The sequence below is a fragment of the Gossypium arboreum genome, chromosome 1 (genome assembly GCF_025698485.1).
Source record: "Gossypium arboreum isolate Shixiya-1 chromosome 1, ASM2569848v2, whole genome shotgun sequence".
Classification (NCBI taxonomy): domain Eukaryota; kingdom Viridiplantae; phylum Streptophyta; class Magnoliopsida; order Malvales; family Malvaceae; genus Gossypium; species Gossypium arboreum.
In genome coordinates this window covers 11,308,036-11,380,124 of record NC_069070.1, presented here as the reverse complement: position 1 = coordinate 11,380,124, position 72,089 = coordinate 11,308,036, and the positions used below count along the sequence as shown (strand labels likewise).

Sequence of the window (72,089 nt, the reverse complement as noted above, 5' to 3'; positions counted from 1 at the left end):
ATGCTTATAAACATATGAACTTACGTCGATACCAAAACGACCATTTTACCAACTTTCTCGATTTTTAGTTTTTCTCCCGTTTTATGTCCAAATCTCACTTTTCGGGATCTAAAACATCATATTTAACTTATTTAATTAATGTACTATTCAAAACATTCCCTAACTCAAACTTTAGAAAAATTACAATTTTGCCCCTAAATCTTTGCAAAATTACGATTTTGCCCCTAGGCTCAGAAATTAAAATTTATTCCTTTCTCATATGTTTTATGACACGCTGAGCATTTTTCCCTTCTATGGCAACATCAAATTCCCACTCTATCATGTACTTATGAACATTAGGTATTTTTATAGATTATGTCGTTTTACTCGTTTTCACTTAAAATCGCTTAGCAATAGTTATTTAACATAATTTCAAACTTCATATTCTACCATAAAACATAAAATTAAACACATTTAACCTATGAGTATTTTTCTAAATATGAACCCTAGCATGAATTATTGCTAGAATAAGCTAAATCAAGTTACCGGGACTCCAAAAACGTAAACATTAAAAACGAGGCTAGAACGAACTTTCTATGGAGCTTGGAAAGCTTGGAAACCCTAACCATGGCTTCACCCATGCTATATTCGGCCTCCATGAAGAAGATGGACCAATTTTGACTTTATTTTCCCTTTTTAATTCTTTTAATTACTAAATGACCAAAATGCCCTTAAAGGCTTTTCTTTCAAATTTGTCCTATTCTTGCCCATTTTTGTCCAAACTTAAATATAATGGTATAATTATAAATAAGGACCTCCAATTTAAGAACCCATTTTAATTAAATCCCCTTTATCATCTAGAACACACATTTTGCTAATTTTACAATTTAGTCCTAATTATCAAATTAGGCATTTATACATAAAATTTCTTCATGAAATTTTCACACAATTATTAAATCAATGAATAAACCTTAAAACTTAATCGGAATAAATTTTTTTGACCTCGGATTCATGGTTTCGCAACCACTATTCCTTTTAGGCCCTATTTCGGGATGTTACATTTCTCCCCCCTTTAGGGATTTTCATCCCTGAAAATCTTACCTACAAATGGATTCGAAATTGATTTCCAGCAACACTTTCAAATTCTATGAATTTCTCTTCCTGAATTCAACTATCAGTACAAAGGTGACATGCAGTAACATTTAGCAATCTCATGGTCAAAACTTACTGTAGCTTTCTTCTGAAGTCATGGTGCAACCCTGGATTTCCAACCATAACAACTAAAATTTACTCTCTGAATGAATTGACAACCTCAAAATGAATAACTCAGATAATCCTCCAGTAGAAAAACTCATTCGTACTGAGAAGAATACACAAACTTCTTTGAGCAATCAACCATGGCTCATTTAACCTTTCGGTGATAATGCTAATTCTGTTGCACAATTCTTCGAAATACCCTCACATTTTCACACTAACATCAATACTAACTGTAATAGCTTCTGAGATACTAGAAAATCAACTTTAACTCTCTAAAAGTTCAGGTATCGGATTCAAAGTCTGGTACAAACATTTCACACTCTTACTAGTATAACTAAATCAAGTTATCATCCATCTCTGTACTTCTCAAATAATCAAATAATTATCACTGTGCTAGGCATCATAACCGTTGCAAAATCTCTTGATTTCTCATTAACACATTTCTAGAAACCATAAACTCTGTGCCATAACCTCTAGAATATGTACTATTTACTCGGGTCATTTATCTATTTATACATGAAAAATCAGCATTTACCTCTGAAGCCATGAATAATTCAAACATACATATAACTCAATCAACTGCTTAACTGAATCAGTCTTAACTAAAAGACAATAACTTTTCAAAAAATGTTCTTCTCTATGTTGTCATGATATCTCAAACATACATTCTGTCGTGATTTCTTCAAGGTGATAATCACAAATCATTATTACTGCATAACTCGAAAGAACATAGTATTTGGTTTTTAACTCACTGATATATATATCAAGATTATGCGAAAAATGAAAATCAATACACGTCTGAACTGAACTACACTGAGGCCACAATACTCATACTACTCAAAAATCATAATGCCATAATAAGACTGACTTCTCAATTACTTTAGTAAATAATGTCCTGGGTGAAAATAAAACATCCTGATCATCTGAGAGATTTAAACACAAATTTCAATAACAACCAGTGCAAAAGCAAAATCTTTATAGCTATGATAACTATACCTCTGTACTTTCATTATCAGGCCCGAACTCGTAATCATCATAAACATACTCATAATAAGAAGAAACCATTTTAATCAATAGAGCATTTTCTTCTAATGTCTCATGGCTGATACTTTGAACAGTAATTTATTAATAAAATCGAGATAATAAAATCTCAGAATATAGAGCTACACAGAATTCCTGGTAACCACATCTCATGTAGAACAATTAAGGTTTCAATAGCATCTCAGAAAATTTCCAAAAGGAAAGGATAATACTCACAGCACTGGGAACAACTATGACAGAAGCCATAAAATTTTCCTTTACTTTCTCATTAAGCAATAGTTAACGATACAGATCACTAACATCATACAGATCTTATTGTCAACCTTCCATCTACACGCTTAAGTAGAAAACTAGAATATATAGAGCAATATCAATCACAGCTCAAACAAACTATAATGCTTTCATTTGTCAGTAAATTTAACTAACATTCTCATACTGCAGGAATTGCATCTATGATCTTGCATAAATTTATATATATCTTTGAAAGTAAATGTACACATATAATAGTCGGAAAATTTTTTTCTATAATTTCTCAACTATAAACTCTACATTCAACTATTAATACAACTCAATTATTATTCCTCTGTCTAATTTTGTCATTACTGAATTCACATTATCCCATTCACAGTTGGAATTTATTCGGAAGAAAATCTAGCAATCATATACCTTACACATCATACTTGAATGAGTGCATTAGCTGAGCCTAACCTTTCTTTTACTGTGACATTTTAGTTATCCGGATGATTTTATTATTATCTTGACATCCTTTCTGCAACTGTGTTCATTTGCTAAATCATTCTTGACTCTAATTACATCGTCAATAAATCTGTCACTGAACTCTTTAGTTTTCCACTTTAGCCTATTCAATCTGAATTTCATGAAATCTCATTCTGAATTACCTTGCTGATAAGGGGGGTGAGGTCGTAACACCTCTGACTTACCCTTTACATACTTATGCATATAACTTAACACTCATCATATTAAAATATTATCACAATTAAAAAATTTGCTTCAAGCAACTTAACATGGACGTTCATAATGCAATGACTTCATGATCATCTTATGCAAATTAGTGCACTTATACATGCATTCATAAATCTCGAGTAAAATTACTCACAGCATTCACTTAACTTCTCTAGTTATACATATAGCATCATACAAATGCCAATTGATATGTGATTTTCGCGACAGGTTTTAAAAATTTATAATTAATCATTCTTGAAACAAACTATTATCACGATGAAGGCAAGTGTACCTATCGAACAGTAGTATAGCTTTAGCAAGACCGGATTGTCGAACCCAAAGGAACCAAGAGTACTAGTAATTACTTTCTTTTTATTATCTAGCCTAAAAATGAAGGGATTTGTTTATCTAAACTAATTAACTAAACTAAGAGTGAACAGAGAGAAATTGGGAAAAAGCTTTTAGGAAAACTCGATTGATTAAGACAATACCCAAGGAAAAATTCACCTAGACTTCACTTGTCATTTGACTCTGAATCAGACGATTTATTCATTTGACTTGATCTGTAGAAATCCTTAAGTTATATTTTATCTCTCTCGAGACTAATAACATCCAAACCTTGGTTGATTAATTGAAATATCTTTCTAATTAACGCCCTAGTGTTGCATTAACTCGATCTATGGATCCCCTTATTAGGTTTCACCCTAATCCGGTAAAATCTTATCACCCTATCTCTAGGCGTGCAATCAACTCTGCTTAATTATGACAAATTTACTCTTAAACAGGGACTTTTTCTCCTCTGAATAAGTGCATTAACTTGAATCAATATCCTAGAATATTAAGACAAGAATTAAGAACACATAATTAAGAACAAGTCAAATATTTATCATACAATTTAGATAATAATAACAAGATTCGTCTTAGGTTCCATTCCCCTTAGGTATTTAGGGGGTTTAGTTCATAATTATAAAATAAAACATCTTAGAAGAATAATGAATACAAAATAGAAAGAAAACCCAAAAACCTGAATGGAAATTGAAGGGAGATCTTTAGTCTTGACGATGAATCCGGCTTCTGAGATGGATCACTCAGCTTCCCTTGAGTAATTCCTTGCCTCTTACTTCGTGTGTCTATTCTAAGTGCCTCCTCATGTGTTTAAATAGGCTTTTGAATGCCTAAGAGCCCTCAAAAGTGGCCTTTTTCAGAATAGGACTGTAACACCCTGAATTTGAGCCTAGAAGTTTTGGGCCTTGAGCATGGGAGCGGTTGAAGGCAGCTTTTAATATTTTGTTGTGCATGTAAATTTTGTTAATGAAGGCTTATTTTAGTGGTTAAGTGTCTTGAGAAGTGTTGGAGAAGTCTTGGGTTCAAACACGGACTCTAGTAAAAATTTAAGGTAGATCAAACCACAGGTGTAGTAGGTAGGCCTTAAGAATATTGTTGGAGAAAATTGTGACACAAAAAAGGAGTGTGGTGTAGTGGCAAGGTGGCGCCACTTAGGGGACAAGGAAGTGCGCCATAGAGGAAGCAAGGGGTCCAAGGTTCAAGTCTTGGCTCTTGCAATATATTTTGGTTTTCTTTTCAATAAATCTAGAAGCAAGTAGGTGCGCTTTAAAGTTTAATGTGTTGGATTTATGACACAAATGAGTTGGTGGCCTAGTGGTGATGGCGTGAGTTGGCATATAGGAGGACTTTGGTTGAATCCTTGGCATGCAAAGGTTGATTATTTTGCTATGTTGGGATGGCAAGAGTTGGTGTTGAATTTAAACTCGATGATGGAGGGATCCCACATCGGTAAGCTAACATAGGAGTGGATCTGGTCGGCTTTAAATAGAGAGAACTATGAGGAGAGCAAAGGTACCTTTCTTGGTGATCCCTTTCGCGTTATGGCGAGCTCGTTTGGGTTGGGCATCGGCTAGAAGTGCTTGGGCGTGGATTAACTCCAGTCTCCTATCGGTGTGTATTTATCACTACTCTTGTTGTTGGATTGCTACTTGAGTGCGATGGGCGAAAGGGGCCATATGGGCCCAATGGGCCTCTGAGCCCAATTGGATAAGTTGTTTGATTGTGTAGTAAATATTGGATTAGGCTAGGTGAATCGCATATCTGTGGCTAGGTTTGGGCTAAAAGGGCCACTGCGTGGGCCCATTTGGTAGAGAATGGGCTTTAGAGCCATTAGTATTGTTATCCATGTTTAGAATACTTTAGTTTACTAAAATTACCGAAATACCCTTAGTTTGTAAAAATTTGAAATACCCTCGATTTGTAAAATTCTTGAAATACCTTCGACTTGTAAAATTCTTGTTTTACCCTCGATTCTGTAATTCTTGTTTTACCCTCGATTTATAAAATTACCGTTTTACCCTCGATTCTGTAATTCTTGTTTTACCTCGATTTATAAAATTACCGTTTTACCCTTGATTTACGTAATTCTTGTTTTACCCTTGATTTACAAAATTATCGTTTCTGACCGTCGATTTATAGAATTACTATTTTTCTCTTGATTCTGAATTACTATTTTACCTCGATTTACAAAATTACGTAAATACCCTCAATTTGTAAAATTACCAAAATACCCTAGTTTGTAAAATTACCAAAATACCCATGGTTTGAAAAATTACTAAAATACCCTGTAGGGTAAAATTCTTGAAATACCCTTGTGGGGTAAAATTACCATTTGCCCTTAGGGTGTTAAATGACTATTTTGCCCTTGTGGGCAAGTGTTGACTTGGACTGTGTGATATAGACAACTTTGGAGGAGCAATGAGGCTTGGAGTATCGACTTGGATAAGCTTGAATCGTATTATTGGACCTTGTGAAGGTAAGCAACTTATGGTCAATAAGGGTTCTTTGGTAGAATAAGGTAGGGTGGATTTTGAGTTTGTTAAGCATAACTTGTATGCTAAAAATGGTGATGAATAATTGTAGGACATCGTAAGGGATCTCGATGCGATCGATCGTCATGAAGCGGTGTGTGTACCGAACACCCTTCTTTAGTTCAATTAAGAAAAGCCGAAATGCCAAATTCGGCATTTCATGGTCATGTGGGTATGCGAATGCTCTCAAGTCATAGAATAATTGTTAGATCTGGCACCGCAAGGTGGTAAGCACGTTCATGTGACGTTTTAGCGTATTCGGAAAAAAGGGCTCGATGGGCCAAAAGCTGGGCCCAATGGGCTTACGGACCAACATGGGTAAGAGATGGGCAAATTAGCTTGTTAGGTAGATGGTGGAGTCAAATTGCATAAAACCAATAAAAATTACTGAATTAGCTTGTGTAGTAGCATAGATCACGTAATTACCCTAAAGAGCAAAATTACCGATATACCCTAGGGTTTTAAATTGGTGAATCGCTTGATTGATTACTACTGTATTTTGCATGATATGCATTTATTAATATCATTGCATGGGATTGGGGTATTAATGGATGAAATCTTGAAAGTGGTTCATCCACGTCTTGGAGGCTTTGCCTCAATGATTGAAATTTGAGCGGCGTTCTTTGCAAGTTGTGAGTGTGTGAAATTTGGGTGGGTTGAGATATTCCGACATGGTGTGTAGGGTTGGTGCAGGCGATGTAGCGGTTGGTGGGTTGAGTAGTCTCCCGGATGGGCTTGCATTCATTATTCTTGTTGTTACTCATGCTCTTTGGCGGGCCTATGGGTCACCTTGTTATGTAAAAAGGGCTAAGGCCTTGCTATGTGATTACGAAAAGGGCTTGACCTCACGTGTGTCTTGTTATCTGAATAGGGCTTAGGCCCAATGGGCTCGAGCTGAATTGGGCTTTGGATGGGTTTCTGTATACACTGAGTTTTCCCAAACTCACCTCCTTCCTCTTCCATCCTTGCAGGTGAGCCCTAGAATTGGTGGACTTAGAGTGGCGGGATTCAGAGTGGCCATGAAGATTGATTGACGATTTTAAATAAGTTTAGCCTTCAATTTGGATTATTTTATATTTATTATGCTTAAGGTTGTAATAAGGCCGCTCTTTTAATTACTTTTATTTTGGGGATTATTAAACTGGCTAGCACTAGGGTTCATTTTATAAAACTACTTGTTTTTAAAAGATCACGATGATGACGCAAAGTTTCATAAAGTAAATGTTTTCCCAAGAAAAATAAATATCTTTAAGCAAACGTTTTGCAACCTTAATCATTTTCTTAAGATGGTCATAATCAAACGGTTTTCTCAAAATTATACGAGATGTTAGAGTGTGGCAATGGCGGTGTGCATGTCTAGGATTGGATCCGAAGAGAGCTTGGTACTTAAGCAAATCGACGGACTCACCTCCTCTTTTCCTAGTTTCCTACGGTGCATGACTTCCATTCACTTTAACCTTCTTTTAAAAGTATCTTTACAACACTAACTCAACTTTTCCAAACTAAGTGTTTTGAACGCACCAATGTGGCGCATCAGATCCGGTCATAACATCCAGGCCAGGTTTGGGGTGTTACATTTAGTGTTATCAGAGCTTAGGTTGCAACAACTCGGCTGTGGATCGGGTCCGAAAATCTTTTCAAAAACTTGGGCCTAAGAAGGGTATTTTTGGAAATAGTAAGTTTTTCGAAGATGTTCAAGTTTTTCTATTTGTTAAACGGGGTTAAATCAATAGTTTTAAAATAAAAGTGTTTCCAAATGAAATCTTTTTATTTCCGGTAAACAAAAACATGGTTTTTAATTTTACGTGGATGATAAGGAAGTAGCACATTGAATCCCGGCACCAAGTCGTAAGTGATCTTTTTCATTTTAAGTATTTATATGGGCTATCTTGTAAATATCTGCAGATAATCTTGAGCCTTAGAGATAGAGCTATTGATGATGTAGTATTAGGACTACAAGATGAAACCGTAGCTAAATTATGATTCTGCGAAATAACTCGAAACTCTATCATTCATAAGATATTTTGTAATAAACAGTGAAACCAATAAACTAATGTCATAAAATTCGTAATCAGATAAATCGTTATGAGTACAAGGGCTACTCGAAGAAGAGGCCGTGGTCGAGGCCGAGGTAGCACTCAAGCTGGATCTGCGTCATCTGAACACATGCCAGCTGGCGGGGTACGTCCACCACCGATTAATGAAAATGGGCCGTATGATCGGGCTGCAGGGGATGACGCTTTGTCTCAGGCCATGTTGAGGGCTTTGGAAAAGGTTGCTGGAGCTAGCACAGGGATAGTGATAGTAGGATCGAGTCTTGTGATAGATAGTAGTGGGGTAGATGTTAGATGACTACTGTTAAATGGAAATTTCGAGGACGAAATTTCTTTAAGGGAGGTAGAGTTGTAACACCACGAATTTGAGCCTAGAAGTTTTGGGCCTTGAGCATGGGAGCGGTTGAAGGCGACTTTTAATATTTTGTTGTGCATGTAAATTTTGTTAATGAAGGCTTATTTTAGTGGTTAAGTGTCTTGAGAAGTGTTGGAGAAGTCTTGGGTTCAAACACGGACTCTAGTAAAAATTTAAGGTAGATCAAACCACAGGTGTAGTAGGTAGGCCTTAAGAATATTGTTGGAGAAATTGTGACACAAAAAAGGAGTGTGGTGTAGTGGCAAGGTGGCGCCACTTAGGGACAAGGAAGTGACGCCATAGAGGAAGCAAGGGTCCAAGGTTCAAGTCTTGGCTCTTACAATATATTTTGGTTTTCTTTTCAATAAATCTAGAAGCAAGTAGGTGCACTTTAAAGTTTAATGTGTTGGATTTATGACACAAATGAGTTGGTGGCCTAGTGGTGATGGCGTGAGTTGGCATATAGGAGGACTTTGGTTGAATCCTTGGCATGCAAAGGTTGATTATTTTGCTATGTTGGGATGGCAAGAGTTGGTGTTGAATTTAAACTCGATGATGGAGGGATCCCACATCGGTAAGCTAACATAGGAGTGGATGCGGTCGGCTTTAAATAGAGAGAACTATGAGGAGAGCAAAGGTACCTTTCTTGGTGATCCTTTCGCGTTATGGCGAGCTCGTTTGGGTTGGGCATCGGCTAGAAGTGCTTGGAGCGGATTAACTCCATCTCCTATCGGTGTGTATTTATCACTACTCTTGTTGTTGGATTGCTACTTTGGTGCGATGGGCGAAAGGGGCCAAGTGGGCCCAATGGGCCTCTGAGCTCAATTGGATAAGTTGTTTGATTGTGTAGTAAATATTGGATTAGGCTAGGTGAATCGCATATCGTGGCTAGGTTTGGGCTAAAAGGGCCACACGAGTGTGGGCCCATTTGGGTAGAGAATGGGCTTTAGAGCCATTAGTATTGTTATCCATGTTTAGAATACTTTAGTTTACTAAAATTACCGAAATACCCTTAGTTTGTAAAAATCCTGAAATACCCTCGATTTGTAAAATTACTGAAATACCTTTGACTTGTAAAATTACCGTTTTACCCTCGATTTACAGAATTACTGTTTTACCCTCGATTTATAAAATTACCGTTTTACCCTCGATTTACAGAATTACTGTTTTACCCTCGATTTATAAAATTACCGTTTTACCCTTGATTTATAGAATTACTGTTTTACCCTCGATTTACAAAATTATCGTTTTACCGTCGATTTATAGAATTACTATTTTCTCTTGATTTACAGAATTACTATTTTACCTCGATTTACAAAATTACGAAATACCCTCAATTTGTAAAATTACCAAAATACCCTAGTTTGTAAAATTACCAAAATACCCTTGGTTTGAAAAATTACTAAAATACCCTGTAGGGTAAAATTCTTGAAATACCCTTGTGGGGTAAAATTACTATTTTGCCCTAGGGTGTTAAATGACTATTTTGCCCTTGTGGGCAAGTGTTGACTTGGACTGTGTGATATAGACAACTTTGGAGGAGCAATGAGGCTTGGAGTATCGACTTGGATAAGCTTGAATCGTATTATTGGACCTTGTGAAGGTAAGCAACTTATGGTCAATAAGGGTTCTTTGGTAGAATAAGGTAGGGTGGATTTTGAGTTTGTTAAGCATAACTTGTATGCTAAAATGGTGATGAATAATTGTAGGACATCGTAAGGGATCTCATTAGCGATCGTCATGAAAGCAGTGTGTCTAACACCCTTCTTTAGTTCAATTCGCAAAAGCCGAAATGTCAAGTTTTGGCATTTCATGGTCATGTGGGTATCGAATGCTCTCAAGTCATAGAATAATTGTTAGATCCGCACCGCAAGGTGGTAAGTACGTTCGCATGACGTTTTAGCGTATTTCGGAAAAAGGGGCTCGATGGGCCAAAAGCTGGGCCCAATGGGCTTACGGACCAACATGGGTAAGAGATGGGCAAATTAGCTTTGTTAGGTAGATGGTGGAGTCAAATTGCATAAAACCAATAAAAATTCTGAATTAGCTTGTGTAGTAGCATAGATCACGTAATTACCCTAAAGAGCTAAATTACCGATATACCCCTAGGGTTTTAAATTGGTGAATCGCTTGATTGATTACTCTCGTATTTTGCATGATATGCATTTATTAATATCTGTTGCATGGGATTGGGGTATTAATGGAGGAAATCTTGAAAGTGGTTCATCCACGTCTTGGAGGCTTTGCCTCAATCGACTGAAATTTGAGTTCGTTCTGCAACTGTGGTGTGAAATTTGGGTAGGTTGAGATATTCCCACATGGTGTGTAGGGTTGGTGCAGGCGAGTGTAGCGGTTGGTGGGTTGAGTAGTCTCCCGGATGGGCTTGCATTCATTATTCTTGTTGTTACTCATGCTCTTGGGCGGGCCTATGGGTCACTTGTTATGTAAAAAGGGCTAAGGCCTTGCTCTTGTGATTCGAAAAGGGCTTGACCTCTCGTGTCTTGTTATCTGAATAGGGCTTAGGCCCAATGGCCTCGAGCTGAATTGGGCTTTGGATGGGTTTCTGTATACACTGAGTTTTCCCAAACTCACCTCCTTCCTCTTCCATCCTTGCAGGTGAGCCCTAGAATTGGTGGACTTGAAGCTGGGCGGGATTCAGAGTGGCCATGAAGATTGATTGACGATTTTAAATAAGTTTAGCCTTCAATTTGGATTATTTTACTTTTATTATGCTTAAGGTTGTAATAAGGCCGCTCTTTTTAATTACTTTTATTTTGGGGATTATTAAACTGGCTAGCACTAGGGTTCATTTTATAAAAACTACTTGTTTTTAAAAAGATCACGATGACGCGCAAAGTTTCCGCAAAGTAAATGTTTTCCCAAGAAAAATAAATATCTTTAAGCAAACGTTTTGCAACCTTAATCATTTTCTTAAGATGGTCATAATCAAACGGTTTTTCTCAAAATTATACGAGATGTTAGAGTGTGGCAATGGCGGTGTGCATGTCTAGGATTGGATCCAAGAGAGCTTGGTACTTAAGCGATCGACGGACTCACCTCCTCTTTTCCCGGTTTCCTACCGGTGCACTGACTTCCATTCACTTTAACCTTCTTTTAAAAGTATCTTTTACAACACCAACTCAGCTTTTCCAAACTAAGTGTTTTGAACGCACCAATGTGGCGCATCAGATCCGGTCATAACATCCAGGCTGGGTTTGGGGTGTTACAAGGACTATACTTGGGCTTCACAGGAACACGCCTATGTGACACGCCCATGTGCGATTACTCCAGACTGTGGTCAAGGCTGTTAAATAGGCACGGGCGTGTAGTCTACCCGTGTAAGTCATGCTTCAATTCTTCCAAATGGACAAGGTCGTGTGGTTTACCAGTGTGAGGAAGTCCAGGCCGTGTTGATTTCCCATGTGGGTCCATTTTCTCCATTTCCTGCTCGTTTCTCGCTCTTTTTACTCTCCTATGCTCATCTAAGTAAAAAACATGAAATTAAAGGATTAGAAGCATCAAATTCACCAAATCTAAGGAGAAATCATCCATAAATGTGCTAAGCATGGGATAAAAATATGTATAAATTGCGGTTTATCAAATACCTCCACACTTAAGCGTTTGCTTATCCTCAAGCAAAATCCTCAACTCACAATCAAAATAAATTCTTCCCAATCTATAATCTCTATCAATAATATCTCAAAATAAATAATAAGTAATCATACATTAAGAATTCAACTAGAAGAATATCAAAGTTTCAAACATTCCAAGTTGAGCATTTTATCACGAAAACATAAGTGTTTCCCCTCATCTAAGTGATTATCTTTGATTCAAAATATCACAGAGTTTAACATCCTCACTAAAGATTCTCTCAAATCACTCGAGGTGTTTAAGGACAATAAAGGAAGCACTCATTAGTCAAGCTTGCATGAAAATCAAATCTCCACCACTATATATTGAGATGATACATTAATCAAAAGGTCTTTAGAGGGTTGTAACGTGGCATTGGTTAGGGGGTGTGGTCACAAACTGAAAGAAAAAGTTAGAATCAAGATTAAATTGAAAAAAAAAATCACCTAACTAGAAAAATAACTAATTATGAGCTTCTTCTCAGAATATGGAATTAACACTCAAGCTCAAAAATTACGAATTACTACTAATATGTATGTAAGTATTGTTTTTTTTTTTAAGAACAAGTCAAATAACATATAACTTAATTATTGCAACAAAGAATAAAACATAGCTAAGCAATTAATTCAAATCAAATATCGACAAAAATAAGGATCAAATTAGGGGATTTCAACAATAATGTGTTATAGGTTAATATTGGGGTTAAATCCATGAATGGCTTGTTAGGCTCAAAGAGGTTCACTAAGGGTTAATTATGAAGGTAGGCTTTTGTGAAGTGAGTGGGTTAAACCTAAGTGCCTTTATCATCTCGACGTATCAAATCAAATGGTGTGGTCTTGACATGCATAATCAAGCAAGTTCTAGAATAACAAATCAACACTGACGCACTCATAATAAAAGTGAGCATGAAAGAAACAAAACATTCTTTAAGGGCTCAAGATCTCACAAAAATTATGGCTTTTTGATGTTTAAACTTTTGAATTTCAACTCAAGATAATATCTAAACTTAGGGAAACAATCTAAAAGTTTTTAATTCTCAACAATCAACTTATCATGCTTGATTCCCTAATGTCTTATAGTTTAAACAATCAATGCATAAATGCCTATGTTTTAATTCAAGACATATCAATAAAAATCATAAATTAATTAAAATTCATTCTAATAGTGATATGAGTGATTCACGTGAGAATAAGACACAATTCAGGGATTTCTGATAATGATATAAAAGACCCCCCGACACTTAAGATGTACATTGCCCTCAATGTATAAAGATAAATATATTGAAAAATATAGATCTATAATCATAAGATAGGGAGAGAAGTGAAATTTCCTAAATGATGAATGAACTCCTTGAATTGGAGTTATGGAGAATAATCGGCCAAGACAATGATAAGAGTGGAAGAGGATACTCCGGTGGTGGTAGAGGTTTATTAGTCCATAAGTCCTGTGCCAAAAGAATATTATATCTGGTAGTAGCTATGGTCGTGGTCGAAAAGGACATGGTAGTCATGGAGAACCTTTTCCAATGGAGTTTTTAGTTCCTAAGTGATGATGAGCTTTGGAGCTCTTTATAACTGTGATAGAATCAGGAACTTTTTAAGAAATAAAAAGAAGCATAATTACTCGTAAAGAAATAACCGAATAAAAATTATAAAATCTCAAGATAAAATAGTATTAAAAGGAAATAAAAACTAATTTCAAAATATAAAGATAAAAATAAAATAAATAATAGGTGTTTATAAAGAGATTGGGGCACACGGTCGTGCCCTCATTTTAGCCTGTGTGTTTCGTGATTTTTGAAATTGGGTGTATTGGTGTACACAGCCATGTTGCACGATCGTGTCCATCTTTGTTCGCTTCTCTCAAACTCGTGTTATTTTGACAGGCTCGACCACGGTCGGTGGGCACGGGCGTGTCGCACGCTCGTGATAAATTCTCAGTTTCAACCACAGGTTATCGACATAGGCGTGTCTCACGTCAACGTTGCACCGCCATGGCAACTTATCGTATCCGGTGTTAAGGAAAAATTTTTCCCTATTTTCACACGGCCGTATCGCACGGTCGTGTCTCCTACCATGGTGTGAGCATGACCTAAGGCACGCCCGTGTGCTGGGCCGTGTGGATTAGAAAACTTGTGTTTCAACGACTCAGTTAGTGATTAGATGTCAAAAACTAAAATTTTAAAGAAGTTAACATCGTTAGTGCTTGGGTTGCCTCCTAAGAAGCGCTTATTTATAGTCTAAGCTTGACTTACCTTTCTGTTGCATGGTCATGGTGGTACAAGGAGTTTACACTCCTCATCCCTGCTATCAATTTTATCAACATAAGGTTTAAGACGAGTACTATTTACCTTAAAAGTGCCGAATTTGGGATGAATTACCTTGACTGTACCATATGGGAAAATACTGAGTACCGTAAGAGGGATTGCTCCGTTAGGTTCAGAAGTGACAATACGAGGGTCTGCTACATTTAGTAGTACTTTGTCTCCAACCTTAAGTTGATTTGGTGAGATATTGAGCTTGTCATGGTGTGGTTTTGGATTATCGTGTGTCTTCGGTTTATGTGTTCGCCATTCATCTAGTTCCTCAATTTGTAGCCTTCGTTCTTCATAGATAGGTCCTTTGTCGTTATTCGAACATGGCTCAGGTGTGTTCTTTGAATGTGTTTCCTGCCAGGAAGGTTTCACCACATGATCAGTTTTAATAGTATGGTTTATACAACCACCTTTAATTTTTGATGTGTTGCTCGAATTATAAGCTTGAAGGGTGATTGTTTCGTCTCCCACACGAAGTGTGAGTTCACCTATGCTAACATCAATTATTGTTTTAGCAGTTGCTAAAAAGGGCCTCCCTAAAATTAAAGGAACGTTACTATCCTGCTCTATGTCTAGAACAATGAAATCAACTGGGAATATAAATTTGTCAATTTTAACAAGTACATCTTCAATGATACCCCAAGGAAATCTGATTTTTTTATCGGTTAATTAAATACTCATCCTAGTTTGTTTGGGTTTCCCAAGACCTAGTTGTTTAAACATTTTATAAGGCATGACATTGATACTTGCCCCTAAATCAGCCAAAGCATTATTAACATCTAAGCTACCAATTAAACAAGGAATCGTAAAACTCCCTGGATCTTTTAATTTGTTGGCCAGCTTATTCTGTAGTATGGCTAAGCAAACCATATTTAGTTCCACATGCGACGCCTCATCCAGCTTCCGTTTATTTGTTAAAAGCTCCTTTAAGAATTTGACTGCGTTCAACATCTGCGAAAGAGCTTCAATAAATAGTAAGTTAATATGTAATTTCTTTAAAAGTTTAAGGAATTTACCGAATTGTTCGTCTGAGTGGTCTTTCCATGTCGCATTTGGATATGGTACACGTGGTTTGTACTCTTTACTTACTTGTTTTTGGTCATTGTGGTCCACCTCACCTTGACCTTTACTTACCACAGTCTCTTGCCTCGGTTCTGGTTCAGGTGCAACTAACCCTTCCTTATCTTGAATGGTAATTGCGTTGAGTTGTTCCCTTAGGTTAGATTCAGTGTTACTCGACTGGCTACCTTGTGGTCGTTCATATATTAATTTGGCGAGCTGTCCTATCTGAGTTTCGAACCCTTGGATCGACGTTTGTTGATTCTTAAGTGTTGTCTCGGTATTCTAAAAACGAGTTTCTAACACTGAGATGAATATTGTTAGCATCTCCTCAAGGTTCGATTTTTTTTGTTGTTGGTAAGGTGGTTGTTGGAAGCCTGGAGGTGGTGGTGGTCTCTGATTTCCTTGGCCTCCTCATGAAAAATTTGAGTGGTTCCTCCAACCTGCATTGCAAGTGTTACTATAAGGATTATTTTGAGATCGAGGATTATTACCCATGTAATTTAACTGCTCGTTCTCTATGTTGTGGCCATAGGATGGGTATTCTGAATTGCTGGATCCACCCTCACTTGCTCCGCACTGCATTACTGGGTGAACCTTTGAAGAACCAAGAAAATCATCAATTTTTCTATTCAAAAGTTCTAGCTGATTAGAGACCATGGTGACCGAATCGATATTAAAAATGCCAGCTGTTTTCGTTGGTTTTGCTCTCATGACTTGTCACTGATAATTATTCAGTGACATCTCTTCTATAAATTCATAAGCATCCTCAAGTGTCTTATTATTGATAGTTCCTCCAGCAGCTACGTTAATCATCTGTCTAGTCGAAGGATTCAGGCCATTGTGAAACGTTTGAACTTATAGCCAGAGTGGTAACCCATGGCGAGGGCATCTTCTTAAAAGGTCCTTGTATCTCTCCCATGCATCATAAAGTGTTTCTAAATCCATCTGTACAAAAGAAGAGATATCATTATGTAATTTGGTTGTTTTAGCCGGCAGAAAATATTTTAATAAAAAATTTTTGGTTATTTGCTCCCAAGTAGTGATTGACCCTCGTGGTAACGAGTTCAACCACTGTTTAGCTTTGTTCCTCAATGAAAAAGGGAATAACCGAAGGCGAATAGCATCATCAGAAATGCCATTGATTTTAAAAGTGTCACAAAACTTTATTTGGGTCCTCGTCCTGCAAACCATCAAACTGAACAAACTGTTGGATCATTTGAATGGTGTTAGGTTTCATTTTAAAATTATTTGCAGCAACAGCAGGCCTAACTATGCTCGATTCAGTTCCTGTTAAAGAAGGTTTAGCATAATCATATATAGTACGCGGAGCAGGATTCTAATTAGCAGCAATCGCAGGAGGTAGCGGATTTTCCTGGTTTTCAGCCACCTCCTCAGTTGTGGTGTGAATATCGTCCTCTTGCTCTTCCTCTGTATATCTTAAGCTTTGCCTTATTTCTCTTCGATTTTTGCGAACTGTGCAATCGATCTCACTATCAAACAGTAATGGTCCCGACGAGTTTCTTCTAGTCATACACTATAAAAACCTGCCAAGAGTGAATAAAAGAAAAATTAGAAAAGAACATAAAAATTTTAATTGCAAAAAAAGTAAAATGGCTAAAGTAATAAAAATCAAGTGTTCCTAATATCTTAATTTCCCGGAACAACGCCAAAAACTTGATACGTGATTTTCAGGACAGGTTTTAAAAATTTATAATTAATCGTTCTTGAAACTAACTATTATCACGATAAAGACAAGTGTACCTATCGAACAGTAGTATAGCTTTAGCAAGACCAGATTGTCGAACCCAAAGGAACCAAGAGTACTAGTAATTACTTTCTTTTTATTATCTAGACTAAAAATTAAGGGATTTGTTTATCTAAACTAAGTAACTAAACTAAGAGTCCACAGAGAGAAATTGGGAAAAAGCTTTTGGGAAAACTCGATTGATTAAGACAATACCCAAGGAAAAATCCACTAGACTTCACTTGTCATTTGACTCTGAATCAAACGATTTATTCATTTGACTTGATCCGTAGAAATCCCTAAGTTATATTATTTTCTCTCTCGAGACTAATAACGTCTAACCATAGGTTGATTAATTGAAATCTCTTTCTAATTAACGCCCTAGTTTTGCATTAACTCTATCTATGGATCCCCTTATTAGGTTTCACCCTAATCCGACAAAACCTTGCCACCCTATCTCTAGGCGTGCAATCAACTCCGCTTAATTATGACAAATTTACTCTTAGACAGAGACTTTTTCTCCTCTGAATAAGTGCATTAACTTGAATCAATATCCTGGAATATTAAGACAAGAATTAAGAACACATAATTAAGAACAAGTCAAATATTTATCATACAATTCAGATAACAATAACAAGATCCGTCTTAGGTTTCATTCCCCTTAGGTATTTAGGGGGTTTAGTTCATAATTATAAAAGAAAACATCTCAGAAGAATAATGAATACAAAACATAAAGAAAACCCAAAACCCCTGAATGGAAATTGAAGGGAGATCTTCAGTCTTGACAATGAATCTGACTTCTGAGATCGATCAATTGACTTCCCTTGAGTAATTCCTTACCTCCTACTCCGTGTGTCTGTTCTAAGTGCCTCATCAGGTGTTTAAATAGGCTTTTGAATGCCTAAGAGCCCTCAAAAGTGGCATTTTCCGAATAAGACTATACTTGGGCTTGACAGGGACACGCCCGTGTGACACGCCTATGTGCTATTACTCCAGATTGTGGTCAAGGCTGTTAAATCGACACGGGCGTGTGGTCTACCCGTGTAAGTCTTGCTTCGATCCTGCCAAATGGACACAGCCGTGTGGCTTACCCGTGTGAGGAAGTCCAAGTCGTGTTGATTTCCCATGTGGGTCCATTTTCTCCGTTTTCGACCCGTTTCTCACTCTTTTTACTCTCCTATGCTCACTTAAGTATAAAACATGAAATTAAAGGATTAGGAGCATCAAATTCACCAAATATAAGGATAAATCATCCATAAATGTTCTAAACATGGGATAAAAACATGTATAAATTACGGTTTATCACCAATTTAACATGAACACTTATCTCAATATAAACTTTCCTTTCATCTTATCTCATCTTTCATATTTCTCGAATAATTATTATTCACAATTTATTCATTAACACATAAACATCATGAACCATTATTCCAACATTTTATGAGCCACAACTCATCATAAACATACTATCTGTACTATCAAACTTAGCTCGGTTGGAATTCGCATCTGTCTGACAAAACATTTTATATCTGGGTCGGGAATCGTCACACTATCATAGTTCAATATGGCATGTGTAGCTAGACTCTTGCTCATACTGAATATTCATAGAATCGATTAAACCTTTGCTCTGATACCAATAAATGTAACACCCCTTACCCGAGACCATCGCCGGACTCGAGCACGAGGCATTACCTAACTTAACTTACTAATTCGGGGCATAAAATTTGCTTTTAAAATTAATTTATTTACATTCATTCAATATGTCCCTGAAAAGGGCCCTCGATACCCTAAAACATGCAATTGAAACGGTTCGGGACCAAACCGGGAACATTAAAAATGTAACACCCCAAACCCGGCCTGGAAGTTTGGCTCGAATCTGACGTATCACATTAAAGTGTTTTTCGGAAACCATGTTTCCATTAAAAAACCCTTCTTAATAATTAAAAACTTGTACCCTTTTTAAACCTTGTTAGAAAATCTCAACTGAATAACATTCTTAACAACTTTGTAAAAAAATCACTCGCGCTTGGAAGCTTAATTTAAAAACAATTACGTTACGTGATGTTTTGAACAACGATGAGTTGCTTTGGAAAACCGTGTTCTAATACTAGCAATTATAAGAACAATAAATAAAATTCCAAATTTGAAATCCAGAAAATTACAATGGCTTTACTACAACCCACATAAAATCATTTAAAAGCAATAATCAAAACTATAACATAAACAGTGTGTGTGGCTTCCTCCGAGCCCTTCGTAGCCCTGATTCGTCTAAAGCTGGAAATTACCTGAAAGGTTAATAAACGGGGTGAGTTTACGAAAACTTAGTGTGAAATCCCCTACTATATAAAAGGAACAGTCAGTCATATAAAAGAATTAAAAGTTGGCCCCAGCCCTACTTACAGTTTCAGTATCAATTGGGCCTTAGCCCATTTTAACAGATAGTACCAGATGGGCTTTAACCCATTACAGAATAAGAAACATTATCAGAACTAGAATCAAAATCAGAATTAGAATCAGGTGACAGAATCAAAATCGAATCAAGATCAAATAATGTAATCAAAATCGAGAATCGATGTCGTAATGTAATCAAAATCGTAATCAAGATTAGGTAATGAATAAAAAATCGAATGTGAATGCAATCCCAACCCAATCCAACCTATAACCAACCACTACACTCCACCCGCACCAACCCTACACTCCATGTGGGAATAGCTCAACCCACCCAAACCCTACACTCCACGGTTGCAAAGATTGTCGCTCGGTTATCGACATCGTGACAAAGTCACCAGATACAGATATTGTGGCAGAGCCATCAGATATAGATATTGTGGCAGAGCCACCAGACCAATATTTGTGGCATAGCCACCAGAAACAGATAATGTGGCAAAGCCACTTAACAGAATATATGGCACAAAGCCATCGATAACTGCATTATGTTAGGCACATAGCCATCAACTAGAGTAACATAACCGGTACACAGCCCTAGGTAAATGTGATCGACACAGAGTCGTCAATAACCATATATTGGCACATAGCCTTAGGGAAATACGTTTGGCACACAACCATAATCAGGTTGGCACAGAGCCATATGTAGGTTGACACAAAGCCATAATCAGAAGGCTTTAAGCCATCGGTAGCTGTATCATGTTAGGCACATAGCCATCAGCGATGGTAATATTGTCGGCACACAGCCTCGGGTAAATATGATCGGCACTCAGCCATTGATCGGTCCACAGTCGTCTTGGGCGACCCATGCGACCTTATCAAATCAGTATAAATATACGGCTCTTAAGCCTTCGGTGGATCCACAGTCGTCAAGCAACCATGCGATCCTAACAGATCAGATCTTCCTCCGTACAAAATCCCAACCCATGCAACATGTCATGTATGCAGAATGTCATGCCCATATTTGAATCAAACAATCACAGTCAAGTCATTCATATACCAACATATATTCACAATCAAATTCGTCAACCACACAGTCCAAGTTAGTTACTTGGCCATAAGGGCAAAACAGTCATTTAACACCTTAGGGCAAAATGGTAATTTTACCCCACAAGGTATCTCGGTAATTCCACCCTACTAGGGTATTTTAGTAATTCTACCCTACAGGGGTATTTCGGTAATTCTACCCTGCAGGGGTATTGCGATAATTCTACTCTACAAGGGTATTTCGGTAATTCTACCCTACAGGGGTATTTCGGTAATTCTACCCTACAGGGGTATTTCGGTAATTCTACCCTACAGGGGTATTTCGTTAATTCTACCCTATAGGGGTACTTCGGTAATTTTACCCTACAGGGGTATTGTGATAATTCTACCCTACAGGGGTATTCTGGTAATTCTACCCTACAGGGGTAATTCTACCCTATAGGGGTATTTCAGTAATTCTACCCTATAGAGGTATTCCGGTAATTCTACCCTACAGGGGTATTTTATAAACAAAGGGTATTTTAGTAATTTTACAAACTAGGGGTATTTTGGTAATTTTGTAAACTAAGGGTATTTTGGTAATTTTACAAATCAGGGGTATTTTGGTGATTTTATATACCAAGGGTATTTTAGTGATTTTACAAACCAGGGGTATTTTGGTAATTTGGTAAACTAAAGTATTCTAAACAGGGATAACAATACGAATGGCCCTAAAGCCTATTCTCGGCCCAAATGGGCCCACACGCTCATGTGGCCCTTTTTAGCCCAAATCTAGCCACAGATATGAGATTCACCTAGCCTAGTCCAATATTTACTACACAATCAAACAACTTATCTAATTGGGCCCGTAGGCCCATTAGGCCCACATGGCCCCTTTCGGCCTATCGCGGCCCGAAGTAGCCATTCTACAGCTAGAGTAGTGAGAAATACACACCTGATTGGAGACTGGAGTTAATCCATGCTCCGAGCACTCTTAGCCGACGCCCAACCCAAACGAGCACTCCATAAAGCGAAAGAGATCAGCCAAGAAAGGTACATTTACTCTCCTCATAGTTCTCTCTATTTAAAGCCAACTTCGCATCCACTCTTATGTTAGCTTCTCGATGTGGGATCCCTCCATCATCAGAGTTTAAATTCAACACCAACTCTTGCCGCCCCCTATTAGCAAAATAAATGCTCTTTGCTTGCCATGGGATTCGAACCCATGCCTCCCCTTAAATGCTCCACACGCTACTTGCCACTAAGCCACAAGGCTTTTTGTGTCATAATTTCTCCAACAATATTCTTAAGGCCTACCTACTACACCCAGGGTTTGATTCACCTTAAACCAAAATTTTTGCTAGAGTCCAGATTTGAACCCAGGACTTCTCCAACACTTCTCAGCACACTTAACCACTAAAACAAGCCTTCAACTACGAAATTTTCACGCACAATAGAATATTATAAGCTGCCTTCAACCGCTCCCATGCTCAACGCCCAAAACTTCTAGGCCCAAATTCAGGGTGTTACAACTCTACCTCCCTTAAAGAAATTTCATCCCCGAAATTTCCATCTAACAGGTGGTGGTGTAACATCTACCCCACTACGCTATCATTGCAAGACTCGATCCTACTATCACTATTACACTTCAACTAGAACTTGAAACATCTCATACATACAACACTTATTCACGTAGCGACCACATATTTATCACACATATATACAATTTTTATATCCAAACATCACATCCACATAAAATAAATACCAAATTTAAATTCAAACCAATATCTAAAGAATCCACAGTATTTCAATTTCGAAACAAACAAAAGTATTCAGAAGACTTATGGATTCGGCGCCGGAGACTCGGTGTGCCACACTTTTTAAGAGAAATACTTCAAACAGACCACGTGGTTGAAAATAATTTTCTGAAATTCAACCTTTGAAAACCCAATCCACAGCCGAGTTGTTGCAACCCAGGCTCTGATACCACTAAATGTAACACCACAAACCCGGCCTAGAAGTATGACTCGAATCTGACGTGTCACATTGAAGTGTTTTTCGGAAACCATGTTTCCATTAAAAACCCTTCTTAATAATTAAAAACTTGTACCCTTTTTAAACCTTGTTAGAAAACCTCAACTGAATAACATTCCTAACAACTTTGTAAAAAAATCTCGCGGTTGTGGAAGCTTAATTTAAAAACAATTACGCCACGTGATGTTTTGAACAACGATGAGTTGCTTTGGAAAACGTGTTCTAATACTAGCAATTATAAGAACAATAAATAAAATTCCAAATTTGAAATCCAGAAAATTACAATGGCTTTACTACAACCCACATAAAATCATTTAAAAGAAATAATCAAAACTATAACATAAACAGTGTGTGTGGCTTCCTCTGAGCCCTTCGCAGCCCCGATTCGTCTAAGGCTGGAAATTACCTGAAAGGCTAATAAACGGGGTGAGTTTATGAAAACTTAGTGTGAAATCCTCTACTATATAAAAGGAACAGTCAGTCATATAAAAGAATTAAAAGTTGGCCCCAGCCCTACTTACAGTTTCAGTATCAATTGGGCCTTAGGCTATTTTAACAGACAGTACCAGATGGGCTTTAACCCATTACAGAATAAGTAATATTATCAGAACTAGAATCAAAATCAGAATCAAAATCGGTGATGAATCGAATCGTAATCGATTATCAAATGTAATCAAAATCGAATCGATGATCGTAATGTAATCAAAATCGTAATCGATGTCGTAATGTAATAAAAAATCAGAATGTGAATGCAATCTCAACCCAATCCAGCCTATAACCAACCGCTACACTCCACCCGTACCAGCCCTACACTCTATGTGGGGAATAGCTCAACCCACCCAGACCTACACTCCACAATTGCAGCATTGTTTGTTCGGTTATCGACATCGTGTGTGAGTCACCAGATCTGAATATTGTGGCGAGCCATCGATCTGAGATATTGTGGCGAGCCACCGTATCAGATATTTGTGGCATAGCCACCGAAGCGAATAATGTGGCAAAGCCACTTAACGTAATCGTGGCACAAAGCCATCGATAACTGCATTATGTTAGGCACATAGCCATCAACTAGAGTAACATAACCGACACACAGCCCTAGGTAAATGTGATCGACACAGAGTCGTCAATAACCATATATTGGCACATATCCTTAGGCAAATACATTTGGCACACAACCATAATCAGGTTGGCACAGAGCCATATGTAGGTTGACACAAAGCCATAATCAGAATGCTTTAAGCCATCGATAACTGTATCATGTTAAGCACATAGCCATCAGCGATGGTAATATAGTCGGCACACAGCCTCGGGTAAATATGATCGGCACTCAGCCATTGATCGGTCCACAGTAGTCTTGGGCGACCCGTGCAACCTTATCAAATCAGTACAAATATACGGCTCTTAAGCCTTCGGAGGATCCACAGTCGTCAAGCAACCATGCGATCCTAACATATCAGATCTTCCTCCGTACAAAATCCCAACCCATGCAACATGTCATGTATGCAGAATGTCATGCCCATATTTGAATCAAACAATCACAGTCAAGTCATTCATATACCAACATATATTCACAATCAAATTCGTCAACCACACAGTCCAAGTTAGTCACTTGGCCACAAGGGCAAAATAGTCATTTAACACCTTGTAGGGTATGCTTTAGCTTCAACCCACTTGGATACATAGTCCACAGCAACTAAGATGTATTTGTTCCCACACGAAGAATGAAACGGTCCTAATAAGTCAATGCCCCATGAGTCGAATAATTCAATCTCTAAAATATTTGTTAAGGGCATTTCATTCCTCTTTGATATGTTTTCGCTCCTTTGGCATCTATCACAGTTCTTCACATAAGCATAAGCATCTTTAAATAGTGTTGGCTAAAAGAAACCTATTTGCAGAACCTTAGTTGCAGTACGTGTACCACCAAAGTGTCTCCCACTTGGAGATGAATGGCAACGATATAAGATCTCAGCAATGTAATGCCCCAAAACCTAAGTATTTATTTTTGTATGTTTGTGACACAAATGCATGTCTGCTTCAGTGGTTAAGTGTCCTAAGAAGAGTTTGAGAAGTCTTGGGTTCAAGCCGTAGCTTGGGAAAAAGTTTTGTTTTTAAGGGAATAAACCTTGTCTCTAGTCAGTAGGCCTTTTAAATTAATGTGATTATAACATGACAGAATGGCCTTGCTGGTCTAAGGGATAAGTGGCTTGTTACTGTTACTGAGGGTCCTGAGTTTGAGTCCTGCTTTGTGCAAGGGAGTTTTTTTTTTTTTTGCTGCCTTTGCCGTGTGGGTAGTAGAAGTTGACTGAAACATTGCTGAGTGAGCAAAGTTTGAAATTGGTGGTTGAGGAGGATATGATGGAGGGATTTTAGGAGGAAAATGTGGGATGTTGAGGTTGGGGAAGAGTTAGTGCCGAATTGGTATGCTAGCAACTCAAGATTTCAGTTAGGGATTAGTATGTTTTTCCCTTCTCATTTTTTCAGTTTCTGACATTTGCTTTTTGATTCTTTTTTATTCTTTGTGTCGAATTGTGCTTCTAGTTTTACTCTTTTTGCATCAGTTTCTTTCATTTTTCTCTTCTTGGGGCCGACTATAGCAAAGAATCATTGGGGTTTTCTTGTTTTGACTTAGTTCGAGATTTTTCTTCCCTAGTCCTCTTATGATCGATTACCTCTTCTTTTCTCTTCTCTTCTTTCCCTGTCTCAAACTTTGGCCGAATACTCCCTATTATATTCTCTCAACTCTTTTCTTATCATCCTTTCATCTTGATACTTTGGCCGATTACTGCATCTCTTTTTCTATTTTGTTTTTGATTTTTGCAATTGTTCTTTGAACAATCGGTGGGTGCTTGGTTCTTCTCTATTCACTCTTTCTCTCTGTATAGTAATATTACTTTTAACATTTTCCTTTACTTCCATTTATGGCTAGGGACGTGTTGGTGCTAGCCTTGCCTTTGTCGTGTTGGGTACTCATTTTGGGGATAGGCCGATTGCTTCCCTTCCCTACAATCGATTTTGCGTTTTCGGTATGTGCTATATGTTGGTTCAAACTTCTTATGCGAACATTATTGATGAAGGTTAATAGAATTTGGTTGTATGTAGATTTTCGCCAAGGAGCTTGGAATCAGTCTTTGTCAATGGTTTCAGTGGGATAAGCTACATTCATTCAATCAAGACAAGTATTAGTGATTATTTTGGGATTAGTATTGAGAAGAGCTGTTAACCCTATTATCAAATGATTATGGAATGTCTTGGTTGAATGTAGGTTTTGGTGCTCGTGGCCTATTCGCACATTATCATACAAGGTGTGTACAAATACTGCCCCTAATTATAGATCAGCAAAAGTTGAAATAAATGGCTGTTGACGCTACATGGGCGTGCACTCACTCGTGTGGTAGTCCGTATGCCTAAACATGGGCGTATAATCGTTGAGGCCGGTCATGAGCGATATCCTGAGCCAAGGCTGTTTTGGGCCATTTGGGCCACACAAACGTGTGGGCCCACACTCGCAATATGGGTCGTGGGCACATTTTCACTGTATGACTATTAAGGTTGCACGGGTCGCCCGAGATGACTTTGGACCTACTGTTGGGTCGGTAAGCGTACCTAGACCCCCTTTTATGGTAAAAAGACTGTATTGCCCCTATGTGATAAAATGACTATTATGCCGTTATGAGATGTATGATTATATTTGAGCATACCACTTTACATGTATTGAATACACATATGACATTATGACACAACATCATATGTTGCATAGGGATGGGTTTTATTATGATTGGAGGAAGTGTACTATACTGGTAGCTCTGCTGAAAATACTGTTTAGTGTCGCAACTGGTACTACTTGGAGTGTAGGGATGGGTTGCTTGATTTTATCCCCACATTGAGTGTAGAGGCTGGTTGGGTAGGATCTTTTGATTTCATATCTGTACTGTACTGTCACTGAGATGGGCTCAGGCCCACACTGATACTGATACTATAATGGGCTAAGGCCATAATTGAAACTGAACTGATACTGAATTGGGCTTAGGCCTAAACTATATATGCTCACTGATTGATTATTTGATATGGGATTACACACTGAGTTTTCATAACTCACCCATCTGTTTATCTGTAAAGGTAATCCCTAAGCTTAGGCGGGTCGGTGCTGTGAGGGACTCGAAGGTGACCATACAACCGCACAGACTTTCTCATTGGGTTTTTAAATTATGAGTAGTTTATTTTGGGTATTTTTAATGTGATAAGGCCTTTTTAAAAATTTTAAGCTTTATTTGGGGTTTTATTTATTTGGATTTATAGTTATTAGTAGTAGGAAGCGGGTTTTTGAAAAGATAATTGTTTTTCAAAACACCACGTTTACGCAACATGTTTTAAAAGCTTTCGCAAGAAATAACATTTTAAAATTAATAACAATTTAATATGATTGACTTTTTCCAAACAACTTAAGTTTTGAATGGGAAGGAGACATTCTAAATTCTTCGTTAAGATCACAAAGATGTTAAATATATAGAACATGTTTTTCAACGATATTATTCTTTGCGAAAAACACTTCAATGTGACATTGCTAGATTCAGCCATAACGTCCGGGCCGGGTTTGGGTGTTACATTTAGTGGTATTAGAGCCAGGTTGCAAAACTCAACTGTGGATTTGGGTTTCTTCTAAATCTTGGAATTTCTAAAAAGAAATGTTTTAAATGATTTGGAAGTATTTTGAAAAGTTTTTACTGAATATGTGGTACACCGAGTCTCCGACGTCGATTCTAAAGTCTTCTAAAACTATTGATTGTTTAAATTGAAATACTGAGACTACTGTTGTTAGTAGACTATACTAAAATACTCTATTTAGGGTAAACTAAAATTGTTGTAAGACTATGTCCGCGAAAACGAACTCTGAATTACTGATACTATTTTTCATAAAATATCCGTTAATAAACACTGGAACTGTAAAACTGATGCATAAAATTATTAATACAGATAAAGCGTATTTCGATAATGAGTACCAAAGGTACTCTTGGAAGGGGTACAAGAGGTCGCAGCGGAGGCCGTGGAGGTGCTTGGGCTGGGTTTTCGTCATCTGGCCACATGTCTAATATTGAAGCTAGGGAGGCGCTGGCTTCACATGTGACTGAGACCGGGTCTCATGATCGTGTGGCTGGGGACGACGCATTGTCCCAAGCCATGTTAAGGATTTTGGAGAAGGTTGCTGGGTCCAATACTGGTGCTATGGGCTGTGGGTCTGTTACGGAATGACTTCGGTCTAATGGGAATGATATTTTTAGGGGAATTACTAGAGTTGCCCCTAATGTGGCTGAATATTGGATCGAGGCTACAAAAAGAATCATGGATGATCTCGATTGCACCCCCCAGCGAAAACTAAAGGGTGTAGTGTCACTATTATGAGATGACGCCTACCAGTGGTGGCTTACATTTAAAGAGGGTACTCAGCCCGACCAGCTGACTTGGGAATTTTTCAAGACTACTTTTCAAGGAAAGTATGTGGGTGCTAGTTATGTGGATGCCTGGAGGAGGGAGTTTCTAAATCTGACTCAGGGGGATAAATTAGTGGCCTAATATGAAGCTAAGTTTTTGCGATTAAATCGCTATACGCGAGGCATAGTGGCTACTGAATACGAGCGGTGTGCCCATTTCAAGGGTGGCCTCAAGGAAGCCTAAGGGTTCTGATAGCTCCACAGAGGGAGCGAGATTTTTTTACTTTAGTGGATAACGCGAAGATTGCCGAAGATGTGAAGTGCGCTGAGCGCCAAAACTAAGAGAAGGAGAGAGGTAGGAACAAGAGGGATTCAGAGCCCTCAAGTTCATTTTTGAGGCCTAAGAAAAAGGCCAGAGTTGATGGGCCAGTCAAAGTTGGGGCCCCTGTTGCCGTTACTGGACCGCAACCCTTTGCTGATTGTGGGAGACGCAATCAGGGGGAGTGCTGGAAAAGGATTGGGGCATGTTTGAGATGTGGATCATTGGAGCTTCGTATCATAGATTGTCCACAGATGCTCGATCAAATGCAAGCTACTGGTATGGGTACTGTACAGCCGCAGAGAGGTGTTCACAGCCACCGAGAAGCCGTGGTTAGGCCAGAGGTGGTAATGGTATAGGCCATGGTCAGAAGGCACTGGGCAGAGGTGCTGGTCGCGCTAAGGTGAGGTAGCCAGCTCTAATTTATGCTGCACGTTGCCGAGAGAATGGTGATGCCCAGACGTTATCACGGGTACATTCTTTATCTGTAATGTACCTTATACTGCATTGATAGATATAAGATCTACTTATTCCTATATAGCTTGTAGTGTGTCTAAGGCTTTAGGTATCTTAGTTGAGAGTACTGCAAATGAGTGATACGTGATATTCGCGACAGGTTTTAAAAATTTATAATTAATCGTTCTTGAAAATAACTATTATTACAATGAAGGTAAGTGTACCTATCGAACAGTAGTATAGCTTTAGCAAGACCGGATTGTCTAACCCAAAGGAACCAAGAGTACTAGTAATTACTTTCTTTTTATTATCTAGTCTAAAAATTAAGGGATTTGTTTATCTAAACTAATTAACTAGATTAAGTGTGCACAGAGAGAAATTGGGGAAAAGCTTTTGGAAAAATTCGATTGATTAAGACAATACCCCAGGAAATATCCACCTAGACTTCACTTATTATTTGACTCTGAATCAAAGGATTTATTCATTTGACTTGATCCGTAGAAATCCATAAGTTATATTAATATCTCTCTCGAGACTAATAACGTTTAACCCCAGGTTGATTAATTGAAATCTCTTTCTAATTAATGCCCTAGTGTTGCATTAACTCGATCTATGGATCCTCTTATTATGTTTCACCCTAATCTAGAAAAATCTTATCACCCTATCTCTAGGCTTACAATCAACTCCGCTTAATTACGACAAATTTACTCTTAGACAGGGTCTTTTCCTCCTCTGAATAAGAGCATTAACTTAAATCAATAATTTGGAATATTAAAACAAGAATTAAGAACACATAATTAAGAACACGTCAAATATTTATCATACAATTCAGATAATAATAAGAAGATCTATCTTAGGTTTCATTCCCCTCAGGTATTTAGGGGGTTTAATTCATAATTATAAAAGAAAACATCTCAGAAGAATAATTAATACAAAACATAAAGAAAACCCAAAACCCCTGAATGGAAATTGAAGGGAGATCTTCAGTCTTGATGATGAATCTAGCTTCTGAAATGGACCAATTGGCTTCCTTTGAGTAATTCCTTGCCTTCTACTCCGCGTGTCTATTATAAGTGCCTCCTATGGTGTTTAAATAGGCTTTAGAATGCCCAAGAGCCTTTAAAAGTGGCATTTTCGAATAGGGCTATACTTGGGCTCGGCAGGGACACGCCCGTGTGTGATTACTCCAGCCAGTGGTCAAGGCTGTTGAATAGGCACGAGCGTGTAGTCTACCCAAGTAAGTCGAGCTTCGATCCTGCCAAATGGACATGGCCGTGTGACACGCCAGTGTGAGGAAGTCCAGGCCTTGTTGATTTCTCACGTAGGTCCATTTTCTCCGTTTTCAGCTCGTTTCTCGCTCTTTTTACTCTCCTATGCTCACCTAAGTATAAAACATGAAATTAAAGAATTAGAGTATCGAATTCACCAAATCTAAGGAGAAATCATCCATAAATGTGTTAAGCATGAGATAAAAATATGTATAAATTACTGTTTATCAAATACCTCCACACTTAAGGGTTTGCTTGTCCTCAAGCAAAATCCTCAACTCACAATCACAATAAATTCTTCTCAATTTATAATCCCTATTAATAATATCTCAAAATAATCCATAAGTAATCATACTTTGAAAATTCAACTAAAAGTACATCAAAGTTTCAAACATTCCAAGTTGAGCATTTTATCATGAAAACATAGGTGTCCCCCCTCATCTGAGTAATCACCTTTGATCAAAATATCACAGACTTTAACATCCTCACTAAAGATTCACTCAAATCACTCGAGGTGTTTAAGGAAATCAAATAAAGCACTCATTAGTCAATATGAAAAGTTATTACCATAGGCTTGCATGAAAATCAAATCTCCATCACTATATATTGAGGTGATACATCAATCAAAAAGGTCTTTAGAGGGTTGTAACGTGGCTTTGGTTAGGGGGTCTAGTCACAAGCTGATAGAAAAGGTTAGAATCGAGATTGAATTGAAGAAATCACCAAACTAGAAAAATAACTAATTATCAGTTGAATACAAGTGAGCTTCTTCTCAGGATATGGAATTAACACTCAAGCTCAAAAACGACAAATTACTACTAATATGTATGTAAGTATTGTTTTTTTTAAGAACAAGTCAAATAACATAGAACTTAATTATTGCAACGAAGAATAAAACATAGCTAAGCAATTAGTTCAAATCAAATCTCAACAAAAATAGGGATCAAATTAGGGGATTTCAACAATAATGGGTTATGGGTTAATATTGAGGGTAAATTAATTGATGGCTTGTTAGGCTCAAAGGGGTTCACTAAGGGTTAATTATGAAGGTAGGCTTTTGTGGAGTGAGTGGATTAAACCTAAGTGCCTTTATCATCTTGACGTATCAAATCAAACGGTGTGGTCTTGACATGCATAATCAAGCAAGTTCTAGAATAACAAATCAATACTGACGCACTCATAATAAAAGTGAGCATGAAAGAAATAAAATATGCTCTAAAGGCTCAAGATCTCACAAAAATTATGGCTTTTTGATGTTTAAACTTGTGAATTTCAACTCAAGATAATACTAAACTTAGGAAAGCAACCTAAAACTTTTTAATTCTTCAAAAATCAACTTATCATGCTTGATTCCTTAATGTCTTAAAGTTTAAACAATCAATGCATAAATGCAAATGTTTTAATTCAAGCCATATCAATAAAAATCGTAAATTAATTAAAATTCATTCGAATAGTGATATGAGTGATTCACGTGAGAATAAGACAAAATTCAGGGCTTTCTAATGATGATATAAAAGAACCCCCACACTTAAGATGTACATTGCCCTCAATGTACAAAGATGGATATATTGAAAAATATAGATATATTATCATAAGATAGGGAGATAGGTGAGACTTCCTGAATGATGAATGAACTCCTTGAATTGGAGTTATGGAGAATAATTGGCTAAGGCAATGATGAGAGTGGAGGAGGATACTCCGGTGGTGGTAGAAGTTCATTAGTCCATAAGTCCTACGCCAAAAGAATATTATATCTGGTAGTAGCTATGGTCGAGGTCGAGCAGGACATGGCAGTCGTGGAGAACCTTTGCTAGTGGAGTTTTTAGTTCCTATTTGATGATGAGCTTTAGAGCTCTTTATGACTGTGATAAAATCAGGAACTCTTTAGGAAATATAAGAAAGTATAATTACTCGTAATGAAATAGCCAAAAATAAAAATTGTAAAAACTAAAATTAAACTAATAGTAAAGGAAAATGAAAAAAAAGTACTTAAAGAAGATAAATAAAGATAAAAGTGAAAATAAAAATAATAAATAAAAAGTTTTTAAACATAATCATCGCCGGATGGTTCGCGAGGTGGTGGCGGCGATAAGATGTGAAGGTGCTGGCAAATCTGATGAAGAGTAGCATCAATGTGATCAAAACGCTGAAAATACTGCTGCTCAAATCGAGTAAGGCACTCAGAGATGTCAGAGTATGAAGCTGCCGCATGAACTGGATGATAGATGGGTGGTGGTTGAGATGGTGGGTCTTCATGACGTGGAGGGACATCATCAGTAATGTCCTTTGGGTCCTCCACCTCAATGGACTGGATAAGGCAGTACTGAGGAGGGTAGGTGCCATGTCGTTTCTCAATCATCCTCATATGTAGCATGCTCGAGATTCCCTGTAGGGACATCTAGCTGATGAAAGTGAGGGAGGATGATTGTGCCACTGTGTTGAGGAGCCCAAAGTGCCGAGCCAATCGAGTCACATAGGGCCCGATAGAGATAACTTCTCTCCTATGTCGCTCGTCTGATGACGGATGGCTAGGGCAATGAAGTAGGCAAGGTTGAAGAAGTGCTTGTTCGCCATGCTCCACAAGAAATAGGCGTCGTGAGTGTTGACGACTCCGGTGCTCTCTCGTCATCCTATCAGAGTGTGGGCCAAGATGGCGTGTAGGTATCGCAGGGATAGGGCGAGGGCTGACGCCTTAGAGCGGCTAGGATCGTAGTTGACCGAAACAGTGACGAGGTCCTTCTAGTACTTTGAGAGAGAGTAGTAGATGTAGCGATGGAGGGTGTCGAGTTGTTGTCATCCATGAACTCCTCCGTGTATAGCTCTAGTGCAATTCCAAACCCTGGTACGCTGAACTGGCGCACTAGACCACCAAGGAGGAACTGGACCATTCCAGGATCGTCGAAGTTTGTCATGATGACTTGAAGATGGAAGGTCGGGCAGAGTTCCATCGTGAGCTCGAGGTATGTCGGCTCATTGATCTCAAAGAAGAGCCCCTACGATTTAGTTGTCAGGAGGGCTCGGACCGCGTCAGCCATTTGAATTTGTTCAAGTGCGGCCCAGTCAATGAAGCAGCCCACACCTAGGGGATGAGTCCGTAATATCTGAAATAGTTCCTCTTGGGGTCCCAAGGAGAATTAGAGGAAAGGGTGACGGATCTCAGTGGTAGGACCCGAGGAGGACGTTGATCCTTTCCTTTTCTTCAAAGTGGGGACGGCGATATTCTTACCACGTGAGGTTGACATAGTATACCTGCAATGACAAGTCGGAATAAAAATAAAATTACTCCCCAATAATAGCATGGAAAAATATGCATGGTAAAACTAATAGAGATATTTCCTAGAAGTCAAGTACGAAAGAACAACTATGCTAAAAGAAAAAAAAATAAACCCAATCAAATAAAGTATGTCATTACTATGAAAAGGACTATGAGAGTAATGCTAACGGAAATATCTAGTGAATGAATGCATATGGGTAAGCATGAAATCTATGGAAATAAGAAAAATGGATGAATGCAGCAAAATGTACTGACTAACATTGCAAATTTCTATCATGATAACTATGATTATTTGCTCAAAATAAAACAAAATATCATGAAATAAGTAAAAGAATAAAGAAAATAGAGGGAAAAAAAATGAACAAACGCAAGATGGAGGAGCTTTGGATCGTCAAAAGTGGTGTTGTAGTCGGCGCACGGGCATGGCAGGTAGGGCGTGTGAAGTTACAGCGGCTAGGGTTAGGGATTTTGAGGAAGGAGATGATGAATAGTGAAGGGTTTATATAGATTTTGGGGCACACGAGTGTGCTAATTTTTGCCCTTGTGTTTTGTAATTTTTTAATTTGGGCACGTTTGAGACTCACACACGTCTGTGCTCTTTGGGCATGTTGGTGCACACGGCCGTGTCGTACGATCGTGTCCTACTTCGTTCGCTTCTCCCACACTCGTGTTCCAATGCGCACGCCCGTTTTGTTTAATACACGCCCGTGCTAAATTCTCAGTTTCAACCATGGTTCCTAGACACAAGCGTGTCGTATGCCCGTGTTGGTTTGATAGACTTGCCCATGGCCACATCGCTTGGCTGTGGCCACTTATCGCATCCCGTGCTAAGGAAAAATTTTGCCCTTTTTTCACATGGCTGTATCGCACGGCCGTGTCTCCTTTCGTGTTGTAGGCACTGCCTAATGCACGCCCGTGTGCCCTGCCGTGTGGTTTAGAGAACCAGTATTTCAATGACTCAGTTAGTGATTAGATGTTAAAACTAAAATTTTTAAAGAAGTTAACATCGTTAGTGCTCAGGTTGCTTCTCGAGAAGCGCTTATTTATAGTAGAAGCTCGACTTACCTTTCTGGTGCATGGTCATGGTGGTGCGAGGAGTTTACACTCCTCATCCCTTCTATCAATTTTATCAACATATGGTTTAAGACGAGTACTATTTACCTTAAAAGTGTCGAATTTGGGATAAATTACCTCGACTGTACCATATGGGAAAATACTAAGTACCGTAAGAGGGATTGCTCCGTTAGGTTCAGAAGTGGCAATACAAGGGTTTGCTACATTTAGTAGTACTTTGTCTCCAACCTTAAGTTGATTTAGTGAGATATTGAGCTTGTCATGGTGTGGTTTTAGATTATCGTGTGTCTTCGGTTTATGTGTTCGCCATTCATCTAGTTCCTCAATTTGTAGCCTTCGTTCTTCATAGATAGGTCCTTTGTCATTATTCGAACATGGCTCAGGTGTGTTCTTTGAACGTGTTTCTTGCCAGAAGGTTTCACCACATGATCAATTTTAATAGTATGGTTTATACAACCACCTCCAATTTTCGATGTGTTACTTGAATTATGAGCTTGAAGGGTGATTGTTTCGTCTCCCACACTAAGTGTGAGTTCACCTGTGCTAACATCAATTATTGTTCTAGCAGTTGCTAAAAAGGGCCTCCCTAAAATTAAAGGAACGTTACTATCCTCCTCTAAGTCTAGAACAACGAAATCAACTGGGAATATAAATTTGTCAATTTTAACGAGTACATCTTCAATAATCCCCCTGGGAAATCTAATTGTTTTATCGGCTAATTGAATACTCATCCTAGTTTGTTTGGGTTTCCCAAGACCTAGTTGTTTAAACATTTTGTAATGCATAACATTGATACTAGCCCCTAAATCAGCCAAAGTATTATTAACATCTAGGCTACCCATTAAACAGGGAATCGTAAAACTCCCTGGATCTTTTAATTTGTTTGCCCGTTTATTCTGTAGTATGGCTGAGCAAACCACATTTAGCTCCACATGCGACGCCTCATCTAACTTCTGCTTATTTGTTAAAAGCTCCTTTAGGAATTTGACTGCTGTCTCGGTATTCTAAAAATGAGTTTCTGACACCGAGATGAATTTTGCTAGCATCTCCTCAAGGTTCGGTTTTTTCTCTTGCTGGTAAGGTTTTTGTTGGTAGCCTGAAGGTGGTGGTCATCTCTGAGTCCCTTGGCCTCCCCATAAGAAATTTGGGTGGTTCCTCCAACCTTCATTGTAAGTATTACTATAAGGATTATTTTGAGATCGAGGATTATTACCCATGTAATTTAACTGCTCGTTCTCCATGTTGTGGCCATAGATGGATATTCTGAATTACTTGATCCACCTCCACTTGCTTTGCACTGCATTGCTGGGTGAACCTGTGAAGAACTAAGAAAACTATCAATTTTTCTATTCAAAAGTTCTACCTGATTAGAGAGCATGGTGACTGAATCAACGTTAAAAACTCCGGCTATTTTTGTTGGCTTCGTCCTCATGACCTACCACTGATAATTATTCAATGACATCTCTTCTATAAATTCATAAGCATCCTCAGGTGTCTTATTATTGATAGTTCCACCTGCAGCTGCGTCAATCATCTGTCTAGTTGAAGGGTTCATGCCATTGTAAAACGTTTGAACCTGTAGCCAGAGTGGTAACCCATAGTGAGGGCATCTTCGCAACAGATCCTTGTATGTCTCCCATGCATCGTAGAGTGTTTCTAAATCCATCTGCATAAAAGAGAAGATATCATTACGTAATTTGGCTGCTTTAGCTGGCGGAAAATATTTTAATAAAAACTTTTCGATCATTTGTTCCCAAGTAGTGATTGACCCTCGTGGTAACGAGTTCAACCATTGTTTAGCCTTATTCTTCAACGAAAAGGGAAACAACCGAAGGCAAATGGCATCATCAGAAATGCCATTAATTTTAAAAGTTTCATAAAACTCTAAGAAATTTGCCAAGTGAGAGTTGGGATCCTCGTCTTGCAATCCATCAAACTGAACAAACTATTGGATCATTTGAATGGTGTTAGGTTTCAGTTCAAAATTATTTGCAGCAACAGCAGGCCTAACTATGCTCGATTCAGTTCCTATTAAAGAAGGTTTATCATAATCATACATAGTACGTGGAGCAGGATTCTGATTAGCAGCAATCGTAGGAGGTAGTGGATTTTCTTGGTTTTCAGCCATCTTCTGGGTTGTGGTTGAAGTATCGTCCTTTTGCTCTTCCTCTGTGTATTGTAAGCTTCGCCTTATTTCTTTTCAATTTTTGCGAACTGTGCAATTGATCTCACTATCAAACAATAATGGTCCCAACGAGTTTCTTCTAGTCATACACTATTAGAAAACAAAATAAAAATTTAAATTGCAAATAAAGTAGAATGGCTAAAGTAATAAAAATCGAGTGTTCCTAATATCCTAGTTCCCCAGCAACGGCGCCAAAAACTTGATACGTGATATTCGCGACAGGTTTTAAAAATTTATAATTAATCGTTCTTGAAACTAACTATTATCACCATAAAGGCAAAGTGTACCTATTGAATAGTAGTATAGCTTTAGCAAGACCGGATTGTCGAACCCAAAGGAACCAAGAGTACTAGTAATTACTTTCTTTTTTTTATCTAGCCTAAAAATTAAGGGATTTGTTTATCTAAACTAATTAACTAGACTAAGAGTGCACAGAGAGAAATTGGGGAAAAGCTTTTGGGAAATTTCGATTGATTAAGACAATACCCAAGGAAAAATCCACCTAGACTTCACTTGTTATTTGAATCTGAATCAGACGATTTATTCATTTGACTTGATTCGTAGAAATCCCTAAGTTATATTATTATCTCTCTTAAGACTAATAACGTCTAACCCGAGGTTGATTAATTGAAATCTCTTTCTAATTAACGCCCTAGTGTTGCATTAACTCGATCTATAAATCCCCTTATTAGGTTTCACCCTAATCTGGAAAAATCTTATCACACTATCTCTAGGCGTACAATCAACTCCGCTTAATTACGACAAATTTACTCTTAGACAGGGTCTTTTCCTCCTTTGAATAAGAGCATTAACTTGAATCAATATCCTGGAAAATTAAAACAAGAATTAAAAACACATAATTAAGAACAAGTCAAATATTTATCATGCAATTCAGATAATAATAACAAGATCTGTCTTAGGTTTCATTCCCCTAGGTATTTAGGGGATTTAGTTCATAATTATAAAAGAAAACATCTCAGAAGAATAATGAATACAAAACATAAAGAAAACCCCAAACCCCTGAATGGAAATTGAAGGGATATCTTTAGTCTTGATGATGAATCCGGCTTCTGAGATGGACCAATCGGCTTCCCTTGAGTAATTCCTTGCTTCCTACTCCGCGTGTCTATTCTAAGTGCCTCTTCCGGCGTTGAAATAGGCTTTAGAATGCCTAAGAGCCCTCAAAAGTCACCTTTTCTGAATAGAGCTATACTTGGGCTCGACAGGGACACGTCCGTGTCCGATTACTCCAGCCCGTGGTCAAGGCTATTGAAGAGGCACAGGCGTGTAGTCTACCCATGTAAGTCGTGCTTCGATCCTGCCAAATGGACACGGCCGTGTAACATGCCCGTGTGAGGAAGTCCAAGCTATGTTGATTTCCCACTTAGGTCTATTTTTCCATTTTCGGCCCGTTTCTCGCTCTTTTTACTCTCTTATGCTCACCTAAGTATAAAACATGAAATTAAAGAATTAGGAGCATCAAATTCACCAAATCTAAGGAGAAATCATCCATAAATGTGCTAAGCATGGGTAAAAATATGTATAAATTATGGTTTATCAGTGAGGTTATTGTGTTGAGTCCATTGGGGCAGTCTGTAAGGGTAGATAAACTGTTCAGAGATGTACCTTTAGAGGTTCAAGGAGTTATCTTCTTGGCGGATTTGATGGAACTCCCTTTTGCAGAATTTGAATTAATTCTGGGAATGGATTGGCTGGTTAAACATCAATTGAGCTTCGATTGTGCTACGAAATGGATGGTATTGAGAACTGCGAAGGATGATGAGGTAGTTGTAATTAGGGAGCATCAAAATTACTATTCAAATGTGATTTCTGTATTAAGGGCCGATAAATTGGTTCGTAAGGGTTGTGAGGCGTATCTATCCTACATCGATGTTTCAGATGCTGGGGTTTCTTCTGTTAAGGATATCAGAACAGTTAAAGACTTTCTGGATGTTTTTCCTAATGAGCTACCTGGGTTACCTCCAAACCTTGAAGTTGAGTTTGGGATTAAGCTCCTGCCTGGTATAGCTCCGGTGTCCGTCGCACCACATAGAATGGTACCGAAGGAGCTTGTGGAGCTTAAGGCTCAGATTCAAGAATTATTGGATCTTGGGTTTATCCAACCTAGTGTGTCTCCATGGAGAGCACCGATTTTTTTTGTGAAAAAGAAGGATGGATCCATGCGCATGTGCATCGATTATCGACAACTAGATAAATTGACCGTTAAGAATAAGTACCCCCTACCGAGAAGTGATGCTCTATTCAACCAGTTCCATGGAGCTTCAGTTTTCTCTAAGATTGATCTTCCATCTAGGTACCATCAACTGAGGGTTAAAGAGACTGATGTTTATATGATAGCGTTTAGGACTCATTATGGTCATTACGAGTTCTTAGTGAAGTCGTTTGGACTGACGAATGCAACAGCGGCTTTTATGGATCTGATGAACCGAGTGTTCTAGCCCTATCTGGATTGGTTCATAATGGTTTTTATTGATGACATCTTGGTGTATTCAAGGAATGAAGATGAACATGATGAACATCTTTGAGTTGTTCTATAGATTCTGAAAGAGAAAAAACTATACGCCAAGTTCAGTAAGTGTGAATTTTAGTTGCGAGGGGTAACATTTTTGGGTCATGTGGTATCTGCTGAAGAGATTAGGGTTTATCCTCAAAAAATTAAAACTTTTCTGGATTTGAAGCTGCCTAAGACTGAATCAGAGATTCATAGTTTTTTGGGACTGGCAGGGTATTATTGATGATTTGTTGAGGGGATTTCATTAATTGCTACACCTCTGACGAAGTTGTTACATAAGGATGTGTCGTTTAACTAGACTGATGTACACCAAGAGAGTTTTGAAAAGCTTAAGAAAGTTTTGACTGAGGCCCCTGTCTTGATACAGCCAGAGTTTGGAAAGACTTCACTGTTTACAGTGATGCATCACATGTTGGGTTGGGATGTGTGTTGATTGATCGCGTGATTTCGTGATAGGTTTTAAATATCTATAATTAATCATTATTGAAACTAACTATTATTGCGATGTAGGCAAGTGTACCTATTGAACAGTAGTATAGTTTTAGCAAGACCGGATTGTCGAACCCAAAGGAACTAAAAGTACTAGTAATGATTGTTTATTATCTAGCCTAAGAATAAAGAGGTTTTGTTTTAACTAACTAATTATCTAAACTAAGAATTCACAGGGAATGGAATTGGGGAATTGCTTTTGGGAAAATCGATTGAATTAAGACAATACCTAAGGAAAAATCCACCTAGACTGTACTTGTTATTCTGGCTCCGAATCGAATGATTTATTCATTTTACTTGTTCCGTAGAGATCCCTAAGTTATGTTATTATCCCTATTCAAGACTAATAACGTCTAATCCCTAGATTGAATAATTGAGACCTTTCTCTAATTAACACCCTAGGGTTGCATTAACTCGATCTATGGATCCCCTTATTAGGTTTCACCTTAATCCGGCAAAATCTTGTCACCTTATGTCTAGGCGCGCAAACAACTCCGCTTAATTATGACAAATGTACTCTTCGACAGGGTCTATTCCTCCTCTGAATAAGAGCTTATCTTGAATCAGTAACCTAGGATATCAAAACAAGAATTAAGCCCACATAATTAAGAACAAGTTAAATATTTATCATACAATTTAGAAAATAATAACAAGATTCGTCTTAGGTTTCATTCCCCTTAGGTATTTAGGGGTTTTAGTTCATAGCTAAATAAGAAAGCATATCAGAATAATAAAGAATACAAAACATAAAGAAAACCCAAAACTCTTGAAGGGGAAATTGAGGAGAGATCTTCAGTCTTGATGGTGAATCCGGCTTCTGAGATGGATCAATCGGCTTCCTTGGAGTAATTCCTTACTCCCTATTCTGTGTGTCCCTTTTCTTCCTCCTCTAGGGTGTATTTATAGACTTTGGAATGCCTAAGAGACCTCAAAATTAGCCTTTTCCGAATTGGACTCAACTTCGGCTCAGCAGGGGCAGGCCCGTGTTACACGCCCGTGTGCAATTACTTCAGGCCGTGCTTGAGCCTGCCAAATTAACACGACCGTGCGATCTGCCCATGTGAGGAGGTCTAGGCCGTGTTGATTTCGTACTATGGCCCATTTTCTTTGTTTTTGGCCCGTTTCTCGTTCCTTTCGCTCTCATATGCTCTCCGAAGTATAAAACATGAAATTAAAGCCTTAGGAGCATCAAATTCACCAATTCTAATGGGAAATCATCCATAAAATACGTTAAACATGGGGTAAAAATATGTATAATTTACGGTTTATGAAATACCCCCACACTTAAGCATTTGCTTGTCCTCAAGCAAAATTCTCAACTCATAATCAAAATAAATTCTTCTCAATTTATAATTCCTATTGATAATATCTCAAAATAATCTATAGGTAATCATACATTGAGAATTCAACTAAAAGGACATAAAAGTTTCAAACATTCCAAGTTGAGTATTTAATCATGCAAACATAGGTGTCTCCCCTCATCTAAGTAATTACCTTTGATTTAGAATATCACAGAGTTTCACATCCTCACTAAAGATTCACTCAAATCACTCAAGGTGTTTAAGGACAATAAATGAAGCACTCAATAGTCAATAATGAAAATTCATTACCATAGGCTTGCATGAAAATCAAATCTCCACCACTATAATTTAAGATGATACATCAATCAAAATGTATTTAGAGGGTTGTAATGAGGCTTGGTTAGGGGGTGTGGTCACAAGCTGAAAGAAAGGGTTAGAATCGAGATTGAGTTGAAAAATTATTTAACTAGAAAAATATTTAATCATCACTTACGTACAACATAACTCCTTCTCTAACTATGGAATTCAAATACTGAAGCTTACAAACAGAAGATCACTACTAATATGTATACATGTTTTTTTTTAAGAAAAAAGTTAAATAACATAGACAAACTATTAAGAACAAGACATAGCTAAGCAATTTATTCAACTCAAATCTCGATAAAAATAGGGATTAATTTAGGGGATTTCAACAATAATGGGTTAAGGGTAATTCAAGAAATGGCTGGTTATGCTCAAGGGGGTTTACAAGGGGTTAATCGTGGAGGTAGGCTTTTCATGGCATGAGTGGGTTAATCCTAAGTGCCTTAATCATTTTGACATATCAAATTAGATGGTGTGGTCTCGACATGCATAATCAAGCAAGTTCTAGAATAACAGTTCAATACTGACGCACTCAAAGCAATAATAAACGTGAGCATGAAAGAATTAATACATGCTCAAAAGGCTCAAGAATCTCACAAAAATTATGGCTCTTTGATGTTTAAAACTTGTGAATTCTAACTCAAAGTAATACTTAAACTTTGGGGAAACAACCTAAAATTTTAAATTCTTAAAAATCAACTTATCATGCTTAATTTTCTAATGTCTTGAAGTTTAAATAATCAATGCATAAATGCCTATGTTTTAATTCAAGATATACAAATCAACGTCATAAATAAATGAAAATTTATCCTAAATATGATATGAGAGCTTTCTAAGAGAACAAGGCAGTCATTCAGGGATTTTTCTGATAATGAAATAAATACCCCCCACACTTAAGATGTACATTGCCCTCAATATACAAAGATAGATATTAAAATATAAAATAAGATAGGAGAGAAGTGAAACTTCCAGATAATGAATTCTCGAATCGGAGTTTTGGAGAGTAATCGGTACGAGAGTGGAGGAGGATACTCCGGCGGTGGTAGAGGTTCATAAGTCCTGTACCAAAAGAATATTATATCTAGTGGTAGCTATGGTCGTGGTCGATCAGGACATGGCAGTCGTGGAGAACCTTTCCCAGTGGAGTTTTTAGTTCCTATGCGATTATGAGCTTAAGAGCTCTATATAACTGTGATAAGATCAAGAACTTTTTAGGGGATATTAGGAGGAATAATTACTCATAAATAAATAACTGAAATTGATAATTAAAAATAAAATTCTAAAATATAATAAAAATAAGAAGTAGGTTTAATAAAAATTAAAAACATAAAATAATAAATAAATGTTTTTAAACATCTTCATCGCTGGATGGTTCGTGAGGTGGGACTGGCGATGAGATGTGGAGGTGCTGACAAATCTGCTGTAGAGTAGCATCAATGTTTTCAAATCGTTAAAAACACTGCTGCTCGAATCGAGTGAGGTGCTCAGAGATGGCAGCATATGAAGCCGCCGCATGAACTGGACGAGAGGGTGGTAGTGGCTGAGTCGGTGGGTCCTCGTGCTGTGGAGGGACATCATCAGGAATGTCCTCGTAGGCCTCCTCCTCGGTAGATTGGGTGAGACGATATTGAGGAGGGTAGGTTCCTCGGCGCTTTTCGATTATCCTCATGCTAAGCATGCTCGAGATGCCTTGTAGAGACATCTTGCCAATGAGGGTTAAGGATGATTCTTAGGCTGCGGTGCTGAGGAGCCCAAAGTGTCGAGCCAACTGAGTAACATAGGGGCCAATGGAGATGACCCCCTTCCTATGTCGTTCCGTCTGGTGCTGAATCACGAGGGTGATGAAATAGGCAAGGTCGATGACGTGCCCGTAGTGTAACACCCCTATCCCGTAACCGTTGTCGGAATAGGAAAGGGGTATTACCAGACTTGTAACTCATGTCAGAACAGTAAAATTTTATACTTTTTCTTGAAATAAAGATCATTTATTTAGATAAATGCTAAATACAGCCAGGGATAAAATTAAAGTTCTATAAGTACACATTCAAAGGATGCCATTTTCGCATGGCTTATATGCATTAACAAGAATATTATTCTGCTACTAGTCTATTCTATACATGCCATAAAATAATCCAAAACATAGCAGTACCAAACAGTGGATAGTGATAGTGTGACGAGTTGTTGACGATTCCCGAGCAAAGGCCAAATTTGACAATCTATAAAATAGAGAAACGTAACAACAGAGTAAGCTTTCAAGGCTTAGTAAGTCTTAAGTAAAACAATTAACTTTGCTGGATTAAATACATTTATAACTTACACAAAATCCAAGTGAAGTCTCGATGGGCTTAATAAGCCTACACAAGTACATAATACATACCTGGCCAACTTAATGTACTGAACATCCGTAATTGTTGATTTATTACTAAGTCGCTTAAGATTAGGCCTTACACAAATCACGTTTTGAAATGTCAAGATATATCACCATTCGGTCAAATAGATTAAACCCTATGTATGCACATGTAATTCATCTATTTCATCCAAATTTAAGAGTATATACCCCTTCGCATTTAAAAAAAAACATCAATGCTATTTTTGTGACATCCCTAATTTGACCCTAGTCGGAAGTGGTTTCGGGATCACTAAACCGAGTCTTATAAGTAATTAAAAGTTATATTCTATGTTTATGATGTTAGTAAATGCATGTGTGAAAGTTGCATGCATTAATTTGATCATTTCTATGTGAATTTATTAAAATGGACTTATATGAAACATTGTTGAAAGGTGATAGGCTAATCTTACAATGGTCTAATAGTACATGCATGCAAAAGAATGGTTTTGCATGTCAATTTACCCAAAAAAAAGGAAGTGGCCGCCATGGTAATGAAGATGGCAAAAGAAAACATGTCTTAAACATGTTTTGCTAGTGGTGGATGTTAGAAATAATAAAATAAGAGCATGGGTAAAGAAATGAAAAAAATGAGTGTGGATGCTCCCCCCCTTGCCGTGTATGAGAGAAACAAAACAAAGAAAGAAAGAAAGAAAAAGTTGTTATTCATCCTTTGGTTTTCTTAGCGAATAGAAGAAAGGGAAGAAAGGGAAGAGCTTGAGAAAAATCGCTATGGTGGTTGCTAGACTAAGGTATGTTTGATGATATTCCATGAGATGCATGCATGTTTTAGTTGTTAGTTTAAGTTCTACCTAGCCATGGTTTGAATTTTTACTATTGATGGAGATGATATTCGGCCATGGGTGTTGTCTTTTTTTTTTGGTTGGTGTTTTGATGTTGTGGTGATGAGAGCATGAATAGATGAAGAGTTCGTAAATTGATATGGGGTAAAATGGGTCAAATGTTCATGTAAATGGTGTGTTAATTTTAGTATAAAATTCTTGGTATGAGTATTAAAGATGGTACATGAATTCGCCTTAGAAGAAAGTTTAGTATAATATGGTTGTTGTTAAATGAAGTAGAGTCTAACAAGTGAGCTCATATGTGCATTAGTTGCTAGATGGAGAAGAATCGGCTAGCAAGTTGTGTGCTAAGGCCGAATATAATTTTGAAAAATCATTGAGTAATGTATGTGTTTGGAATTGATGAATTAAGAGTATGCTTAAATTGTGTTATGAACAATTAGATGTTAAATCAAGGTTGCTAAGCTAGCTATTAAGGTGAAGTGCAATTGTTAGTAATTGAGTACTAGTGTATATATGTGCATTAGCGAAGTTTTGGACTAGAAACAATATGGCGCTTAGTCAATACAAGTAACCATATTGTAGAATGTATTAAGTGCACAATCGGCCCCAACATAGACATGTATATTTGGCCACCTAATTAAGCACATAGGTGGTGTCGAATTTGATCTTGCACATTCGCCATATGGGTGTACACACTTGTGATACTATCCTTGATTAGGATAGTTGGCGAGGGTGATAGCCTAAGGTTGTGAACCTAATAGTTCAAAAGCATGGGGTAGAAGGATAAGAATTTGTCATGTGTATCCTATGAAATGAAATTTTAATGTTTAATACAAATATTTTACAAAGTGGTTGAATGGGTTAATTTAATTGTTTAAGCTCAAGATCCTAAAGGAGAGGCGCCCAACAAGGGGAAAACGAAGGTCATCGAGTAGCCGATTTGGAATTTATTTTACCCAACACAAGGTAAGTCATTAAGCATATATTTGGTGTTGATTTAAATGATCATAATATATATGCAAATGTGTTTAAATGAGTTGATGTGTAAATGGAAATGTATGTGTATGGAATGATGCCATTGTTGAATGTATAAAGGCAGCAAAATGCATAAGGTATTGGTCTCGGCACTAAGTGTGCGGGTATAAATGGACATGGTGACAAGATTGGCACTAAGTGTGCGGGTTTAAAATTGTACAGCACTAAGTGTGCGAGTTTGATTATATAGCACTAAGTGTGCGAGCTGAATGTATATAGCACTAAGTGTGCGGATTCACTATATGCTCTTGCATTTCAATTGGCACTGAGTGTGCGACATTATCGAGTTAATCCCGGATAGCGGATCGGGTAAGTACCTTGAGCTCATGACGAATAGGCAATATGTTCATGCTCGGGGTTGAGCTTGGTAAGCTTTAAATCTATGTGATGATTGCAATTGTATGATTGTGGTGAAAATGAGTTGGTGTGTGAAAATGCCTCAAATATCTTATTGTATAGAATTTGAAATGTGGATGTATGACCTGGTATGAGATTGAACCGAAAGGTCCGAGGAATTATGGTATAGTTTCGATATGGATGGAGTACCTAGCTTCGTTTATTGTTTCATGTTGTGATAACTTTATTAATGGGTGGTTGTCGAATGCTTATGACTTATCGAGTTATAAACACACTCGGTGTTTTCTTGTCACCCATTTTAGGTCTCTTGGACTCGATCGCTTATGCGTTTCGAACCGTCGTTGAAGTCATCACACCGCTGGAAATCTTTGGTATTGTCGTCGTAGTTGAACTAGGAGAACGTTTGGCATGTATAGGCTATTTTGTTTTGTTGAATTGTGGGTTGTAAACTTTAAGCCATGCGAAAATGGCCTATGTGGTCGGTTGAGTGTGATTCTAAAACCTATAGTCACGAGCCTTAGAAACCTTAATTTTGATAAGGTGGCCATAGTTTGTATTATGTATGATGTAATAGTTGGCCATGGAAGAATTATGAAATAGTCATTGTTTGCTTTAGTAACAGATGCTGCCAGTAGCAGTGAGGTGAGATGGAAAAATCACTAAAAATATTAGAAGTAGAATTAAATAGTGAATAAACTATGAAATTGAACCTTGATGAATCTATTTTCATATGGATGAAACGAAACAACCATATGAGCAGTATACTGAGAGATATTAAAGTTCTCGTGAGACAGGGCCAGAATGGTTTCTGGATCCCCTATCTCGACTTTGAAAATTTACCATAAATTATCCAAAAGAAATTAGAAGTCGTGCCTTATATGTGCAGATTCCCTTTTGAGTCTAGTTTCATTAGAAACAAACGGCATGAGCATTGAAGCTCTGTACGAGAAGATATCCAGGTCGTAATGCGCGAAGGTCAGTGTAGTCGACCCCTGTAACATGGGTGACTTTAACTAATAAACTGTACTAATTGGCTTGACCAAAAATTATAGAAAAAAATGTGTATATGTAATTATGAGTCTAGTTTCAGGAAAAATTTACAGAACTGGTTTTCGAGTTCTGGAACTTGAGATATGATTTTTAAGGTGACAGGGACGCAGTTTGCCAGCTAGGCTGGAAATGTGAAAAATAGTCTGTGTGACACATGAGAGTTGGTCCTAGAACCCCTCGTGTCCGACTCCGGCGACGGTATCGGGGATGGGGTGTTACAATTTTTGTTTAGTTTAATCAGTCGAACCAAAACATAACACTATAATCACATTCGGTTTCCATATTTGGAAACACATATTCATGTTTTCATATTACATAAACAATTTGATAGAGTCAATACTCGTTGAATATAACTTATAACCATCTCATAAGTGATTCCCCAAGTACATTTCTAATACAAACGAAATCGAATTCACATAGCAAGTAAGTATCACTTACCATATACTTAACCTTTGTACACTTACCGTTTCCATAGTTACCAATTACCAATTCAATCTTTCAATACCTCTAACCACTTAATCATATGCACTCATTTCGTGCACATACATAAATGTATATATGTATTTAGGAGCTTAGTTCTTTAGTTCATATTCACATTAATATTTCAAATAAAACATAACACTATAATCACATGTTACCACATTTCACACAAACTATCACCATTGTAATTCATTAACCTCATTCAATATAAGCATATAGCGTATACCTTAACTTCATGTCCCGATATCATTCGACTTTAATACATATTTATATATATATCTATATATATCCCTTTCAATAAACTTCCAACTAAATAAGAAAATACACATATGACTTACATTCTTCTCATGACAACCATTCGGCTAAACAACATATAAGTCACTACACCTTCAATTTATAAAACTATCAACACATATTACATATACATTGCTTACGTTTATAAAATAGCCATTCGGATAACTGGAACACATTTAAATTTTAGCCATTTTGGCCTCACCACCTATATATTTATCTTGTGCATCAATTCATCAATAGCTTATAAGCAACTCAATTAGTTTCATCAATGTTTACAACAAAATCACAGATTCACTACAAGCTGTTTTCTTGAACAACAATCATTAGATTATTTGTAACTGGAGCTACGGAACTCCAAATGAAGTACCGTAAATCTTCCAGAAAATAGACTCATATATCTTCTATCCATAAAATTTTCATGATCTTTGGTTTGGCCAATCAAAACCAGAATTTTCTTAAAGTTTCCCCTATTTCACTGATCGACTATACTGACCACTCTTCACTACGAATCAAATTTCTCATTGTAAAGATTTCAAAATATGTTCTTGTTTATTTCATTTAAAACTAGACTCATCAAGGAGTCTAAGAATATAAATTTTATCTTATAAAAATTTTTGTACTATTTATAATGATTTTCTAAAAATAGAACAGGGATTTCAGATTCATTCGACATCGTCACACACAACTTTAAATATCTCTATAGGAAATTCCTTTGCTTACACTGTTTATTTTATAAGAAACTAGACTCATTGAGCTTTGATTACATATTTTATTCAGTCTCTAATTCCACTCCAACAATTTATGGTGATTTTCAAAATCACGCTACTATCGCTGTCCTAAGCAGATTATTACAATTTGCTCTTAAATTTCCAAGTCCAAACACTTAAGAACTTAGCATTTGAGTTTAAAACATATCATCATATATAAGTACTTCTTATTATCACATACAAATCATAATTTAAATATCACTTTTCTAATAACAAATCGGCTAAGGCTCATAGAAGTAACTTATTCCTTATCATTTTACTCTAGGTAATTACACCAATTCATAGTCCCATCTTTACCCGTATTCCATATCATTCTTCATTATAACTAAACTTATATGCTAGAAACTTACCTCGGATGTTGTCGAACCATTTCAACGGCTATTCGATTACTTTTTCCTTTCCCCTATCCAACTTTGATCCTCTAAGCTCTTGAGCTAAATCAAACAAATTTACTTCCCAATCAAACATAGTCATACGGCATCCATATACATTTTAAAACCAATTCATTTGAATCAATTGACCACTTAAGTCTATTATCATTCGTTTTCAAATTTGTGTACTTGATAAGTCACATTAAACAATTATATATGTAACTTTAATACATATTTATATTCGAATGTCTCACTGACACAAGGCGTATACATAAGGTATTAACATACATATAAATATATTTTAGTCGATTACTCAAGTTATGCACAACATGTATATATATACACTCTCATATTCATTATTATAAATAATGCTGAATACTCATTTAATAATCAACTCATATACTCATACAGGGACGATTTGAAATTTCCTTTAACCAATTATACAATCGGCAATGGCTACAATAACTTAACAAGCCTTAGAAACTTCTTTAACCTTTTAACTTCATCTTATTACCCCTAAAGTCCGAATGCACACATAACAAAATATAATGCCAAAACGCCATTAACTAATAAAATCACACATACACAATTTATATACAAATTTCATCCTTACAATGTATATAATTCATTCGCCATTCATCACTCACCTAACAAAACTTCATATCAAATTCCTATGACCGATCACACATATACTTACATTCCAATATTCGTAATATTCAAAATCACATTCTAAATAAAATAGTCATGAACAATGCCGAATCCTTAAGTGTTCAAACATAAATTTTACTTAATTCAAAACATATAAACAACATTTGTTCAAGACATCAAACCTCTTTAATTTCGCTATTACTAATATAAACATTCACAAATCATATTCTTAGGAAGACCAATTTCTTTCCACAACACATTCATCATTAATACTTAGATGAAACAACCAAAATTCCTTCCTTTATACCCTAGCCGAATGCTCCAATCATCCATCAAAATTACAAATTTTAGCATGGGCTAAGTAAGAACCATGATTATTTACCTAAAACAAGTTGAAATTTCACAATTTAACATAATATACTAACCTCCTTAATGACTCAAGTGACCAAAATTCTTCCCTCCCTTTCTTTCTTTCCTTCACCAAGATGAACAAGAATGGAGCTTTATTTTTTCACCCTTTTTTTTATTCCTTAACAATATAAAATTATACAACCATCATAAGTAATTATTTATGTCTATTTTAATATAAATTCCTCATCATGGCCGCCACTATAAACAAAAGGAATATTTGACATGCAAGTACAAGCATTTTATAACATGCATTAATAGGCCACTTTAACATTTACCTAGTACATTTCTAAATTTTCTCACACAAGTCCTATTTAATAAATTTCACATACTATTAACAAAATTTAAGCATGAAATTTTCACACATGCATATTCATATATAATAATCATCAAATATGTCGGTTAATTATTTTTATGACTCGGTTTTGTGGTCCCGAAACCACTTTTCAACTAGGGTCAAATTAGGGATGTCACAACTCTTCCCCTCTTTAGGGATTTTCGTCCCTGAAAATCTTACTAGCGACTACGTTAGGATAACGTCCTCTTATTTTAAAACAATTACATAACATCAACTCAGATATTCATAACCCACATTTTCATTCATATATATATATAAGCCATAACATGGCCGAAAGTATACATGTTCTTAAACATCCTAATGAATATCCTTTATAACATTATCATATCTAAATATTCAACTTAACTTATTTCCAAAAGAAGATCAACTTCCACGTACCTGAACATTTAGTTCATTTAATACATCCAATCATATTTAAAGTTACCCGTATACAGTCGAATAGGCATAAAGCTTAACACGAGTGATGCCAGTGTACTAAACACGGTCTTACATACTATCACAAATCAATGCCGTCGTCCTAGACGAGATCTTACATAAAACGAAATCCGCACACATAGTGCCCACTGACCGATCTCGCACACATAGTGCTCGGTTTAAAGAATTCGCACACACAGTGCCTCAATTCATTCGCACACATAGTGCCTATATTCATTCGTTATTACACATTGAAATAACTTAACCAAGTCTATAAAACATCATATAAGTACACTTTAAACGTGTCCTTTCATTTAACTTTGAATTCATATAGTAATGAACACTTAAACTTTGCTCGAATCACCGCATTAAGCCTGCTAGGCATGAAGGCCTGATTACACATCACCGGCACGAATACCCTTCAGGACTTAGCCCGGATGTAACATCAGCACGAATGCTCTTCGGGACTTAGCTCGGATATAACACCAGCATGAATGCTCTTCGGGACTTAGCCACAACTATCATCACTTAACAATTCTAATCAAACTAATCCATTTTATAGCATACTTTTGTGGCATTGCATGATAATAGCATAAAACAAACTGGCAAATCAAAAGAAGCATTTGAAAAGTATGAGGATTGAGTTAGAATATTTGCAAAAGGCATGAGTATTCCACCTATTCTAACCATGAATATTTTGCTTTTAACTAATTAGAGGGAGTAAAGAAATCTTGTAATGAAAAAAAAACTTGAACATGAAAAAAATGAAAATTATTCTAGATTATGACATTTAAAACTATGAAAATAACATAAAAAACTTGCATATTATTATGATAAAAAGCCCTATAAATCATTAAAATAGACAAGAAAGAAGTAAACAAACGGTAGGAAGGGAACATTGAGTGTCAAAAATGAAGTTGGGGGCGGCGCACGGGCGTGGCGGGGAGGCCGTGTGGAATTGCAGTGGCTAGGGTTAGGCTTTTTGAGTGGGGAAGACAATGAATAGTGCAGGGTATTTATAGATTTTGGTGCACACGGCCAAGTAACATGCCCGTGTTCCCCAATTTCAGCTCGTGCGATTCACAAATTTTGAATTTGGGCGTGTTTGACATTTAGTACATGCCCGTGTTCCTTGGGTCGTGTGGGTGCACACAGTCGTGTCGCACGGCCATGTCTGGTGTTGTTCGCTTCTCCCATGCCCGTGTATGAAGACCCATGCCCGTGTCAATCTAACAGGTTCGACCATGGGTGCTAGACACCGGAGTGTCGCATGCCCGTGCTATTTTAATAGGTTCGCCCACGGTTCTTCCTTTTGGCAGGCTCAACCACGGCCATGTTGCATGACCGTGGCGTTTTATCGTTGCCTGTGTTTGGGGAAATCTTTACCCTATTTTCACACGGCCCTAAGCACGCCCGTGTGCTTGGCCATGTCTCTGTGGAAAACCTGTATTCAAGAGCTCCGTTAGTAAGTTAGGTGTTGAAGACTAAATTTTAAAGAAGTTAATACAGTTAGTGCTCGGGTTGCCTCCCGAGAAACGCTTATTTATAGTCTAAGCTTGACTTACCTCTCCGTTGAATGATCATGGTGGTTTGAGGAGTTTATACTCCTCATTCCTGCTATCAATCTCATCAAAATAAGGTTTTAAACGGGTGTTGTTTACCTTAAAAGTGCCGAACTTAGGATGACTCACCTCGACCGTATCGAATGGGAAAATGCTGAGTACTGTAAGAGAGATTTCTTCATTCGGTGTGGTAGCGACAATGTGGGTATCTGCGGCATCTAATAAGACTTTATCTCCAACCTTGAGTTGATTTAGAAAGGTATTGAGCTCGTTCTGTCGTAGATTCAGTTTGTCGGGTGTTCTCAGTTTATGCGTCTGCCATTCATCTTGCTCCTCGATTTGTAGCCTTTGATCTTCACAAATAGGTCTTCTACTATTTCTTGAGAATGGCTCATGTACTTCCTTCAGACTCATTTCCTGCAAAGAAGGTTGCACCATATTGTCAGTTTTAGTAGAATGGTTTAGACGATCACCTTCAATTTCTGATGTGTTGCTAGAATTACGAGCTTGAAAGGTGATTGTTTCGTCTCCCACACGGAGTGTGAGTTCACCTATGCCAACATCAATAATTGTTTTAGTAGTTGCTAAAAAGGGCCTTCCTAGAATTAAAGGAGTGTTGCTATCCTCTTCTATGTCTAGAACAATGAAGTCAATAGGAAATATAAATTTATCGATTTTAACTAGCACATATTCAATAATACCCCTAGGGAATCTTATAGTTTTATCTGCTAATTGAATGCTCATCCTAGTCTGTTTGGGTTTCTTGAGACCTAGTTGCTTAAACATTTTGTAAGGCATGACGTTGATACTAGCCCTTAAATCAGCTAATGCATTATTAACATCTAAACTACCAATTAAGCAAGGAATCGTAAAACTCCCTAGATCTTTTAATTTGTTCGGTAGCTTATTTTGCAAAATAGCTGAGCACACTGCGTTTAGCTCCACATGCAACGCCTCATCCAACTTTCGCTTATTTGTTAAAATCTCATTTAAAAATTTCATTGCATTTGGCATCTGCGATAGAGCTTCAATAAACGGTAAGTTAATGTGTAATTTTTTTAAGAGTTTAAGGAATTTACCAAATTGTTAATCTGAGTGGTCTTTCCCTGTCACGTTGAGGTATGGCACACAAGGTTTATATTCGACATTCACTGATTTGTTTTTATTATGACCTATCTCACCTTGACCTTTGCTTACCACAGTTTCTTGCCTCGGTTATGGTTTAGGCTCAATGACTCCTTCGTCAGCTTGAATATTAATTGCGTTGAGTTGTTCCCTTGGGTTGGGTTTAGTATTACTTAGCAAGCTACCTTGTGGTCATTCGGAGATTAGTTTGGAAAGCTGGCCTATTTGAGTTTCGAGCCCTTGGATTGATGCTTGTTGATTTTTAAGTGCTGTCTCGGTGTTCTAAAAATAGGTTTCTGATACTGATATAAACTTTGAGAGCATATCTTTAAGGTTTGGCTTCTTTTCTTGTTGATAGGGTGGTTGATGAAAACCAGAGGATGTTGTGGTCTTTGATTTCCTTGACCGCCCCACGAGAAATTGGGGTGGTTCCTCTAACCTGCATTGTAAGTGTTACTATATGGGTTATTTTGGGATCGAGAGTTATTGTTACCCATTTACTGGACTTGTTCCTCCTCGATGCTAGGGTTGAAAGGTTGATACTCTGTGCATGCTCCTCCTCCATTCATCTCGCACCTCATTACTGGATGTACTTGAGTAGAACCAAGTAAACCATCAATCTTTTTATTTAGAAGTTCTACCTGGTTTGACAGCATAGTAACTGAATCGACGTTATAAACGCCTGCTGTTTTAGTTGGCTTAGTCCTCATGACTTGCCACTGATAATTATTTAGTGACATCTCCTCTATAAACTCATGTTCATCTTCAAGGGGTTTTATTATTGATGGTTCCGCCAGCAGCTGTGTTAACCATTTGCCGAGTCGAAGGATTCAGTCCATTATGGAACATTTGAACTTGAAGCCAAAGTGGTAACCCATGGTGAGGGCACCTTCTCAGTAAGTCTTTGTATCTCTCCCATGCATCGTAAAGGGTTTCTAAGTCCATCTGCACAAACAAAGAGATATCATTACGTAATTTAGCCGTTTTAGCCGGCGGAAAATATTTTAATAGAAATTTTTCGGCCATTTGTTCCAAAGTAGTGATTGACCCTCGTGGTAATGAGTTCAACCACTGTTTATCTTTGTTTCTCAATGAAAAAGTGAATAACCGAAGACGAATGGCATAATCAGAAACACCATTAATTTTAAATGTATCCCATAGTTCCAAAAAGTTTGCTAAGTGAGTGTTGGGATCCTCATCCTGCAAACCATCAAACTGAACAAATTGCTGTATCATTTGAATAGTGTTAGGTTTTAGTTCAAAAGTATTTGCAGATACAGCACGTCTAACCATGCTCGATTCAGTTCCTGTTAAAGAAGGTTTAGCATAATCATAAATAGTGCGTGGAGCAGGATTTTGATTAACCGCAATTGCAGGAGGTAGCTAATTGTCTTGGTTTTTAGCCATCTCTTCGGTTGGGGGTTGTGTATCATTCTCTTGCTTGTTCTTTGTGTATCTTAAGCTTCGTCTTATTTCTCTTTGATGTCTGTGAACTGTGCGATCGATTTCTTCGTCAAAAAGTAGTGGTCCTGACGAGTTTCTTCTAGTAATAAACTATAAAAACCTTCCAAGAGAAAGAAAAAAGTAAATTAATAAATAAGAATAATAAAAAATTAAATTAAATTAAATTGCAAGAAAAATAAATGGCTAAAGTAATAAAAATTGAGTGTTCCTAATATCTTAGTTCCCCGGCAACGGTGCTAAAAACTTGATCGCGTGATTTCGTGATAGGTTTTAAATATTTATAATTAATCTTTCTTTAAGCTAACTATTATCGTGATGTAGGCAAGTGTACCTATCGAACAATAGTATAGTTTTAGCAAGACCAGATTGCCGAACCCAAAGGAACTAAAAGTACTAGTAATGACTATCTTTTTATTATCTAGCCTAAGAATAAAGAGGTTTTGTTTTAACTAACTAATTATCTAAACTAAGAATTCACAAATAATGGAATTGGGGAATTGCTTTTGGGAAAATCGATTGAATTAAGACAATACCTAAGGAAAAATCCACTTAGACTGTACTTGTTATTCTGGCTCCGAATCGGACGATTTATTCATTTAACTTGTTCTGTAGAGATCACTAAGTTATGTTATTATCCCTATTCAAGACTAATAATGTCTAATCCCTAGATTGAATAATTGAGACCTTTCTCTAATTAACACCTTAGGGTTGCATTAACTCGATCTATGGATCCCCTTATTAGGTTTCACCCTAATCTGGCAAAATCTTGTCACCCTATGTTTAGGCGCGCAAACAACTCCGCTTAATTATGACAAATGTACTCTTAGACAGGGTCTATTCCTCCTCCGAATAAGAGCTTATCTTGAATCAGTATCTTGGGATATCAAAACAAGAATTAAGAACACATAATTAAGAACAAGTTAAATATTTATCTTACAATTCAGAAAATAATAACAAGATTCATCTTAGGTTTCATTCCCCTTAGGTATATAGGGGTTTTAGTTCATAACTAAATAAGAAAATATCTCAGAATAATAAAGAATACAAAACATAAAGAAAACCCAAAACTCCTAAAGGGGAAATTGAGGAGGGATCTTCAGTCTTGATGGTGAATCCGACTTCTGAGATGGATCAATCGGCTTCTTTGGAGTAACTCCTTACTCCCTATTCTGTGTGTCCCTTTTCTTCCTCCTCTAGGGTGTATTTATAGGCTTTGGAATGCCTAAGAGCCCTCAAAATTAGCCTTTTTCGAATTGGACTCATCTTGGGCTCAGCAGGGGCACGCCCGTGTGTGATTACTTCAGGCCATGCTCGAGCCTACCAAATTGACACGGTCATGTGGTCTGCCCGTGTGAGGAGGTCTAGGCCGTGTTGGTTTCATACTTTGGCCCATTTTCTCCGTTTTTTGCCTGTTTCTCGTTTCTTTCGCTCTCCTATGCTCTCCTAAGTATAAAACATGAAATTAAAGCATTAAGAGCATCGAATTCACCAATTCTAATGGGAAATCATCCATAAAATGTATGAAACATGGGGTAAAAATTTGTATAAATTACGGTTTATCATTGATGCAAGAGGGTAAGGTGGTTGCATATGAGTCTCGTCAACTTAAGACTCATGAGGTGAATTATCTGATGCATGACATGGAATTGGCTGTAGTGGTATTCGCACTGAAAATTTGGAGGCATTACTTGTACAGTGAGAAGTGTATTATTTACATGGATCATAAAAGCTTCAAGTATCTCCTCACTCAGAAGGAGCTAAATATTAGGTAGCATAGATGGATTGAGCTGCTTAAAGACTATGACTGTACGATCGAATACCATCCTAGTAAGGTAAATGTGGTGGCTGACGCACTGGGCCGTAGGGCTATGACTGATCTGAGGGCAATGTTTGCTCGTCTCAGCTTATTCGATGATGGTAGTCTGTTCGCCAAAATTTAGGTTAAACCGACTTGGATTGAATAGATTAAAGGTAAACAGCTGGAGGATGAGTCACTAGGTTTTCGATTTTGACAGATTAAAGGTGGTAACACATTGGGCTTTAGACTGAATAGGGAAAGGGTACTCTATTTTCGTGGGAGAGTCTGTATACCGAAGGATATTAATTTGAGACAATCTATACTATGAGAAGCACATAGTAGTCCTTATGCTATGCATCCTGGTGGAAATAAGATGTGCCGAGACTGTCGAGAGATATATTGGCGGCCGGATCTTAAGCGTGAAGTTACTGATTTCGTAGGGAAATGTCTAACTTGCCAGTAAGTTAAGGCTAAACATCAGTTACCTTTAGGATTGCTTCAGCCAATTAAGATTCCACTTTGGAAGTTGGAGAGAATGGCTATGGACTTTGTTAGTGGGTTGCCCCTAACGCCTAAGAAGAAGGATTCAGTATGGGTCATTGTATATCGATTGACCAAATCTGCCCATTTCATACCAGTCTGTACTGATTACTCTTTGTAAAAGTTGGCTAAACTGTATGTGTCTGAGATAGTGAGACTGCATGGGGTATCGATTTCTATAATATCTGATAGAGATCCTCCCTTCACGTCTCGGTTCTGGACGAAGTTGCACGAGGCTTTGGGTACAAGGTTGGACTTTAGTACTACATTCCATCCTTAGAAAGATAGTCAATCAGAGAGGGTGATTCAAATACTGGAGGACATATTAAGGAGTAGTGTGATTGATTTCTGAGGTAGTTGGGAGGATTACTTGCCACTAGCAGAGTTTTCTTATAACAATAGCTATCAGTTTAGGATACAGATGGCACCTTAAGAGGCATTATATGGCCGTAGGTGTTGTACTCCTTCGTGTTGGACTGAGTTGGGCGAGCGACGTGTTCTGGGCCCTGGGTTGGTTTCTGATACTGATGATAAAGTTAGACTAATTCAGGATCGACTGAAGGCGGCATCAGACAGACATAAGTCGTATACGGATTTGAAGTGTAAAGAGATTGAGTATTCTATGGGGGACTTCGATTTTCTCAAGGTCTCACCATGGAAAAAGGTACTGAGGTTTGGACGAAAGGGCAAGTTGAGCCCTAGGTTTATTGGGCCTTACCGCATACTGAAACGTGTGGGGCTAGTTGCATATCAGATAGAGTTACTCCAAGAATTTGACCAAATTCACGATGTGTTTCACGTCTATATGCTAAGGCGCTACTGTTCTGATCCCACGTATGTTTTTTCGGTTGAAGAGGTTGAGGTTAAACCAGATCTGACTTTTTAGGAAGAATCGATTCAAATATTAGAGCGTGATATGAAGGTTCTAAGGAAGAAGTCTATCTATTGGTGAAGGTTCTTTGGCATAATCACAGTTCTGAGGAGGTCACGTGGGAACCCGAGGAGGTGATGCGACAACAATACCCTCATCTATTTTGATCAGGTAAATTTTAAGGCCGAAATTTTCTTTTAGGGGGTAGAGTTGAGATGCCCCAAAACCTAAGTATTTATTTTTGTATGTTTGTGACACAAATGCATGTTTGCTTCAGTGGTTAAGTGTCCTGGGAAGAGTCTGGGAAGTCTTAGGTTTAAGTCTTGGCTTGGGCAAAAGTTTTGCTTTTTAAGGGAATAAACCCTGTCTCTAGTCAGTAGGCCTTTTAAATTAATGTGATTATAGCATGACAGAATGGGCCTGCTGATCTAAGGGATAAGTGGCTTGTTACTGTTACTAAGGGTCTTGAGTTCGAGTCCTGTTTTGTCCAAGGGAGTGTTTTATTTTGCTGCATTTTCCGTGCGGGTAGTAGAAGTTGACCGAAACATTACTGAGTGAGTGGAGTTTGAAATTGGTGGTTGAGGAGGATATGATGCAGGGATTTTAGGAGGAAAATGTGGGATGTTGAGGTTTGGGAATAGTCAGTGCCGAATTGGTATGCTAGCCACTCAAGATTTCAGCTAGGGATTAGTATGTTTTTCCCTTCTCATTTTTTTAGTTTTTGACATTTGCTTTTTGGTTGTTTTATGTTCTTTGGTGCCGAATTGTGCTTCTAGTTTTACTCTTTTTGCATTAGTTTCTTTCGTTTTTCTCTTCTTGAGGCCGACTATAGCAAAGAATCATTGGGGTTTTCTTGTTTTAACTTAGTTTGAGATTGTTCTTCCCTAGTCCTCTTGTGACCGATCACCTCTTCTTCTCTTCTCTTCTCTCCCTCTCTCAAAGTTTGGCCGAATACTCCCTATTCTATTCTCTCAACTCTTTTCTTATCATCCTTTCATCTTGATACTTTGGCCGATTACTGCATCTTGGTACTTGGTTCTTCTCCGTTCTCTCTTTCTCTCTGTATAGTAATATTACTTCTAACATTTTCCTTTACTGCCGTTTATGGCTAAGGACGTGTTGGTGCTAGCCTTGCATCTGTCGTATTGGGCACTCATTTTGGGGATAGGCCGATTGCTTCCCTTCCCTACAATCGATTTTTCATTTTTAGTAAGTGCTATATGTTGGTTCAAACTGTTTATAGGAACAATATTGATAACGTTAATAGAATTCGGTTGTATGTAGATTTTCGCCAAGGAGCTTGGAATCAGTCTTTTTCAATGGTTTAAGTGGGCTAAGCCACATTCATTCAATCAAGGCAAGTATTAGTGATTATTTTGAGATAAGTATTGAGAAGAGCTATTAACCCTATTGTTAAATGATTAATGGAATGTCTTGGTTGAATGTAGGTTTTGGTGCTCGTGGCCTATTCGCACATTTTCATACAAGGTGTGCACTAATAAACCGTAATTTATACATTTTTTTATCCCATGCTTAGCACATTTATGGATGATTTCTCCTTAGATTTGGTGAATTCGATGCTCCTAATCTTTTAATTTCATGTTTTATACTTAGGTGAGCATAAGAGAGTAAAAAGAGCGAGAAACGGAGAAAATAGACCCACATGGGAAATCAACTCGGCCTGGACTTCCTCACACGGGTAAGCCACATGGTCGTGTCCATTTGGAAGGATCGAAGCACGACTTACACGGGTAGACTATACTCCCATGCCAATTTAACAGCCTTGACCACGGTCTAGAGCAATCACACATGGGCGTGTCACACGGGCGTGTCCCTGTCAAGCCCAAGTATAGTCCTATTTGGAAAAGGCCACTTTTGAGGGCTCTTAGGCATTCTAAAGCCTATTTAAACAACTGAGGAGGCACTTAGAACAACACACGGAGTAAGAGGCTAGAAATTACTCAAGGGAAGTCGATTGATCCATCTCAGAAGCCGGATTCATCGTCAAGACTGAAGATCTCCCTTCAATTTCCATTCAGGGGTTTTGGGTTTTCTTTATGTTTTGTATTCATTATTCTTCTGAGATGTTTTCTTTTATTATTATGAACAAACCCCCTAAATACCTAAGGGGAATGAAACCTAAGATGGATCTTATTATTGTTATCTGAATTGTATGATAAATATTTGACTTGTTCTTAATTATGTGTTCTTAATTCTTCTCTAAATATTCCAGGATATTGATTCAAGTTAATGTGCTTATTTAGAGGAGCAAAAGTCCCTATCTATGAGTAAATTTGTCATAATTAAGAGAATTTGATTGCACACCTAGAGATAAGGTGACAAGATTTTGTCGGATTAGGGTGAAACCTAATAAGGGAGTCCATAGATCGAGTTAATGCAACACTAGGGTGTTAATTAGAAATCAACCTAGGGTTAGACGTTATTAGTCTTGAGAGAGATAATAATATAACTTAGGGATTTCTATGGGCAGAAATTGGGGAACACAGGCGTGTTACCTGGCCGTGTGCCCCAAAATCTATAAATAGGCTGAACTATTCATTGTCTTCTTCACCCAAAAACCCTAACCCTAGCCGCTGCAAGTCCACACGCCCTCCCTGCCACGCCTGTGCATCGTTCCCAACTCTATTTTCGGCACCCGCACTCTCTTCTTTAGCGTTTGTTTACTCCTTTCTTTGTTATTTCACTAATTTATAATTTATTTATCATAGTAATCTGTATTTTTCATTTTATTTTCACCTTTCTATCACTCAAATTTCATTTATAGAACAAGTTATCATCTTTTTCATGTTCAAATTCTTACTCATTACATGATTTCTCTACCCCATTTGATTAGTTAGAAGTGAATATTCATGGCTAGGATAGTTGACATATTCATGCCTCTTGTGTTGACATTTCTTTTCATTCATATAGTATGTTGCATTCCATTCTTTGCCATTTTTACTTATATCACCATGCTCATGCCACAAAAGTATGCCATTGAACTTATTGTTTTAGTTAAACTTAGTAGTTGTGGCTGAACATATTTATGGAATTTCCCCCTCAAATTAAGTTATATTTTACCCTGTCTACTTATCAAGATGAATTGCTAATTCTAATTGCAGGTACCATGTCATCTTCATGTAGTAAAAAGGCTACTGTCCCTGCTTCAAAGAAAAGGAAAGGAGCGTCATCGTCCTCGGGTCCTACTGCCGAAATTCGCCACCCTTTCCTACAATTCCCCATCGGGCCCCAAGAAGAACTTTTCCAAATACTCTGGGGCCGACTTTTAATTGCGGGCCGCTACATCAACTGGGCTGCAGAAGAACAAGTTCAGTTGGCTGATGCGATTCGGGCCCTTCTAACCACCGACCCTTAGGAGCTTTTCTTTGAGATCATTGAGCCAACATATCTCGAGCTCACGATGGAACTATGTTCAACATTTCATCTTCAGACCGTAATGACGAACTACGATGATCCTGGCACGGTCCAATTTCGCCTAGGTATATTAGTCCACCAACTAAGCGTCCCAGAATTCAGTACTGCACTGGGCTTATATACGGAGGAGTTCAAGAAGGAGAATGACTTAGATGCTCTCAACCGCCACATCCATTGTTCTCCTTCACAGTGCTGGGACGCACTAGTACCAGGTGCAGCTACCTATAATCCTAGCCGCTCCAAGGCATTGATTCTCCTTCCATCTCAGAGGTATCTTCATGCCATTTTGGCTCACACGATTACAAGAAGGCAAGAGAGCACTGGTGTCGGCAACACTTACGACATCTACTTTCTATGGTGTATGTCATATGGGCATGTCATCGATCTTGCTTATTTCGTTGCCCTTGCCATTCAGCACCAGACGGAGCGGCATAGGAAGGGGGTCATCTCCATTGGCCCCTACGTTACTCGGTTGGCTCGACACTTCAGGCTGCTCCGCACCACGGCCCAAGAATCATCCTTGACCCTCATTGGCCAGATGTCTCCACAAGGAATCTCAAGTATGCTTAGCATGAGGATGATTTAAAAATGCCACGGAACCTACCCTTCTCAATATTCTCGCCCAATCTACTGAGGAGGAGGCCCTCGAGGACAATACTGATGATGTCCCCTCACAGCACGAGGACCCACTGTCTCAACCACCCCCACCCTCTCGTCCAGTTCATGCGGCGGCTTCATATGCTGATATTTCTGAGCGCCTCACTCAATTCGAGTAGCAGTGTTTTCAACAATTTGACAACATTGATGCTACTCTACAGCAGATCTCTCAGCACCTCCACATCTCATCGCCACCCCCACTTCGCAAACCATTTAACGATGAAGATGTTTAAAAACTTTTATTTATTATTTTATGTTTTTACTTTTCTTTTATTTTAAGACTACTTTTTATTTTTCTTTCATCTTATTTTTATTAGGATTTATAATTTTTATTTAACAATTTTGAATTCCAGCTATTTCCTACCGAGTATTCATTCTTCCTTATATACTTTCTAAAAGAGTTCCTGATGCTATCATAGTTATAAAAAGCTCTAAAGTTCACTATTACTCAGGGACTCGAAACTCCACTAGGAAAGGTTCTCCACGACTGCCATGTCCTGCTCGACCAAGACCATAACCAATTTTAGATATAATATTCTTTTGGCACAGGACTTATGGACTAATGAACCTCTACCACCTCTGGAGTATCCTCCTCCACCCTCACGCCGATTATTCTCCAAAACTCTAGTTTAAGGAAATTCATTCATCACTCCGGAAGTTTCAGTTCTCTCCCTAACTTATTTTTATATTCTTTTCTATATATCTATCTTTGTACATTGAGGGCAATGTGCATCTTAAGTGTGGGAGGGTATCCATTTCACTATCAGAAAAATCCCTGAATGATTGCCTTGTTCTCTTGAAAAGCTCTCATATCATGTTTAGGATAAATTTTGATTGATTTATGACTTTTATTGATATATCTTGAATTAAAACATAGGCATTTATGCATTGATTGTTTAAACTTTAAGGCATTAGAGAATCGAGCATGATAAGTTGATTTTTAAGAATTTAAAATTTTAGGTTGTTTCCCCAAAGTTTAGGTATTACTTTGAGTTGGAATTCACAAGTTTTAAACATCAAAAAGCCATAATATTTGTGAGATTTTTTAGCCTTTTGAGCATCTATTAATTCTTTCATGCTTACTTTTATTATTGCTCTAAGTGCGTCAGTATTGAACTATTATTCTTGAACTTGCTTGATTATGCATGTCAAGACCACACCATTTGATTTGATATGTCAAAATTATTAAGGAACTTAGGATTAACCCACTCATGCCATGAAAAGCCTACCTCCACGATTAACCCCTAGTGAATCCCTTTGAGCCTAACAAGCCATTTCTTGTATTATCCTTAATATTAACCCTTAACCCATTACTGTTGAAATCCCCTAAATTAAATTTGATCCCTATTTTTTGTCGAGATTTGAATTGAAATAGTTGCTAAGCTATGTCTTGTTCTTAATAGTTAGTCTATGTTATTTAACTTGTTTTTAAAAAAAACTATGTATGTTGTACGCTTAAATCTTTTTCTAGTTAAGTAATTTTTCAATTCAATCTCGATTCTAACTGTTTCTTTCAGCTTGTGACCACATCCTCTAACCAAAGCCACGTTACAACCCTCTAAAGACTTTTTGATTAATGTATCATCTCAATTTATAGTGGTGGAGATGTGATTTTCAAGCAAGCCTATGGTAATAACTTTTCATATTAACTGTTGAGTGCTACTTTCATTGTTCTTAAACACTTTGAGTGACTTGAGTGAATCTTTAGTGAGGATTTTAAACTCCATGATATTTTGAATCGAGGTAACCACTTAGATAAGGGGAGATGCCTAAGTTTTGCATGACTAAATACTCAACTTGGAATGTTTGAAACTTTGATGTTCTTTCAGTTGAATTTTCAATGTATGATTACCTATAGATTTATTGAGATATTATCGATAGAAATTATAAGTTGAGAATAATTTATTTTGATTATGAGTTGAGAATTTTTCTTGAAGACAAGCAAATGCTTAAGTGCGGGGGTATTTTATAAACCGTAATTTATACATATTTTTACCCCATGCTTAATGCATTTTATGGATGATTTTTCCTTAGAATTGGTGAATTCGATGCTCCTAATGCCTTAATTTCATGTTTTATACTTAGGTGAGCATAGGAGAGCGAAAGGAACGAGAAACGGGCCAAAAATAGAGAAAATGGGCCAAACTACGAAATCAACACAGCCTGGGCTTCCTCACACGGGCATACCATACTACCGTGTCAATTTGGCAGAATCGAAGCACGACTCATACGAGCGTGTCACACGGGCATGCCCCTGCCAGGCCAAAGTTGAGTCCAATTCGAAAAAGGCTAATTTTGAGGGTTCTTAGGCATTCCAAAGCCTATAAATACACCCTAGAGGAAGAGGAAAAGGGACACGGAGAAAAGGAGGCAGGGAACTACTCAAGGGAGGCTGATTGATCCATCTCAAAAGCTGGATTCATCATCAAGGCTGAAGATCTCCTCTCAATTTCCCTACAAGAGTTTTGGGTTTTCTTTATGTTTTGTATTCATTATTCTTCTGAGATGTTTTCCTTTATAGTTATGAACTAAATCCCCTAAATACCTAAGGGGAATGAAACCTAAGATGAATCTTGTTATTATTTTCTGAATTGTATGATAAATATTTAACTTGTTCTTAATTATGTGTTCTTAATTCTTGTTTTGATATCCCAGAATACTAAATCAAGATAAACTCTTATTCAAAGGAGGAATAGACCCTGTCTAAGAGTACATTTGTTATAATTAAGTGGAGTTGATTGCGCGCCTAGACATAGGGTGACAAGATTTTACCGTATTAGGGTGAAACCTAATAAGGGGATCTATAGATCGAGTTAATGGAACCCTAGGGTGTTAATTAGATAAAAGTCTCAATTATTCAATCTAGGGATTAGACATTATTAGCCTCGAATAGGGATAATAACATAACTTAGGGATCTCTACGGAACAAGTTAAATGAATAATCATCCAATTCGGAGCCAGAATAACAAGTAAAGTCTAGGTGGATTCTTCCTTAGGTATTGTCTTAATTCAATCATTTTTCCAAAAGTAATTCCGTAATTCTATTTTCTATGAATTCTTTGTTTAGATAATTAGTTAGTTAAACAAAACCCCCTTTATTCTTAGGCTAGATAGTAAAAAGACAGTCATTACTAGTACTTTTAGTTCCTTTGGGTTCGACAATCCGGTCTTGCTAAAACTATACTACTGTTCGATAGGTACACTTGCCTACATCATGATAATAGTTAGTTCAAGAACGATTAATTATAAATATATAAAACTTACCTGTCACGAAAGTCGCGATCACCTGTCTAATACTAAATTTGTCATAATTAAGCAGAGTTGACTACACGCCTAGAGATAGGGTGACAAGATTTTGCCAGATTAGGGTGAAACCTATAAGGGGATCCATAGATCGAGTTAATGCAACACTAGGGCATTAATTAGAAAGAGATTTCAATTAATCAACCTAGGGTTAGACGTTATTAGTCTCGAGAGAGATAATAATATAACTTAGGGATTTCTACAGATCAAGTCAAATGAATAAATCGTCTGATTCAGAGTCAAATGACAAGTGAAGTCTAGGTGGATTTTTCCTTGGGTATTGTCCTAATCAATCAAGTTTTCCCAAAAGCTTTTCCCCAATTTCTCTCTGTGCACTCTTAGTTTAGTTAATTAGTTTAGATAAGCAAATCCCTTAATTTTTAGGCTAGATAATAAAAAGAAAGTAATTACTAGCACTCTTGGTTCCTTTGGGTTCGACAATCTGGTCTTGCTAAAGTTATACTACTATTCGATAGGTACACTTGCCATCATCATGATAATAGTTAGTTTCAAGAACGATTAATTATAAATTTTTAAAACTTGTCATGAAAATGACGTATCACCTGTGCTCAAGACTGATAAAACAACACGGGCGTGCACATTTAAACACGGGCGTGGGAGAAACGAACAAAGTAGGACACGGTCGTGTACACCAACACTGCCAAAGAGCATGGGCATGTGACGAATTTCAGACGCGCCCAAACTTAAAAATCGCAAAAGCCACAGGCTAAAATTAGGGCACAAGGGCGTGCCCCATGGTCGTGTGCCCCAAAATCTATATAAACACCTCACTATTCATCATCCCCTTCCCCAAAATCCCTAACCCTAGCTGCCGCAACTCTTGCCCACGCCCTCCTTACCACGCCCGTGCACCGACCCAAGCTCTTCCATCATATGTTTGTCTACTCTTTTCTCTCTATTCTCTTCAAATATTTTACTTATTTCGTGATTTTTTATTATTTTATTTGACCATTTTGGGTAAATATTTATGGTTATAATGATAGTAGTACTTATGCTCTTTGTTAGAAATTTTCCAATTTAAGTCAATTCATTATGCTACATTTATCCATTTTTCTTGTTTACATGGATTTCATGCTTACCCACACCATATTTCATATTATCAAACCCACATGCATTCATTCACCAGATATTCCATTTAGCACTATTCCCATTTTCCTATTATTAATAATGATTTCTATTAGGATTTAGTTACTTTTCATCTTACCTGTTACCTATGATGCCCATGAAGTATTCTTCTTTAATGTTAACATACTTGCATACCTCTCCATTCCATCCTTGGGGAGCATTGTTTTAACTTTGACTTTTCATTGCAGGTATACCATGTCAACCTCACGTGGCAAAAAGACTACTGTCCTCGCTTTGAAGAAGAGGAAAGGAGCAACGTCATCCTGAGGTCCTACCGCTGAGATTCGCCACCCTTTTATTCAGTTTCCCTTAGGACCCCAAGAAGAACTCTTTTAGATACTTCGCGCTCGACCCTTAGGTGCGGGTCGCTGTATTGACTGGCCCGCACTTGAACAAGTCCAAATGGCTGATGCGGTCAAAGCCCTTCTGTCGACTGATCTATAGGAGCTCTACTTTGGGATCATCGAGTCGAAGTACCTTGAGCTCGCACTGGAACTCTGTTTGACTTTTCACTTCCAAACCGTTATGATAGAGTTCGATGATCTTGGCACGGTCCAGTTCCGTCTTGGTGGTTTAGTGCGCCATTTGAGCGTACCGAAGTTTAGAATTGCACTAGGGCTGTATATGGAAGAGTTCATGGACGATAACGAACTTGACACCCTTTATTGTCACATCCACTATTCACCATCCAAATGCTGGAAGGACCTCGTCCTTGACTCGGCCATCTAGGACTCTAGCCACTCCAAGGCATTGGCTCTCCCTCTATTCTTGAGGTACCTTCACTCCCTCTTGGCCCACACTCTGACAGGGAGACGAGAGAGCATCGACATCGTCAACACTCAATGACGCCTACTTTCTATGGAGTATGGCGAATAGGCACATCTTCGACCTCACCTATTTCATTGCCCTCACCATTCGCCATCAAATGGAGTATCATAGGAAGGGAGTCATCTCTATTGGTCCCTATGTTACTCGATTAGCTCGACACATCGGGCTCCTTAACACAGCGGCACAATCATCCTCCCTCACTCTCATCGGCCAGATGTCCCCACAGGGCATCTCGAGTATGCTACATATGAGGATGATCAAAAAACAACATGGAACCTACCCTGCTTAGTACCACCTTGTCCAATCCACCGAGGAGGAGGACCCAGAAGACATTACTGATGATGTCCCTCCACGTCATGAGGACCCACCGTCTCAGCCACCATCCATCCATCGTCTAGTTCATGCGGTGGCTTCATACTCTGACATCTCTGAGCGCCTTACTCGATTTGAGCAGCAGTGTTTTCAACACTTTGAACACATTGATGCTACTCGTCATCAGCTTTGTCAGCACCTTCCCATCTCATCTCCACCACCACCTCACGAACCATCCGGCGATGACGATGTTTAAGAACCTTTTTTATTTATCATTTTTATTTTTACTTTTATCTTTATTTATCTTCTTTAAGTACTTTTTATTTTATTTTCCTTAATATTATTTCATTTTTAGGTTTTATAATTTTTATTAAACAATTTATAATTTCGACTATTCCTTTACGAGTAATTATGCCTCTTTATATTTCTTAAAGAGTTTTTGATGTTATCATAGTTATAAAGAGCTCCAAAGCTCATCATTACCTAGGCACTCGAACCTCCACTGGCAAAGGTTCTCCACGACTGCCATGTCTTGCTCGACCATGACCATAGCTACTACTAGATATAATATTCTTTTGGCACTAGACTTATGGCCTAATGAACCTCTACCACCACCGGAGTATCCTCCTCCACTCTTATCAGGGCCTTGGCCGATTATTCTCCATAACTCCAATTCAAGGAATCCATTCATCATTCAGAAAGTTTCACTTCTCTCCCTATCTTATAATCTTATATCTATACCATCATAAATATAACTTTGTACATTGAGGGAAATGTACATCTTAAGTGTGAGGGGTCTTTTATATCATTATCAGTAAAATCCCTTAATTTTGTCTTATTCTCATTTGATTTTCTCATATCATTATTAGAATGAATTTTGATTGATTTATGATTTTCTATTAATATGTCTTGAATTAAAACATAGGCATTTATGCATTGACTATTCAAACTTTAAGGAATTAGAGAATCAAGCATGATAAAGTTGATTTTTGAGAATTAAAAATTTTTAGGTTGTTTCCCCAAGTTTAGGTATTATCTTGAGTTAAAATTCACAAGTTTAAACATCAAAAAGCCATAATTTTTGTGAGATCTTGAACCTGTAGAGCATCTATTATTTCTTTCATGCTCACTTTTATTGTTGCTTTGAGTGCGTCAATATTGAATTGTCATTCTAGAACTTGCTTGATTATGCATGTCAAGACCACACCATTTGATTTGATATGTCGAGATGATAAAGGCACTTAGGTTTAACCCACTCACTCCATAAAAGCCTACCTTCACAAATAACCCTTAGTGAACCCCCTTGAGCCTAACAACCCATTCATTGATTTACCCTCAACATTAACTTTTAACCCATTATTATTGAAATCCCCTAAAGTAACTTGATCCCTATTTTTGTCGAGATTTGATTTGAATAAATTGCTTAGCTATGTTTTATTTTTGATAGATAGCCTATGTTTTTTGACTTGTTCTAAAAAAAAATACAATATATACATATATATTAATAAATTGTCATTTTTTAGCTTAAAGTGTTAATTCCATATTCTGAGAAGAAGCTCACTTGTATTCAAATGATGATTAGTTATTTTTCTAGCTAGGTAATTTTTCAATTCAATCTCGATTCTAACCTTTTCTTTCAGCTTATAACCACGGCCCTTAACCAAAGTAAAGTTACAACCCTCTAAAGACCTTTTGATTGATGTATCATCTCAATATATAATGGTGCAGATTTGATTTTCATGCAAGCCTATGGTAATAACTTTTCATATTGACTAATGAGTGCTTCATTTACTGTCTTTAAACACCTCGAGTGATTGGAGTGAATCCTTAGTGAGGATGTTAAACTCTGTTATATTTTGAATCAAAGGTCGTCACTTAGATGAGGGGAGACACCTATGCTTTCGTGATAAAATGCTCAGCTTGGAATGTTTGAAACTTTGATGTCTTTCTAGTTGAATTCTCAATGTATGACTACTTATGGTTTATTTTGAGATATTATCGATAGGGATTATAAGTTGAGAAGAGTTTATTTTGATTGTGAGTTGAGGATTTTGCTTGAGGACAAGCAAACACTTAGGTGTAGGGGTATTTGATAAACCGTAATTTATACATGTTTTTATCCCATGCTTAGTACATTTATGGATGATTTCTCCTTATATTTGGTGAATTCGATGCTCCTAATCCTTTAATTTCATGTTTTATACTTAGGTGAGCATAGGAGAGTAAAAAAAGCAAAAAACGGGCCAAAAACGAAGAAAATGGACCAATAGGGGAAATCAATTCGGCTTGGACTTCCTCACACGGGTAAGCCACATGGTTGTGTCCATTTGGTAGGATTGAAGCATGAATTACACGGGTAGACTACACGCCCGTGCCTATTTAATAGCCTTGACCATGATCTGAAGCAATTGCAGACGAGCATGTCACACGGGCGTGTCCCTGTCGAGCCCAAGTATAGTTCTATTCGGAAAAGGCCACTTTTGAGGGATCTTAGGCATTTTAAAGCCTATTTAAACAAATGAGGAGGCACTAGAAAAGGAAACACGGAGTAGGAGGCAAGGAATCACTCAAGGAAAGCCGATTGATCCATCTCAGAAGCCGAATTCATCGTCAAGACTAAAGATCTCCCTTCAATTTCCTTCATGAGTTTTGAGTTTTCTTTATGTTTTGTCATCTTCATTCTTTTGAGATGTTTTCTTTCATATTTATGAACTAAAACCCCTAAATACCTAAGGGGAATAAAACCTAAGATGGATCTTGTTATTATTATCTGAATTGTATGATAAATATTTGACTTGTTCTTAATTTTGTGTTCTTAATTCTTGTTTTAATATTCCAAGATATTGATTCAAGTTTATGCGCTTATTCAGAGGAGCAAAAGTCCCTGTCTAAGAGTAAATTTGTCATAATTAAGTGGAGTTGATTGCACGCCTAGAGATAGGGTGACAAGATTTTGCTGGATTAGGGTGAAACCTAATAAGGAAGTCCATAGATCGAGTTAATACAACACTAGCGTGTTAATTAGAAAGAGATTTCAATTAATCAACCTAGGGTTAGACGTTATTAGTCTCGAGAGAGATAATAATATAACTTAGGGATTTCTACAGATCAAGTCAAATGAATAAATCGTCTAATTCAGAGTCAAATAATAAGTGAAGTCTAGGTGGGTTTTTCCTTGGGTATTGTCTTCATCAATCGAGTTTTCCCAAAAGATTTTCCCCAATTTTCTCTCTGTGCACCCTTAGTTTAGTTAATTTGTTTAAATAAACAAATTCCTTAATTTTTAGGCTAGATAATAAAAAGAAAGTAATTACTTGTACTCTTGGTTCCTTTGGGTTCGACAATCCGGTCTTGCTAAAGCTATACTGCTGTTCAATAGGTACACTTGCCTTCATTGTGATAATAGTTAGTTTCAAGAATGATTAATTATAATTTTTTTAAAACTTGTCACGTATATCACGTATCATGTACAAACACTGCCCCTAATTATAGATCAACAAAAGCCAAAATAAGTGGCTGTTGACACTACACGGGCGTGGGCTCGCTCGTGTGGTAGCCCGTATGCCTAAACATAGGCATATAATCGTTGAGGTCGGCCATGAGCTATTTTATGATCTGAGGCCATTTTGGGCCTTTTTGGGCCAAATTGAGCTATGTGGGCCCCACGAGCATGTGGACCCCACTCGGGTAAACCACACAAACATCTGGCGAGTATTGGGCCAGGCTGTGCAATCCACATGGCCAAGGCCATTTCTAGGCTAGGTGGGCCACACAAATGTGTGGGCTCACACTCGCAATATGGGCCGTGGGCCTATTTTCATTGTATGACTGTTAAGGTTTCACGGGTCGCCCGAGATGACTGTGGACCTACTGTTGGGTTGGTAAGTGTACTTAGACCCCCTTTTGTGGTAAAAAGACTATATTGTCCCTGTGTGATAAAATGACTATGATGCCCTTATGAGATGTATGATTATATTTGAGCATGCCACTTTACATGTATTGAATACACATATGACATTATGACACGACATGATATGTTGCATGGGGATGGGTTTTATTATGATTGAAGGAAGTGTACTGTACTGGCAGCTCTGCTGCAAATATTGTTTAGTGCCGCAACCGGTACTAATTAGAGTGTTGGGATGGGTGGGTTGATTTTATCCCCACATGGAGTGTAGGGTTGGACGGAGATGGAGTGTATAGGCTAGTTAGGTAGGATATTTTGATTGCATATCTGTACTGTACTGTCATTGAGATCGGCGC

At 37.6% G+C, this 72,089-nt stretch overlaps 2 non-coding genes across 2 annotated transcripts; both read left to right on the top strand.

The window, feature by feature from the left end:
* Positions 1 to 16,402: 16,402 nt before the first annotated feature.
* LOC128281869 (small nucleolar RNA R71) lies at positions 16,403 to 16,508 on the top strand. Its single transcript, XR_008272149.1, has one exon. It is a non-coding gene; the product is annotated as a small nucleolar RNA R71 (small nucleolar RNA).
* Positions 16,509 to 54,343: 37,835 nt separating this feature from the next.
* LOC128282055 (small nucleolar RNA R71) lies at positions 54,344 to 54,450 on the top strand. Its single transcript, XR_008272347.1, has one exon. It is a non-coding gene; the product is annotated as a small nucleolar RNA R71 (small nucleolar RNA).
* Positions 54,451 to 72,089: the final 17,639 nt, after the last annotated feature.